The following is a 71,350-nucleotide window of genomic DNA, read 5'->3' on the forward strand; positions in this document are numbered from 1 at the left end:
GCTTCACAAATGTCAAATTAAACAAATCCTGGGCCCCATCCACAGCCCGTTTAAGTCGAAGGAAAGACTCCCATGGATTGCAATGGGCTTTGGATCAGGTCCTATATATTGTATAGGGACCACTTCCCTGATCTCTGAAATGCAGCCACCTCTGGGTTAAACACTGTTACAAAATCTTTCTTTGTGACTGATCTCAGAATTAAATTCAGACTCAACTCTCACACTGTTCTCCAATACTAGCCAGGAAGCATTTTTTTCCACACTTTCCTTTTTTCATCTGTGCTATTCAAAAAGCAGAATGAGGATTTACATACAAGCCACTAGGTAGTCTGTCCAATTCAAATTAGTTTCCATTGGTTAGACAGTTTTTCCATTTCACAGTTCAGGTAATGATCGCAGACAGCCTTCCCTGTTAAGGGACAACTGTGTCTGCAAGAAGATGAACGGGTTACTAATAATACTCTGAACTTACAGTCACTGGCATATTTCATCCAAGGAACTCAAAGCATTTTACAACGGTGAGTCTATTAGTCTCATTATACAGATAAGGACACTTAAGGCAAAGAGAGTTGAAGTACCTTGCCCAAGGTTACACACAGAATGATGGCAGGTCTACATTGAAAACTTACAATCGGCATACCTACAACTCTCCGGGGTGTGAAAAATCCACTGGGCAGGAAAGTCCCAAAGTGAAACTGACTAAACAGAAAGTGGGACTGGCCAGCCCATTTTCCCTGCCTAAGGGGAAGAGTGAAAAAAAGACCAAAAAAAAGTAAACAGCAGAGCTGATGAAGTGTGAAAGAGATTTTAAAATTTGTCATCCAGTTTTCTTAAAAGCAAAACAAACTCTGGCCCCAGCCCCAGCCCTACACTCTGATCTGTGCAGGGGACCTTTAGGGTGTGCTTACACTGCAGCAAAAGCCCCGCAGCATCACACGGGCTGACCTGGGTCAGCTGACTTGAGTTTGTGGGGCTTAGGCTGCGGGGTTATAAAATTGCAGTGTAGACATTTAGGCTCGGGCTGGAGCAAACCCGAATGACTACACTGCAATTTAATAACCTGCAGCCTGAGCCTCGGGAGTCAGTGTCAGCACCCTGACTGATCCAGCAGAGCACTTAAGCATGTGCTTAACTTTAAGCACGTGGGCAGCCCTATTGGCTTCAGTGGGATTACTGTGTGGTTAAAAGTAAGCACATGCGTAAGTGCACAAGTTGCTGGATCAGGACCAGAGTGCTCAAATCTTGCAGGCTCAACCCCATAATTTTCTTTAAAATTCCATAGGTTTTTGCAGTAATTTCTACAGAACCCTATTGGTTTAATTCCAGGATTTTTCTAGCTCAGAACATCCTTCTTTGCATGTGCCTATGTTAGCGGCCACATCTCTGTGATGCCATTTCAGAATGTGATGTCAAATAAATTTACCCTGGAATGTGAGAGACAAACTACTTAGGGGAAGACAAAAGAAAGCAGCAAAGGCCTTAATGACAGTGCTGAGGAATTTACCTCACTCAAGGTATTGTCACTGTGATGTATCAGTTTTGCTGTCTAGGACCACATAGATCATCCCACAGCATAAGTGCCACCATCACTCAGTGTAGACAAGGAAGCGTAATTTACAAATGTCATGGTGTCTGACGTGGCTCACAACTCAGTGTGCCGATCTTAGGTCAGACTGTCAGAAAACAGGGCAGACACCCCAAACTGATGGTATATTCTATAATTAGATTCCACCAAGCCAGTAACAAATGTGCACTCCTGGATTACATATTAGTCTCACCATGGAGCCGCTCACAATCCCCTTAGGCTCTCCAGTGCACCTTGCCACTCAGACAAGCTGGACTTCTGTGATGAAAGGTTATTAAAACCAAATCGCCACACATTAGATTACTCTCAGCCCCAAAGGCCCAATCACTTACCCCAAGTCAATGGATGCTCTGGATCTCACACCAAAAACATTGATAGCCAATCCTTTAGTAAACTAATTAAAGATTTATTAGCGAAGAAAAAGAAATGGGAGTTATTGAGAGGTTAAAGCAGGTGAAATACATAACAGGTGAGTCAGAGTTTGTAAGTTCAAATGAGAGCAGTGATGTGGTATCTACTAGTTTCCCATAAGTCTCTCAGGGATACCCAAAATGGCTCGTGGGACCTCTGTCTTGTATCTGGAACGCCCCCTTACAGCATCCAAATAGATCAGAGCTGCAGAATCACTCCCAGGATTCCTTCTTATAGTTGAAAACAGTCTGGCAAGCGTTTCCATCACAGCTCAGGTCCATAGATTTATCATTCTTGAACACACAAAGATCAACGCTTTGAAGTCGACATGTTTCTTCATTTACATTTCAAAGGCTCCAGTCTCCAATGGCTATACATAATGTAAACACATTAGCCAGAAACATTTCTTCATTAGTTTTCATGCAGCTTTACATATCAAGTCAATTCACATTTAAACACTAACACACACTTCAATCTAAGACTAATTAAGTATAGGATACAGACAAATGAAAACAATACAAATGAAAATAATACAATCAACCTCTCTCTTGATTTCTATCAGCACAAGTGAATTGATCTGAATACATATTGATACACTTACCCTTCTTTGGTATTCATACTCAAGTGAATTGCTCTATTGCTATGATCTGAGCTGGTCTGTCTGTGTTACACATCTGGTAACCTGTTTAGACAGCATGAGAACAAACTAAGGGCATTAACCCTCCTTCAAAATACCATGACAGTACTTTGCTTGTCCATTAGTCTGTGTTATAGCAAACCCCATTCAACTATTGTGGGTCAAATCCTTGGTCCACAGGCAGCTTGAGTGGCTAGGATGGGTATGGGGGCTCTCTGCGGGACACATGTTGGGGGGGGGCAGGAATCTTTCCCCCAGCCTGCTCTGCAGCCACTACTTCAGCATCAGAGCTCCATTACCTGGGGCCAGTGCATTTCCCTTCCACAAGGAGGAAAATGACCAGTCTAATAGTGGATCTGTATGGGGAGATTTTGACAAACCAGTAAAGTGCCTGAAACCACTATTGCTTACCTTCCTGCTAAGAATGTTGAAATTGCTGATGTATGTACTTTAGAAAAACAGGAAGCGTGTCAATAATGTACCCTGAGAAATGTGTCTGTCAGGGTCCCAAGGCATGGACACTCTGAAAAAAACCCCATAGCTGGTTAACCGACGATCATAAGGAAACCTCTTGCTTGACCTTTAAAAATTGCTTGCTTACCAAGTTTTCTTTAAGGGATATGTCATTGTATTACTCATGTATAAATAGGGGGGGAAAGTTTGAGGTAGCAGAACTTCTCAGAAGGGGCTCTTCAGGGACTCTCCCTCTGGATGCATCTTGTGTTCCCCACCAGCAGACTGGCTGCCGCTGTGCCACTTGAGAGCCACACTGAGCTTCGGTAATTATCGAGGGTTGGGGGTGTTTTACTAACCTGTTGTGGACGTATGTAAAGGCTCGAGACTAAGTAAAGTTTAGCTTTAAGTGAAAGCACTCTTGTGTTGTCCTGTTTGTGCCAGCCATTTCTCAGTCGGACGGCTGTGTCTCCCCGATTTATTTCCTGACACCACCTCGCACAGAGTAAAAGTTACCAAGAGCTTTAGGTTGAAAGAACCCCGGGTAACAGATCCTCTGGCCCTGTTCTCACTCTCCCCCAGCAATCCCTTTCTACTGGGATGCAGGATTCTCCTGCAGAGCAAACTTCATGTATGATTGCTAGTGTATTACAATAGCACCTAGAGGCTAGGTGAGGTCCCTTTGAGCTAGGCACTATGCACTCACATATCTAGTAAGAGCCAGTCCCTCCCGCAAAGACCTTACAGTTTAAATAGACCAGACAGACAAAGGAAGAATTCTTATCCCCATCTTATCAGATCACACAGGCAGTCTGTGGCAGAGCTTGGAAATCATCACCTAGGCTCTTATTCAGTGCCTTATCCACAAAAAGCCAGCCTTCCTCAATTCTTCTGAATCCTCCTATTTCCTTCCTGCAGTGGGTCTGGTGGTTAAGGGCTCTCCATGCCCTCAGAGGAGTAGGCTTGACTGGACCTTGGCTATGTAGGGGGTATCCATTCAAGGAATGGGGATAATCAGAATAGCTAGATTAGCTCGACATTGAGGTTAGAAGTCAAACTCAGACCTATTGAAAATATAGGGACATAACCATTCCAGTGAGAGAATCTTCAACACTTAGGCTATGTCTATACTACAGCTTATGTCAGCAGAACTTACATTGCTCAGGTGTGTGAATACCCCCCCCCCCCAGTGACGTAAGTTACACCGATAGAAGGGCCAGTGTGGACAGCGCTATGTCAGCAGGAGAGCTTCTCCCACCGACATAGCTTCTGCTGCTCATGTCGGTGATTTTATTATGCCAATGGGAGAGCTCTCCTGTTGGCATAGAGCATCAGACACGCTGCAGCGGCGCCACTCCAGTGCTGTATGTGTAGACATGACCTTAGTCTACAAGGACTTCACACCCCATCATTCAGAACTGCTGAATGCCTCCACTGTAGAGGCTGGCTGTTTTGACTACAGGCTATATTCACTGTAGAACTGGTTGTTTTGACTACAGGCCAAATCTTGCAGTCCGGAGTTCACCAGGAGTTTTACCTGAGTCAGGATGGCAGGATTTGACCTTATAAAAATATTTTCATGCTGTGCTTCTGAGCCATGAAAATATTTGAACAGGGGAAATCATTTAACTGACATTTAAGATGGTTGCTTTGGATGAAACCGTGAAATGAATCAGAGGCAGTTAGGGAGCCCTCAGCAAGAGGCCTGAAATAAACAAACATGAGATTAAACAGCACTGCACTAGACTACAGAAGGAATTTTGGAAGGAAAGCAGAGGTGGGGTGAGAAGGTATTTAACAGCTGGCAGTGAGCACGAAGAAGTGGTGATCATTCATCTTCATTAAGGATAATAGTCACTTAGCACTTCAATACCACTTTTCATCCATGGATCTCAAGGCACTTTACAAAGGACAGTGAGGCCAAGTCTACACTACAGACCTATATCGGCATTACTACGTCTTTCAGGATAGGAAAAATCTATACCCCTGAGCAACGCAGTTATACCAACCTAACCCCCATATAGACAGTGCTATGTCGATGGGAGAGCTGCTTCCGTCGACATAGCTACTGCCTCTCGGGGAGGTGGATTACCTGCCGACGGGGGATCTCTTTCCCACTGGCAGAGAAACATCTTCCCTTAAGCACTACAGCAGAGTAGCTGCATGAATGCAGTTATGCCGACGCAGCGTTTTAAGTGTAGACCTGCCCTTTGTATCATCACACCCATTTTACAGATGGGAAAATGGAGGCAAGGAGAGATGAAGGCCAACAGTTTCAGAACTGCCCACTGCTTTTTGGTGCCTCTGTTTTTGGGTGCCCAGCTTGTGATACCAGATTTTCAGAAGTGCTCAGCCCCCAAAGCTTCCACTGACTTCATGCAGAGTTGTGCCAGCTCAGCACATATGAAAATTAGGGTCAAGGTGTCTCAAGTTGGGCACCCAAAATGAGTGGCCATTTGTGAAATGCTGGCCTACATGACTTGCCCAGGGTCCACAGGAAGTCAGTGAGTCAGACCCAGAGCTGGGAATAGAGTCCGAGGCTCAGTCACCAACACTTGTTGTCTTTTTCTGAACATAGTGAAGATATAAACCCGCTTTTTTGACACTCAGCTTGGAATCTGTTTGTAACTTCGGAATGTCTCCAACTGTCCCACAACTGCCCCAACCCTTTTCTCACTTGCATATTAGTATTGCCTCTTTGTTCACTCCCTCATTGCTGCTTTTCTAACATTTCCCACCAGCCCATTCTGGGGTGAAAGACTTCATTATATTTGCATTGTCTAGGGCTCATCTCCTGTCTCCATCCTTATTTACTGAAGGCAATAATTACTATTTGCATTGCAACAGTGCCTGGAGACCAAGGCTCCATCATGCTAGGTATTGAACAAACATATTAAAGACAGTCTTAAAAGAGCTTCTGACCGGACAGGAGCCAGGTGAGTTATTTGCTCAGTCACCAGACTATCCCACCTTTGCTATGCAGAAGGCCACCCTCATGTAAAGAGATTCTGACTGCAGTGGTGAGTACTGAGACAATGTGAGCGTCACAGTTTGCTCCAACCTGCTTGCAGTACATTGTCTTTTCTACTGTATTAGTTGTCTCAGGACCCAACATTCTCTGAGACTGTGCAAACAACACTTTGCGCATCAGATGTGGGGAAAAAGCAAATACAAAGGTTCAACAAATACTTTGGATGCAGACTTGCAGGTTGTATTCAAATGAATGTTTGTGATTTACTCATTTGCAATATTCATTCATATCTAGTCCTGACTCAGTCCTATTCCAGGTCACTAACTTTACATACTGCCTCCTTAAATGCCCCCAGCAGTTTCAGTTCAGCATGGTACTCTTCTTCATTCCCTGGCCTTAACAGCTGTGAGTTGTTAAGCAGCTACTATGTTCTACCCCAGCACTGGAGGAAGTTATTTTAATATAACTTGCCACACAGGAGTGGCCTGACATTGAACTGTTAGGCTGAAATTCACCCCTGTGCAGAGGGCCAGCCCAAGACCTATGCATTAATTAAGTCCCTCTTTATCCCCATCTCAGAGGCTTAAGTGGTGCATAGGTCTTGGGCTGGTCCTCTGCACAGGGGTGAATTTCAGCCTGAATGTGTGTACAGTTTAATCCCTATAGAAGTGCAAATTATTACATATTGGCCTGAGTATGAAGGCTGCAGTCATATCATTGTGACAACACATCAATACTAAGGAGATTTAGGTGAAATATATAGCCCAGCTTTTTGGGAATGGAAATAGTCCAGCCTTACTGCACTTATGAAAAATAATAAATGGGGACCATGAAAGGAGGTATGCAACTCATTAGTAAAGTGTCAGACTTTCAAGTATCCAGGACAACCACAGATGTTAAGATTAATTAGCTAGTTTGCCCTTCTTGAAGTGATCATGTCCATCACATGGGAAAACAATAAGTAAAGTGTCTTATGGTGAAAATGCTAGAAGAGTCTCCAGTTTCTGTTTTAAGTTTGTATTGTGGTAGCAGGTAGGAACTCCTGTTAAGGTTGCATTGACTTTTGCACTTAAAGCATCCATTCAACCTCTGTTTTATAAAGACATATTCTTGGTTCTGTTTCTCCTACAGTTTCAAGGTACCGTAGGGGAAACTAACAGCATGACTCAAAACTGATTTAGTTAAATCAGTACAAGTACCTCTGTAGACACTGCTATTTCAGTTTAAATTAGGCGTAGCTGGTTTAGTTTACATTGACTAGGAACAGTTTTAAACTTAAGCAAAATAAGTCACTGTGAAATCAAAATAGCAGCTACTCAGGGGTTTGCACCAGCTTCATTAATTGGCTTAAAAAGCAATCTAGTTAGACTGGTGCGACTTCTGTGTTTAGACAGAGTCTAAGAAATAGTATGACATTTAATCCAAAGGAATTCCACTGATTAACGTGGAGAAGTAGGTGAACTTCAGAGAGGGGAAGCAAATATTAAAATCAAAGGCCAGATTGTTATTTTATAAAAGTCAAAATATCCCCCACAAAAACAAAATGATAGCTCAGATTTTCTACCATTCCTACCATCAGGTCAGCTTCACCGCCAGTGTTACCAACAGGCCTGATTCAATAAGGTACTTTAGCACATGCATAACTTCAACCATTAAAGTCAATAGGGCAACTTTATGATTAAAGTTATGCACATGCTTAAGGACCTTGCTGAACTGGGTCAATGAGGGGAGCCCTAATGTGGACAGGATATGTCATTTGAACATGCTGCTTTAAAAAGGTGAGACACAGAAAAATTGGATGCTACTATAAACACAGTTCTAATGCTTATTGGTGCATCTGAGAGAGAACCTTCAGATGACGTTTATTTGAGAAATCTTGGTGAGATCTAGTGCACCAGACAAAAGCAGCGAGGTTAGAAAAGAGATGGAGCGCTGAATTAGGCACGTCTGACTAGCATATCAGAATCTGGCAAACGGAATGCAATTTCAAAACAATAGCTTTAAATAGTGCCAGGAATTTTGCAAGCGACGTTTTACAGATAAACTCCCCATAAAGGAGAGCAGTCAATGAATTTCACATATGTTTGATAAAATACACCTCAGAGACAGTCATGAAAGGTAACAGACTGCAAAGCAGTAATGTGTATGACAATAGGTTCTGCCGCAGATGGAAATCCATACACAGTAGGCCTCTGCCCCCTAGTGTGCATTCTAAGGATCTCTTATAGGATACAAAGGGCCAGATGCAGAGACTACATCTACATAGCAACTGGGAGGCTGCTTCCCAGTGCCAGTAGACAGACACACACTAACTTGAGCAGAGCTAGTGTGCTAAAAATATCAGGGTGGCCACAACAGTATGGGCTCGCTGCTTGAGTATGTACCCAGGGCGTTGGGCAGGATTGCGTGTGTGGGAAGCCCCGTTTCAGCTGCTATGTAGGCTTACCCAGAGATATGATGAATACTAACGGATAACTTGAATTCCTAGGTCCAGATCATCCCCTCCATTTCTGTGCGCAGAGGGCACTGTGACCAGGCAGATCCCACCTGAGAAGGATGGATCTCATCTCAATCATTCCTAAGAACTTTTTTTTGCATACTGTATATTTTTAAAACTTGTCCTTTCTTTTATCCCAAGGCTGATGCTGCTCCCATTAAAGACAATGGGAGTTTTGCCATTGATTTCAGTTGGAGCAGGCTTGGGCCCAAAATCCTGCTTGCCCTACTCATGTGCATAATCCTGTCAGCTTCACTGGAACTAAGGTAAAGAGGATTTGTCCTTAAATTGGCAAAGCCAAGAGGAATCCCAAAGCTTCAGAGGGACAATACTGATTTTCCAGTCTATGACATTCACCTCTGAAGGAGTCATTTGATTTCTGTCCAAATTTCAGACACGCCGCTATCTGATTAATGTCCTACTAATGAACAAAATATTCAAGAATTTGCAGAAAGTCTTGCTGTGGGCGTCACATTAAAAAACAAAAAAATCTCTCTCAGCCAGTAGTTCCCATGAGTGAGCCTCTTACAGTTCTTAGAATCAAAACAGTTGATGGGAATCAAAACAGTTCTGGGAAGGGCAAAAGTAACTTGACGACTTCATTTCGCATGCTGTGATTTAAAGGATAGAAATGATCTAGTAGAAGTATCCTTAGCTTTGTTACTAACACCTTACATTAGTAAAACTGAGGGCAAGACACTCTCCTGTGCCAAGATCAACTCAATGCAGAAAGCAGGGTGGGCAGCCAGGGTGTAGATGGTGTTGCCTTGATGGCTCTTATTTGAATGAGAACCACTGAAATGGGTACAGTGTCCCAAACAGATGCATTCCATTATGTGAAACTAGAGGGTCTAGCACAGGGTTTCTCAAACTTCTGTACTGGTGACCCCTTTCACATAGCAAGCCTCTGAGTGCGACCCCCCCCCTTATACTTTTTAATGTATTTAACACCATTATAAATGCTGGAGGAAAAGCAGGGTTTGGGGTGCTCACGACCTCCCCATGTAATAGCCTCATGACACCCTGAGGAGCCCAACCCCCAGCTTGAGAACCCCTGGTCTAGCAGGGCTGACCTGTGAGGATCATTTAAAGGAACTTGGTATGTGAGCAGTAGCCAGGGCCAGCTCCAGGCATCAGCGACGGAAGCAGGTGCCGGGGCGGCCAATAGAAAGGGGTGGCAGTCCACCCGTTGTTGGGGCAGCATGTCCGGGTCTTCGGCGGCAATTCGGCAGTGGTCCTTCACTCCCTCTCTTCCTCTTCGGTGGCCGCTCAATCGGGTTTTTCTTTTCTTTTTTTTTTTTTCTTTCTTTCACCACTTGGGGCGGCAAAAAAGCTGGAGCTGGCCCTGGCTGTAGCCTGGCTAAAGTAGAGACATGAATGTTTATAAGTATCCAAAGGGTATAAAAACCAAGGAGAGGAGAGGAGCCTTGGGCCAGACTATACCTCCCTGTGCTAGCCTTGCCAGTTGCCTCAGATTCCATATCGGTAAGTGAGGCTTGTTCACCTTTGCAAAACACTTTGATATCCTTTGGTGGAAGAAGCTCATGCGTGCTAAGTATTAATTAATGTGATATTGCATTATCAACTCCATGTTGTCTGATTTCCAGTCCACTCTTGCGGTCCTCGTGTCTAAGAACCTTCTACAGCAATAGTTATTTATCTTAATCCTAAATACACTTGCCCTCAAACAAAAAGACACACACAAAGGACCTAACAAACTTCCCTGCACTCTGTTAGTGGCCTCTATTCTCACCTCTGCAGGAATACCCAGCAGAGAGGAGTGGGAATTAGTGGGGAAGTAGGGTTTGCTCCCCAAGCCCCTTCAGAAGAGACATAGGACTCTGTCCCCAAACACTGAAATCTCAGGGGATTCACAGTAAGCAAGGAGTTTATATAGGGATGAGCTTTGCCTCCCTACTGTTGACTGGATTCTCCAGCTGTTCATGGTTCCAGGATTTCCTCAACCACCTGGTGCCTCAGGAAGTCTCTTGGGTGAGCAGGGTCCACAGCATGTAGGGAAAACAGCATTAATTACCACAGACCATCTGCAGCAGTTTGCGTAGCTGTGGCCCTCATGTCTGGGCAGGGCGTGACAATCCAGTGAGAGCTGCAGGCCACCCCTTTCCCTTCCAACTTGGGAAGCCCAGAGTCCTCATGGAAGGGCTTTTCCTTTTGCACCGATGTGGCACTTGCCTTTCCTGCACACCTAGGAGTGGATTAGCAGGCACATTCTCCCACGTGCTTGGAAAGCAAAGCATGTGGGAAGGAACTCATCCTGTGTTCGTGCAGAACCCAGAGCAGGAATGGAGAGAGGGCAGCTTGCACATCCCAAATCCTGGAGCTACCAAGGGTTGGTTTGGCCACAAGCTCTAAGGATTGCCCTAGCCATGGTGTAGAGGTTCTTGCAGGGGAGAGCAGGAACAGAGGTGGTTCTGGGCTTCTGCAGGGATCGCCTGTGCCAGGGATACTGTTTGGGAAGAGGGGCTGGGGGGAAATAAGACAGATCAAGGAGCCTTAAGACAACAAAAACAACAAAGAGTCTTTGTGGCATCTTAGAGACTAACAAATTTATTTGGGCATAAGCTTTCGTGGGCTAGAACCCACTTCATCAGATGCATAGAGTGGAAAATACAGTAGCAGGTATAAATACACAGCACATGAAAACATGGGAGTTGCCATACCAAGTGGGAGGTCAGTCTAACAAGACAATTCAATTAACAGTAGGATACCAAGGGAGGAAAAATCACTTTTGTAGTGGTGTGTAGTTGCTGGTGAGTATTTGCTTCAGGTTGGGGGGCTGTCTGTAAGTGAGGACTGGCCTGTCTCCCAAGGTCTGTGAGAGTGAGGGATCATCCTTCAGGATAGGTTGTAGATCCTTGATGATGCGCTGGAGAGGTTTTAGTTGGGGCTGTAGGTGACGGCTAGGGGCATTCTGCTACTTTCTTTGTTGGGCCTGTCTTGTAGTAGGTGACTTCTGGGTACCCTTCTGGCTCTGTCAATCTGTTTCTTCACTTCACCAGGTGGGTACTGTAGTTTTAAGAACGTTTGATAGAGATCCTGTAGGTGTTTGTCTCTGTCTGAGGGATTGGAGCAAATGCGGTTGTATCTTAGAGCTTGGCTGTAGACAATGGATCATGTGATGTGGTCTGGATGAAAGCTGGAGGCATGTAGATGATGTAGGTAAGTATAGCGGTCAGTAGGTTTCCGGTATAGGGTGGTATTTATGTGACCATCGCTTATTAGCACTGTAGTGTCCAGGAAGTGTATCTCTTGTGTGGACTGGTCCAGGCTGAGGTTGATGGTGGGGTAGAAATTGTTGAAATCCTGGTGGAATTCCTCAAGGCCTCCCTCCCATGGGTCCAGATGATGATGTCATCAATGTAGTGCAAGTAGAGATGGGGCGTTAGGGGACGAGAGCTGAGGAAGCGTTGTTCTAAGTCAGCCATAAAAATGTTGGCACACTGTGGGGCCATGCGGGTACCCATAGCAGTCCCGCTGACTTGAAGATATAAATTGTCCAGACAGGCCATTCCTCGCCTACAGACAGCCCCCGAACCTGAAGCAAATGCTCACCGGCAACTACACACCATACAACAAAAACACCAGCCCAGGAACCAAATCCTGCAACAAACCCCGGTGCCATCTCTGTCCATATATCTATTCAAGGGACACCATCATAGGACCTAACCACATCAGCCACACCACCAGCGGCTCGTTCACCTGCACATCTACCAATATGATGTATGCCATCATGTGCCAGCGATGCCCCTCTGCCATGTACATTGGCCAAACCGGACAGTCTTTACGCGAAAGAATAAATGGACACAAATCTGACATTAGGAATTATAACATTCAAAAACCAGTAGGAGAACACTTCAATCTCCCTGGTCACTCAATACAGACCTAAAAGTGGCAAAAAAACTTCAAAAACAGACTCCAAAGTGAAACTGCAGAACTGGAATTAATTTGCAAACTGGACACCATCGAATTAGGCCTGAATAAAGACTGCGAATGGATGGGTCATTATTGTTAATTGAATTGTCTCATTAAACTGACCTCCCACTTGGTATGGCAACTCCCATCTTTTCATGTGCTGTGTATTTATACCTGCTACTGTATTTTCCACTCCATGCATCTGATGAAGTGGGTTCTAGCCTATGAAAGCTTATGCCCAAATAAATTTGTGAGTCTCTAAGGTGCTGCAAGGATTCCTCGTTGTTTTTGCTGATACAGACTAACATGGCTACCACTCTGAAACCTTAAGACAACAGTGGATCAGGCTCAGACTTTCTAGGTTCAATGCTGTTGCAGAACACTAGGGGGAGCTCCAGCAAATACAGTTTGGGTTCTTTTCCTTTGCCTTCTGGTTTGAGTCTTTAGAGTGCACTCAGGTCATGTTTTCCAGCTTTTCTTCACAACCATGAGAGCTGATTTTTTTTCCCTCCCCAGTGAAAACAGATTCTCACAGTCATATGATTCCAGGAGCTGGGCCTTTAGAAGAAACACCAACTATCATGAGACTTGCAATAAAATTGCAAGAGTTGGCAACGCTGCATATTCTCTCAGCAAAACAGTGGCTTTTGTTGGTGTTTTTGGAGGGTGGGGAGCAGCTAGGAGAACGTGCCTTGAACACAAAAGCAGAGACTGATTCAAAACATTTAGAAACTAGAGAACACTGCACACCCAGTCATGCCTATTTTATGACAAATGAAATTTAGGAGCTAAACACTTTTATTGCTGGTCTGAGTACTTCCCTACCGCTGCATCAATTCCGAGCATTGGGCTTTAAGTGGGGTTTTCATATTTTGACAGGTTCTGGATAAGAGTAATGTTTATCAGTTCTAAAACATTTTAGATCTTTAGTGTCATCAGTTCAATGGGTTGGTCTGAATTACTGTTGGCCTCCCTGCTAGTTGGGCATCGTCATTTATCTTGGATGGGATTACTGCTTTGATACGCACGTGCAGACCTCTGCCTAAGTAAGTCGCTGATCCTGTAATCTAATCTGTGCCAGCTGACCTTTATGCCTGTGCAGAGTCCCACTTAAATCAAACCTCAGCACTAGTGCCAATGTCTGAGTGTGTGGCTCTGGTTGCAAGATTATGGCCTAGGTGTGAGAAATTTTCTGTCCGACCCTCCACGCCACCCTACGACCTTGGGCCCATGCCACTTCAACTGGTTTAGGTCTCATATCTTGCTTGGCTTGCTGCTGTCTTATGACATCCATAACCACAGTATCTGCCATGTTATAAATATGGAAGTCAGTGGAACATTAGGTCCTACTTGGTATATGCATCAGCACAGCGTGGATGATCAGGGAACATTCAGCCAACTGTCAATCAGCAAGTGCCGCTTCAAAGTAGAAATGGGCCTGAACAAAGTTCAGACTAAAACCCAAATGTCCCTAGAATCGTGGAGTGTTTGAATCCAGATTTTAGTTCTGTCCATTATAATAATAGGGACCAGCCATACTGTTCAGAGCTGGATTCCAAATTCAGGATGAGGGGTTGGATTTGAAGCCACACAGCAGCATCTGGTATGCACACTAATTCAAGGAAACAGCAAAGGAATTCCATGCCTGTCACCTGGTCAGCATCTCAGAGTTTGCAGTTCAAAAGGATGCAAAGTTCTGAAAGTCCAACAAATGTGCAGGCCCACCTCAGTGACCGCCAGTGTTTGTATGAGAAAGATGTGCACCTTGATGTTACACGACTCCCCATTCCTCTCACAGCAAGACCCGCTGCTGTAGTGCTCTGCCTCAGTTTCCTCACTACATTCTTCAGCCTACTACAGCTGTAGAGGTGACTTGCTGCAGTGATTTCACCCTCCAGCTAAGTCATTAACAAAAGTCCACCCCTTCTGGAATACTCCTAGTCCAAAAACCGAAAATAAAACAAAGTCTTTGTCCCAGTCTCCCACTGACCCAGGTCCTCCTTTCTGAGGGGCTATCTTCTAATTCCATTACTCTTCTGCCCAGAACTCTGGGTTCAGCTTTGGCCCTTCCCAGGCTCCTTTCCACCTTTCCTCTCAGCCCCTCCTGGGCTCCTTACCCAAGCAGCCACTCCCAGGCCTTCCTACCTCAAGCCTTCCCCAGGACTCTGCCTGCCTGATGCTTTCCTCCAGCCCCCCAGAGCTTTATGCTCTCCCCTTCAGCCAGCTCTCTGCTGCTGGGCTGCCTTCCTCTTAAGTCCAACTTCCAGCACAGGTGTAGCAGAGAAAGGCTAGTTGATCAGGGCTGACCGACCCAAAGCCTCCTGGCCCTTAGATGGGCAGACCACCCTGTTACACTTCAGTAATTACTTTTCCCTGAGGGATTGCAGGTTTCCAGGCTATGACAAACCTACTAAGGCTCTTGAGGAACACGGTCTGTGTATTTTAGAGTAAATGTTCCAGAAACTCACACCAGAGACTGATCCTCCTGCATGTCATCTATGTAACTGAAGAGGCCTTTAATGCTATTCTGATGGATAGTGTTGTGCCTATTGCCACTGGAGAGCCTATGTAGCATCTCACTGTTTCACTTCTATCAGAAATCATGCTTCCAGCTGTTATTTATACCTCCTGACATTAAATAGCCATGACTCACTGCCTATACCTGGACAACTATAACAGTTTAGGACAGATCAGCGTGGTCCAACTTTTGCTCTCTCCCATGAGGGCAACCCCTATGAATGTCTCTCTGTGTTTAGAAAAACAGTCAGCCAGCTGACAATTTCTGGAAAGAGAATATGACCTTCTGCGCTGGAAAGCTGAGGTTTCGTTTGTCAGATTTTCATAAGAGCCTCTTCTCCCTATATTATTTATGAAAAGTGCTTTAAGGAAATGACTGCACAAATTTGTTTGTTTAAAAAAAAAATGCAGCAGAAAGCCTTTTTCCACAGCACACACTAATATGGATTGGGCAGCTAGTAGAAAGGATTCTTTAGCTTCCTCTAAGGTCAGATGCTTCTCTGGGGATGTATTCAGAAATAGCATGTGAAGGGACTCCCAGGCTGAAAGCTCCTTAGCAGGCACTCTCAAGGAAAGGGTCTGACAGACCACATTGTCTTAGAATTATTCACTCACATACCACAGAGACACACAGCTAAAGCGGATTTTTTTTCCCGTGGAAACCAGATATAAACAGACAGAACATAAACTTGGAGGGAAGCAGGATGAGCCCTACATGACCACAATCCATTAGTGTTGTTAGTTAGGGTTGCCACCCCGCCCAGATTTTCCCAGGATTGTCCCTTTTTTGAAGTAGCTGTCCTGGAAAATCTGTAAGGTGCTCAGCACACACCGCCAGTTGTCCAGTTTTATGGGCTCAGGAAATCCCAGTTTTTTGTACTTCAGTGGTGGCATCCCTACTGCCATTTTGCAAGTCTTGCAATATTTGGCATTTTTCTTAATGCCCCAACTCCTGGAGTCATATGAATACACAAGGATCTCAACTTTAATGTAAAAAACAAAGTAAGTTTCTAGTTCTGATAGTTGCAGGGGGAAATAAGAAAATGTAGCCCAAATGCACCCTAGAGGCTTAAAGAAACAGAAGGCAAATAAAAAGCATCTCACATTATTATTTTAAATCTCATAATTTTAAACTTAATCTTGTGTTTTTAGGAGGCCTGTCTCATGATTTTTGAGCACTTATATTTGGCAACACTGCAGTAGTCTTTGTTCAATCTCCCTTCTCCTCCTGGGAGAGACGGACTACAGCTTTGGGAGCGCTGGTGTTGGGGAGAGGTAGACACCTAGTTTGATAATCCCAGGTGCTTTGTTTACTCTGGTGACTAGAACCGGACAGAAGAAAGGAAGTCAAAGGGTCAGTTAGTCCAGACAGATAAGCCAAGAAGGCAAAGGAGTCAGCAAGGGGCACAGTTTTTAAACGGTTATACAGTACTGTGATCATTTAAGATATATAGCTAGAAATGGCCCAAGTCAGAAGAAACCAAGAGTGAGGCAAGCAAGGTTACAGGGCTCTAGGCAGATATACTATAGTGCCAATTACCATTATAGCTAGTAATCATTTCCTATTTAAGTTAAATCTGCACAGTGAGGTCCTTGGTGAACTTAATGGAGTTTTCTCCTCCAAGTTCTCACTTCCCAGGATAAGGAGACTGCTTGGGGAATAAGCTTTTTTAAAACTCACTATCTTGCTATTTAGAGTCCAGGTAATTTGTCAAGGAGGAGAGTATTGCAGGATCTCCTGAAAGTGGTCAGACTTACTGTAGAGGGAATTCTTCCAGTTCTATGGAGAGTGAGCCCACCTGCTCTAATGGGAAGTGAATTACTCCATCAGTTACTTGTGTACCTGCTAAAACAAAACAGCTTGGGTTGTTTTGTTTTGTTTTTTAAGAGAAAAGCTAATGCTAGGTCACATGGCAGCCTGCAGTGCCAAGGAAGAGCTAACGTGCTGATATTGTTAATAGTACAGCAGATGTTCAGACTAACGACAACACTGAACCAAAAGTTTCGCACCACCCCAAAATCCTCTGAACTGGCCGGTTCTTGCGCCGTCGTTTCAAAGCGAAGTATGGGTCAAACCGCAATAATTCCTTAGCTGGGCTAAACCATGGGGACCCAAACAGCCCGGGCTCTGGAGCTGCGCTAGACCGAGCAAGCTAATAGTCTCCTATACGTCCCCAGAGCGCAATCACTCGCACGCTTTATATGATCCAGCCACCAGCTGGGGAAATAAGGAACACCGCCCACTCCGCACGACGCCTTCCCATTGGCTGGTCCTCAGCACTCCTCCTCTCCATTGGAGGAGAGGCTTCGGGGTGGGAGGAAGTAGGCGATGGGCGACAGCCGACTCGGCTAATCAGAGGCCGCGCTAACCCTAAATCCGCGTTCGGAAAAGGAACGCGGCGGAGCCAATAGGAGCGGAGCGGGGTCGGGTTTTGCCAGGGCTGGGTAAATGGGCTCGCGGAGCTCGTAGTGGTGCGGAGCCGGGCGCTGCAGATGCGGCTGGGGGAGAGCGCTGCGCTGGGCTGGGCTGGGTAAGGATACCGATACCCCGGGCTGCGGGAGCCTCTGCGGCCCGGGCCGCCCGACCTCCCCTTGCATCGGCTTCCTGGAGCCGGGGCTCTCGGCTCCTGCTGGCATTGGTTCCCCCAGTGCGCTGCCGCCCGGGCCAGAGGCTCTGCTGGGGCGGGGCAGGGCCGCAGGCGGGTGGGTGCCTGGAGAACTCGGGCGCTGCCTTGAGGAGCCCAGCCCAGCCCTGGGGTGGGGGTACCGTGTCTCTGCGCCCCGTACCCCGAGTGGGCCCTTCCTCGGGCCCGCGCTGTAGGGGTGCGAGAGGGACAAGGTTGCAGCTCGGGGCCTCTGTGGTAACATCCCCCACAGCCCTTCTTGCTGAGGGGTCTTGCGGGTGACCCCGCCCCGCCCAGCGTGTTATGGCCCTGCAGGGGGCTCCCAGGTCCACCCCCTCGCTGACCGACCTGTCTCTTCTGCCTCGTAGCCGGGGTGGTTGAAGTTGGGTTATTGGGCTCAGTTCTCTAGGCACTTTCCTGGTGTCCGTCCCAGGCTGGGGTTGGCTCCTTGTCTCTGCGTACACACTGGCAACGTGAAACCGCTGCCTTGGTAGGAAGAATGTGGACTCGCATAACGCTTAACAACCGTAGGTGCTGGAGCTAGGGGGCTGGAGGTGTGGCAGCACCCCCTGACTGGAAGTGGTTTCCATGATATACAGCGTTTACAGTTTTGTTCAATGGCTCTCAATACCCCCACTATAAAAATTGTTCCAGCACCCATGCGCTTAACCCCTGTGCATATTTGCTGTTAAAAGCAGTATTGACAGGCCCTTATTTCTGTTTTCTAAAGATACCTTTGGTTAAGGCCATAACAACTTTAAAAATCTTACTCTTTATACTGTTAGTTCAGATCTGAAACAACCAATGAACTAAACTAAACCAGTCAGTTTCACAGTGGTGTTAGTTTTATTTTCTGTTGCTGATGCCCTAATCTTGTGTTATGGTGTTTGGCTTGAGAAGACTGCAGGACAGCTATGGACAAATTGTTTTAGAGGAATTTTTTTGAAAACCCTGGAGCTAAATACTAGTTCTTTCAGAATGAACTGATGTTAACATTGCTCCTTTCTGAATAGTCCCTTTTTCACAAACTTTTTTTTTTTTTTTTAAGCACTGTTTGTCTGAGGATCTCCAAGCACTCCATGGATATCTAGCCTCACATCTCCCCTGTAAGAAAGGTGAGCATTTGTCTCTATTTTCTAAATAAGGAAAACAAGATATGAATATATTGAGTGGCTGGCTGCTAGGTCCCATGGCAGGGATCGGCAACCTTTGGCATATGGGCCTGGTGGGCCAGGCTGGTTTGTTTACTTGCCGTGTCCACAGGTTCGGCCGATCGCAGCTCCCACTGGCCACGGTTCGCTGTCCCAGGCCAATGGGAGCTATGGGAAGCGGCATGGGCCAACGGATGAGCCAAAGGTTGCTGATCCCTGTCCTAGGGTAAGACTGAGGCGGAGCAATGAATTAAAACCCAGGTCCTGATCCTTAGTACTAAAACAATGAGGAGTCCGGTGGCACCTTAAAAACTAACAGATTTATTTGGGCATAAGCTTTCTTGGGTAAAAAAAAAAAAGAGAAACTGTAGAGCTACAATTCATTTGCAAATTTAACACCATTAATTTAGGTTTGAATAGGGACTGGAAGTGGCTGGCTCACTACAAAGCAATTTTTCCTCCCTTGGTATTGACACCTCGTCATCAATTATTGGGAGTGGCCCACATCCCTCTTCCACCCCTGCCCCCCTGATTGAATTGGCCCTGTCAACACTGGTTCTCCCATTGTGAGGTAACTCCCTTCTCTTCATGTGTCAGTATATTTATGCTTACATCTGTAATTTTTCACTCCAGGCATCTGAAGAAGTGGGTTTTTTACCCATGAAAGCTTATGCCCAAATAAATCTTAGTCTTTAAGGTGCCACCGGACTCCTCGTTTTTGTGGATACAGACTAACATGGCTACCCCTCTGATATTCTTAGTACTATGACTTAACCATAGGTAACTTGCCCATAGTTGTAGAGATGAGCCCAAGATATATTCTTGTGGATAAGATACACGATTATTATTCCTCCTTCAAATATTTATCACTATTACCATTTGGTATTTGTTTGGAATGAATGTTAGTGATCCTCAAATGAATGGCCTAGAAAAATTCTCTGGCACATGGTTCTCAGAATGTTTCATAGTGTGAATCAACACCCAATACGCTTACTAGCAGCCCGCCCATTTGCAATCCGGTAACATGATGTAGTGACAGTTTTGTGTGACAGACTCTGTTACTGGCTGTGGTGACCAAGGTGTATATGAATGTTGTATAAACTTCCGGCTTTGAAAATGTTGCTGTGGATCACACTAAGATGAAGACAAGTGAGACGTCCTTGGCATTAGAAATCCAGCAATCTTTGCAAAAAGAAAGCTAGCTCATAGCTATAGCTAAGGAGTTATTGCATGGCTGAGACGTGTTTAATTGAGAGCCTGAATTTGGGTATACATTCCAGAAGGGGAAGGCCTGAAGGTTTCCCATGATGCCTAGTGACAGTTTTACCTGGCAACATCCCCATTTTCTGTAAGTGGTAATTGCAGTAACTTTCAGGGAACTATTGTAGATATCCATATGCATCCTCTAGCATCCCTACTTGAGGGTGGACTTTTTTCACTTACATGATCTCTACTCTTACATTCTGCTCTCACACTGGAATTTCCAGACATGTAGGGAGAGTGGACTGCCACAGCTGGCAGAGTTTGCTCTGTGGATCAGAGACATGGATTTTGCCCTCTTAAAAATGTACAGAGGGAGGTAAGAGGAGGATGGGGAAAATCTGCTCTAACTCGTGCTTACATCATTCATCTTATCAATATTTGAATTCATATCCTATCTGTCGCAGCAAAACTGTCAGACTTTTCGCCTGAAGGGAAGCATGTTTGGTCAAAGCAACAAGACTGAAATGTTTAGATTCCTTGGAACCACAGAGCCAAATCCATGGATGGATGATGATGGCAAAATATTTTTATTATACCTTGGGACCCTAAAAGTTATTGGAGTCCATTGTACCACAGCAGGGATAGTCTTACTGCATGGTTGGCTGGGTGCCTGAAGAGTTTACAGTCTAAATAGACAAGACAGAGGGTGAGAGAAATGAAGCATTGTTGTCCCAGTTTTACAAATAGGGAGCAGAGGCTTATAGACATGAAGTGTCTTACCTGAAATCATCTTGGAAGCTCTGTGGCAAAGCTTTGAACTGATCCCAGAATTTGAGTGCCACTCTAGTGCTTTCACCACAAGACCAACATTCCTCCCCTAGAGCTGACTTCTTAATTCCAAGGCAGATGAATTCTGTACTGTGTATGATTTAATGGGAAGGTTAGGGTGGGGCACCTTTGGTTGAGTCACTAAAATTAAGTGTGATCTGCTCTGCTTGGATGTTTAAAAATCTTTACAGAATTTCCTAGTAGACAAATTTACTTCATTCTAGGCCAAGATTTCACCTCTCCTGGCTCTTTAGAAATATGCTGGTTGGTTGCCACCATTCATCTCAGAGATAGCTGACTGTTGCTGTTGGCATATGGTTTACATAGCAGTACACCTACAGTATTTATCACCTCTTATTAGGGCTCAGAAACAACTGTAACAGTGTAACTGAAGCAGGGATGTCTGTGCCAGTCCACTGTGCCTGTAACAATAGCTCTGAGAGGTGTGAACTGCCCGAGGTGAACTCGGATGCCTCGTGGTGGTGATTTAAACATCAACATTAAGGTCATGTCTACATGAGAGCTTACAGCTGTACCGATGCAGCTGTGCCGTTGTAAGATAGCTCGTGTAGCTGCTCTATGCCGACCGGAGAGAGCTCTCCCATCAACATAATTAAACCACCCCCCAACAAGCGATGGTAGCCATGTTGGCGGGAAAAGCTCTCAATTTACTATGATTGATATCTCATTTTAGTGCCATAAGTGGGTGGTGGTTGGGAGTCGGGACAAGTAGTAGTATCTCCTAATCAAGAAGGAACCAACCCCAGGGAGCCCAGCGGAGGACATGGATATAATCAGGCCCTGCTGAAGAGGGGCCCAGGCATCACTCAGTATCATGCTTTGAATATCTACACAATTTACTGTGAACCTCATGTCATTTTGGTGACTTGCATAGGTGAGGCTTATTTTTGTGCATGGAGTTTGTAAGAGTAACATCACCTCTGTATTTGTTTTCCCGGTTATTTTCTAAAAACTAACTCCTCCCTCCTTGTTTGGTGTGTTTACCAACAGCAGTGACCCTTGTGACCTAAACTTTAAGGAAAATCTGTTTGTTGCTTCAGAGGTTTTTTTTTTTTTTTTTTCCCTTGAGCTAAACATAGCTAGAAAAAATAGGCCTCCTCACCTAATTATCACCAAAGAGAACTGTATAAGTAGGTTTCAGAACTTTCAAGTCAATTAATAAATCTCCTGCCAGAGTAGACCAGCGATTCTGTGCTCTATCTTTCTGATCTTGATCTTGTATTTCATTTCCAATGGATACAGTACTTACTCTTGTGCAATACAAGGGAGCTTTAACATGTGGTCTTGTGGAATAAGCCTACAAGGAAAACGGTACCTGTTGCAGTTGGATAATGACACAGTGGGTCAAATCCTCAGCTCTGTTGAAGTCAGTGGAGCGATACGCCGCTTGATCCACTGTGTGAAATAGATAGGAGAGTTAGAGCCAGGACTACTGGGTTCAATTCCCATCTCTGTCACTTACTAATAGCAATTATTTAGTACTATAGGGTCATCATTCCATTTCACTTTTGTCATACAAGTCTGCAGGATCAGCCTCTTGACTCTGTTCTCAATTTTTTATATAAATTGAGAGAATTGTAACAACTCCTGGCTCCACAGAGGAAAAGTAGAAAATGATGTGATTTATTTATTTATTTTTCACTTTTTTTTTTTTTTGGTAACTATTAGGATCATATTTAAAACTGGTGTTGCCCTTCCTTATTCACTTTATTCAGAGGCTCATATTCAAGGGTTGTTTGAACAATATGAAAATGCAGACTTAACCTGCATTTGTTTGTTACATTGTTTTTTTTTTTTTTTTGAAAGCTGCTATCACTAGCGCTATAAAGGAAGTGTGTTTGTTTGTCTCAACCTTTCCTGCTTTCTTTACTGATTTCCTTTCCTGAAGCGTCTTTCCTTCTCCCAGCCCCAGCCTAGGAAAACTCATTGTCTATAGGCAACTTCCATTTGGTAAAATGGACAAATATATCTGACTCTATGGAAGAAACTTTCTTTGCTTCCTGTCGAGTGGAATTCCTTCGCCGTCCTTGGGAGCCAGGAATCCACTCTTGGTTCATATATACCTCCTTATAGTCCACTGCTTCCATGAGGCCTGTCAGCACTAATCCACCAGTCAAAGTGGCGTAGAAACAAACTGTACTAATTTGACATCCTTTTCCTGGTCAGCTGGTGCTTTGTGTCTCCATCGTGTTGTATTTCTGTTTGAAGTGTGAGCTCCTTGAGCCAGGGGCCTTGTCTTCCTCTGCTTTGCATAGACCTAAGCACGCTGACCATGCTCAACAAATACGAGAGAGAGAGAGAGAAGGAAAAAAAAAAGTTGGATCCTAAAGTCTTACTGCTCTGAAGGAGCGCTCACTTAAACAAATGAGATGTTTTGTAGCAGACTGTGCTTGAGCGGCTAGACCTGAAATTTGATGGTCCAGAGCACAGCTTTTTAGAATCTGTTAAAAGAAATAGGAGTGTTGGAGAAGCTGACTGCCAAAGTCTGTGGAAAAGGGGTGTGAATGTCCTTATTTGTCCCCATTTTGGAACTATTTACCAACCTCAAGGGGTACATTCACATAAGGAAGATGATGCAGAAAGGAAATGGGGACCATTCTGGCTTTGAATGGAATTGATCATCTCTGAGAGTAGTGACCATTGAAGGGTCAATTGCTAGTAAGGATCTAGACCAGGCACTGTAATACTATATTGTGATGTCGGAGACTTTAAACAAACATACTATTAACACGAAACGTAATGAACAAGGGAAGGGGGAATTGGTAGAACTATATGGCTTGGTCTGACCTTATTAGCATGATTGGGATAGAATTACTCTGTCACATCTCTGCATTTCTCCATGGTTTCTTTTATTCCCCTTTCAAAGAGATGCTGTCGAGCTTTTTTAAAACCTGATTTAAAATACAAAATGTCCTTCTGTGTTGTATTGCTATCCCTAAGATTACTGAAACTGCCAACCCATAAGGTTAGTGAAAGTGGAATACATTTTGAGAATGTAAATGTTACTTCTGCTATTTGTTTATCTTCTGCACTTGGCACAACTTTGCTAGTGAAAACAGGCTATTTGGTGTTCCTTTCTGGGTCCTGTGCAGTAGCATCACATTGTGTTCTTCAGGTTGTAGAAACTGCAGAGGAAGGCTCACACCCAAATAACTGGCTTTCGTGTGTGTGTGTGTGTGTACATTCCTGACAATACTTACGCTATGTAAAACCTAAATTTGGATCCAAACTGCTTGAGACTGGCCTCTTACTCTTCCCTTGGTTCTCTGGCATATACAGAAGCTGTGTGGTGCCATCTCAGCTACAGTGGTCAGAGGGCTAAATATTTATTATGATCTGGTGGCATGTGTTACCTAGCCTGTTCTCCCTTCACTGATTCAGAAGTATGTAGTGTCTGGATGGCTGCTTACACAACACAAGCCTGACTTTGCCTTTAAAGACTCAACTTCATTTATTTCATAACTTGCCTAGTTTCTAGAAGCTTGGGTGTAAATTTTCAAGAAATGTGAGTGCATATGCACTCTCTCACAATTGTCTGATAAGCACCCATCAGCAAGTGACTTGCACATGCAAGATGGGCAGGCACAAAAGTGAGTATGCTCTTGAGAGCTTGGGTCATTAGGTTTTATTCTACTGAGCAAGAACATAACATTATTGTGAAGCAGGTAGCCCAAGACTGAGTGCTTCTACCATCTCTTCCACCTCTGAACTGTATTGCTTTTATCGATAATGCAGGAATTACACTGATACTTCAGGCTTTGAAGGGAAGGTAGGGGAGATTCTTCTGGAAAGAGTATCTCACTTGGGAGATAATTTCAGAAAGAAAATCTTCTCTGTACTTCCACTTCAGGTTTAAAAGGGAGACAGTATCTGCCTCTTGGGCCATGTTGGGCTCCTTTGTTAAGATCCTTGGATTAAATGCCCTATAAATGTCATAGGGAATCTCTCTTTTAAACCTGAAGTGGAAGTACAGAGAAGTTCAGTGACTTGGCCAGTCACAGAACAAGTCCTGACTCTCTCACTCATGGTCCACACAGCAGGACCTCCTGGGAGAGAGCCGTCCTGAACCTGATGGAGTCTAAAAGCCTCTTTGATGGGGATGTGAGGGGTGAAGTAGGTGCATTCTTAGGGTTGACATCCTTGGCTAATGCAGGCATGCAATAGCAGTGCACCTAGTCTCTCCAGTGGATAAAATAAAGAGTTGTTCCTCTTGACTCTTCTCCATGTCACTTTGCTATTTCTGAGTAGCAGCGTATGGAATTCGGCCAAAAGGATGAGATTTGTGCTGTTAAACTCCAAGTTGTTGCCCTTCCAAGTGTTTTGCTCTTTCTCTATGAAACAACCAACATTGTCGCAGCTGTATTAACTTACAGTGAGAGAGGGCTCCTCTTCCAAGAAACTAGTTTTCTTACATGCTTAGTGTGGGAGGGGAATACCTCCCTAGGAAATTCATAAGGCTGTTAGATACAGTAAAAGCTTTTTTTTTTATCAGGCATGTTGGGGGAATGGAGGAGTGCTAGTAAGTAAAAAAAATTCCAGTTAACTAAGAGGATTGGGGTGTGTGGGCTCTGAGAGGGAGTTTGGGTGCGGGGGAGGGGGAAGCTCAGGGTAGGGGATTGGGGTACAGGAGGGGTTTTGGAGTGCTGGATCCGGGTGGCACTCATCTCAGGCAGCTCCCTGGAAGTGGCGACCTGTCCCTGCTGCTGTTGCTGCTAGGTGTAGGTATGGCGGGCGACTCTGCGCGCTGACCCTGCCCTGCACACTGGCTCCGCAGCTCCGGTTGGCCGGGAACTGCATCCAGTGGGAGCTGCGGGGGCAGTGCCTGTGGGTGGAGGCAGTGCACCGAGCTGCCTGCCACACCTCCAGCTGGGAGACGCTGAGACAGGTCGCCGCTTCCAGGGAGCCACGCAGCCAGGTAGGGAGCCTGCCAGCCCTGCGCCAACCAGACTATAAACTGAACTTTCTATGAAGATTAGCAATGCCAGCTTATAGAGCTTTCTGGTTGGTACAGGGCCAGATAACACAGCGTTTTACTGTACTTACATTTCAACAGATTGGCTTAAATGTAGCCCAGGCTCTTAGTGACCAAAAATTTACCTATGTCTGGCTGCTGCTTATTGATCTATCCTGTGGGCATTGGACACAGTCTCCTTTCGAGCAGACAAATGACCGCTCATGACTGGCACTTGACAGAGGTGAAGCTTTGATTGGGCCATGGAAAATGAACTGCTGTCTAACCCTTAGAGGTCTTTGGTCTCAAAGTCAAGGCACCGTGGGGAGGAGGAGAGAACAGCTGAAGCAGCTATGCACGCTGTGGCTAAAAAGAGGACTTGACTCTCACTTGGCTACTAATCCAGCCCTGAATTTCACTTCCCCTGCCCAACAGCTTAAAAGACAAAACAGAAAAAAAACCCAAACCACTATCTAATTTCATCTAGAACATGATGCATTTTTCAATGTGAGAGTTTATCATGTTGTACTAAACTATGTAGTCACAACCCCTGCCAGGATATCCCCATTACAATTGCACTTCTTGCTTAGATTTCCAACTTGATGTCTGTTTGTATCATGGCTTTAATGTTTTATCTCTCACCTCTTGTTGGGTTTGCTTCTAGGCACTGTATGAGAGACTGATGATGATCACGTTCATGAACAGCTCAGACAGTGAAGAGGAAGCCTGCAATGAGAGAACATCACTGATATCAGTGGAGAGCCCTCCTGCAGCCTCCTACCAGGATGGCCTGCAAGCACCAGAAGCAGCAGAAACGCAGACGTACAGGGTAGGTCTGCACTGCGTCTAGAAAGAGAGGAAATGTGGTATGATGCCATTGCTGCTCTGTTGAATAGATCACTTAGTGCCTTCCAGTGTATCTCAGGGTTGGCCAGGCCTTGTTTCAGGGGTACTGCAGTTTGTGTATTTCTTAAATAACAGCCGTAGTCTTTTCTTTCCCTGTCTCTTCGTGCCCCTCCCCTCCCAGTTGCTAGAGCTAGGAGTTTTAAGCATGATCTGATACCCGTGACTTTCCTGAGGGATGTTCTCTAAGCTTCCTTTTTGTTTAATTAAAGGGCAAAACTAGCTGCCTGAGCGCTTCTCCAGAGCTTCCTCAGTACTGGGCAAACAAAACAGATGTTAAATAGGATCTTATGCAAGTAATAGTGAAGCAACCATTTAATGCAAGGACAGGATTGCTGAGAGAACAGATTCAAATGGCTGGGCATCAGACCCTTCAGCTGGAATTGTGTGCACTACCCCTCTCCCCATTTTTAAATGTCTGCAGATGTTTATGCTTTAGACTTAATTTTTTTCTTTTTATTTTCCAGTTCATAGCATGTCTGACACAGGTGATGTTTGCATCGCTATTCATGGGGCTTCCATGTTCACTTCCACGTAGTTAGAGCTTTCTGCTATTCTATAGGGTGTGAATGTGTGTCACCAGGAAATCTAATGAGTGAATGCTTTGCATGGAAAATAAAGAGGGTCTTATGCATACTCTAACCTCTCTTTACAGAAGAGGCATACTGGTGGCAGTTGTAGCCCTAGTGATGCTGACAGCGGTAATTCTGACTCAGGACTTCCAGTAAGAGACATTGCTGTGGACAATAAAGAGGAGGAACTGACCCTGAAATATGGAGCAAAGCATGTGATCATGCTCTTTGTGCCTGTCACGCTGTGTATGATTGTTGTCGTTGCCACCATAAAGTCAGTGCGCTTCTACACAGAGAAAAATGGGCAGTTGTAAGTAGGTTCCTAAAAGGGGTGGGGGGCTGGATGTGTGTGATATCTCATGCATTACAAACACATTCTGTGTCCATATACATAGAGATGTGTATACCCAGAGGCCTTCCACACTGGGATGAGAACCTTTACCCACTCAGTTTAAAAACTAACTCTGTAAACAGGCAAAGACTTTATTCTTTTGAACTGGGCTAAATATACTAAGTTCATCTGACAGGAATGGATCCTAATGTACCAGTTACAAACCAATGTGGGAAAAGGGCACTGATTTTAGGATAGTCACTTGGATAGGACTTAAACTGATTTTAGTCTGGCTGTCTCAGAAGTTGTGGTGAGGTTGCTTCCCACCACATTATAGGAACTCCAGTTGGATTCCCTTTTTTGCACCAGTTGGCAGCAAATGGGACATAGCACACTTGGATGGATGGATGGAAAAGTGTGTCTCACTGCTGAGTCATCTCTGTGGCTTTTAAAGACTCATGCTAATAGGCAGAGAGAGAGAGTTCCATCCAGCCCTCTTGACCAGGACCGTGACTGAGGACATTCTTGGGGCTGAGGCACAGGCGCCAACTTTCCTTGGTGCGGGTGGGTGCTTGTGCCCCCTGCCTCGACTCTGCCCACTCCCTGCCCCTATTGGACCCCTCCCTGAATCCCCGCCCTGGCCCCACCACTTCCCCGAGCGCGCCGCGTTCCTCCTCCTCCTCCTCCCCCAGCGCTTGCCGCGTGAAACAGTTGTTTCGCGGCGCAAGCGCTAGGAGGGAGGGGGAGAAGCAGGACGCGGTGGTGCACTCGGGAGGAGGCGAAGTGGAAGCGAGCTGGGACGTGGGGATGGGTCAGGTTGCTTCCACCAATTTTTCCCCGTGGGTGCTCCAACCCCAGAGCACCTATGGAGTCGGCGCCTATGACTGGAGGATGTTTCATAATGGGATTAAAAGAGGACTAGCACTTCCCTGGAATATAGCTGAAGTAAACAATGTTAGGATGTGTGGAAAAACAAGACTCTAGAAATCAATGGTGCAATCTTAACCTTATCACACACAATGTACAGCAGAAACGGAAGGGTCCAGAGACAAGCAACAAAAATGACTAGTGGCCTGGAGAGTCCTCCGTATGCAGAAAGAATGAAAAGTCTTTTAAATAAAGATGCTGAAGTTGATGGTCTCTTCCCTTAGTGATCCATAGGGTTCTCTGCTGTGGGTGCTCTCTAAGCACACTCTGGGGATTAGGGCTGGGTTTCCAGTGATCATGGGAGTCGCACACAGACTTTGGAGGACACAGTTTATTTTGGTGGCGGTATAATAGCATAGTATGTACCTATCTGTGACGTTATGTCTCTTTGCTCTGCAGGATCTACACTCCTTTCAGTGAAGATACACCTTCAGTGGGCCAGCGTCTCCTGAACTCCGTGCTGAATACCATCATAATGATCAGTGTTATCATCGTGATGACCGTGTTCCTAGTTGTGCTGTATAAATATCGTTGTTACAAGGTAAGGTATTTATGCTGGACAAAATATAAGTCATATAGTAATCAGCGGAAGCATCCCAAACTAGTTTTGAGAGGGCTTGTGTGTTGGTGAGAGACGTATAGGTATTGCATTACTAGTTCTCCTAGATTTTACACATAATGGGAATCTCCTTTTAGAGTACCTATTACCAGCAGGTATGGACTTTATTATCATCTCTCTTCACAGCCAGTGCGCATTCACAGATAACTAAACTGATGCTGGTTTTATTTTTTGACTGTTGGGAGCTCATAGCTAGATTTGTTTGTTTGGTAGAGAGTAAAACCAAAACCAGCATGCCCTATCTCCTCCACTCTTGTGTAACACCCTGTGTGACTATGCAACAGCTGTTTGAGTTTTAGTCAAAGTTCTGCACTGAACGGAGACTGCATTTTTTTTTTTTTTTTTTTTTTTGTCTCCATTTCTTGCAGTTGGTTTTGAAGTATGGTCAGTCTCTGGAATTTTTTAAGTACTTGAGAAAGTACATTTCACATGTAACAGAGCTGTGTAAGTGCTCTGTCTAGGCTCCAGGTTAATCTGAGTTTATTTAATAAAACTTGTGGATTTTTCTACCCCCATCAGCTATCCTCTCCTATAAGTTAAAGGTCTGTGGCTTTGTACTATAGTCTCCATTTTGGCTTGAATCCTATATCTTTGAGTGAAGAGGTTTCAGAGTTTAAACTCTGTCCTGACTGATATTAGCAAATTAAGATGTCTTGATATAGCTGCACTGTCCCATCAGTTTCCTCTTTTTCAAGAGTGTGAGGCCAGCTTTCTGAGGAAGTGGATAGTTCCTGGCTGTGAGGATTGGTTTGGAGTTGTCTGTGGTGGGTGGGGTGGGGGGAGGAAGAGGAGAGTATTTAGAGGGGAAAAAGCAAATTCAGTTCTTGTCCTGCTGTGTAAAGTGGCAGCAGGCTGCCCAGGAAGAGATGTTAGATTTCATTTATGGGTGGGGGTGGGAGTGGGAGGGAGAGAGATTGAGAGGGAGAAAGAAAGAACGATCAACCACAGAACCCTGTGGGGACATCAACAGGCTATGGGAGAGGAGGGGAACATACTAAGAGGTCAGGTGTGGAGGCGGAAGGACAATCTGAGCACAGTTGTGAAAGCCCAAGGAGGAAGTAATCAGCTGTGAAAGCAGAAGATAAACTTATCAGGATAACTGCAAATAATAGGAGCCCTCCTCTGGCTTTGAGGAGCCAGTCATTGGTGATTTGAACCATGGAACCTACTGTATTTTTCACTCCATGCATCTGATGAAGTGAGTTATAGCCCACAAAAGCTTATGCCCAAATAAATTTGTTAGTCTCTAAGGTGCCTCAAGGACTCCTCGTTGTTTTTGTTGAACTAGGGAAGTTTCAGTGTTGTGGAGAAGTTGGAGGTCAGACTGCAGGGGATCCAAAAGGGAATTGGTGGCGAGGAAGCCAAAGCAGCAGGGTGCCGGTAGCATGCTCAAAGAGCTTGGAAAGAAAGATAAGAATAGAGAGAGGCTGAGGTAACTGGATAGTCCAGGGGGATCCCTCTCCTTTCCCTATGGAGTGCATTGGGTATTAAAGGAAAGAGAGGAAGACTGTCAAAGGCTGGCAACCTGTGGGTCCCTGACAACACTGGTGCACACAACACTACACCATGAAGAAAAAGCTGTCCAGTCATGTCAACTACTCTCTTGTCTTTCCATTGAACAGTTTATACACGGTTGGCTGATTCTTTCATCCCTGATGCTGCTGTTCCTTTTCACCTACATCTATCTAGGGTAAGTGCCAACATTCTGCTTGTACTGTAGTAATTAAGTAATTCATTAAACCCTTGTGTTTGCAGTAGACAGTAAAACTTGACTAATTTGTACCAAGAAAAACAACAGCAAAGACTGAAGAGTAGTTTGTAGTGAGGCTGCCTGTGGCTCACACTTCATTGTCTTTACAAAACATGCTATGGTCCATCAGCTCGCATGTTGACAAAATATTGTCAAGCAAACTAAGCCTCAGTGGATCATAAAAACTATGGTTGCCTTATCTTTGCTTTTTAAAAATGGTTTACTTGCTAATTTGCGAGAAGGCTCCCTGTTTGGAGGGGGTGTTATCACTGAAGTTTGCCACTTGAATAGTGAGCTCTCAAAATGGGCTGTTGGTGCAGCAGTGGCACCTGAGAGCTGGGCCCGAGAGAGTTTTTTCTGATGGTGGGGGAAGCGGGGGGATACTCTGATTTGACAGTGTGCCTTATTTTACACTCTCACCACATCTCTGCAAATCTTTCTTTCCCCTTAACTTCAGTGCTGGGTCACACCTCACATCTAGCTTGCTAATGATATATTTATTTTGTCTTGAAAATTGTACCTTGGGCAGGACATTTCTTGTTTGCCATCTCTACTAAATGCTGTCCACACTGCTGCTCTCTTATTTTCAGCTCTGTCTGGAAATTTTGCTCACCTGAGTGAGCAATCCGATCGTTGGTGTCTCTCGTTATCTATCCCAGAGTGTAAGGCAATGCAATACTTGTGTGCTATGTAGTGTCCGCCCTACTGCCGTAAAACTATAGCGAACTGGAAGCAGCCATTGACTGCAAGGCAAGTGGGCAATTAGTGCTGGGAAGCAATGATGGCACCTTCTGCTTCGGGTGAGAGAGCAACAAGTTTGTGGAACTGCTACTGCTTCCAGCTGGGCCGTGTGATTGCTGCACCCATCAGCCCACATTCGACAGCATGGCCTTCAGTTTGAGAGTGCCCAGCTATGGCACAGCTGAGGAGTCTGATGCTGGGAATGGGGAGGCTCATCTTACAGATCTCTCGCAGTCCTCCTCTTGGGCAAGTGGAATTTTTTAAATTCAGGACCTGACTTGCTTTGTCTTAGTCAGGCCTGAGGTCTGCCTATTCGACTAGTGCCATGAAGGTGTCCTGCCTGTCAGCTGCATATTGCTTAGCTAAATCACCTTTGGTTTCATTCTGCAGCGAAGTGCTGAAGACCTACAACGTGGCTATGGATTACCTCACCTTGTTCTTTGTCATCTGGAATTTTGGAGCAGTTGGGATGATTTGTATCCACTGGAAGGGTCCCTTGCACCTCCAGCAGGCCTATCTCATTATGATCAGTGCACTGATGGCATTGGTTTTCATTAAATATCTACCTGAATGGTCAGCGTGGGTCATTCTAGGAGCCATTTCCATTTATGGTAAGGGTTGGATGAGACTGTTATAATGTCTGTCTTTAACTAACATGCAGAACCAATGCAGGAGGAATGACTGAATTTATGGAACCCCTTGGTGTGGGCAGTGGGCTTTACCAGGAGTAACCTGGCAGTAATGCAAAACTCATTGGCTCGCTATTGGGAAATACCAGATTTTTGGCATTAAGTAAAAAAGTCTGTCTGTCTTCCTGCGGAACTGGGGGGAACTTATCCCAGGTGACATTCTAAATGGTTTGGAGCATTGAAGGGGATAAGCTGGCTCGCAGTAATGAAATGTACAAATGACATGAACTATATAGAAGACAAAATAATAAGGGTCTTGAACCAATGGATCTTGAAACATGAATAAAAAATTCTATGTGTAACCAGACCCTGTACACCTCAAGTACATTATAGTCTCATTTTAAGGAAATGAAGGCCTGTTTGAGGGCACTTATAAGACTTTTCAGCATGCTGGCTAACATTATAACACTGAACTGGGAGACTGTATTTCAGCAAAGGGGATCTTCAAGCTGAGACTAATTATGAGATGGTGTTATGGTAATCTTACCAACTTTACATCATAACTATTGTGCATAAAATATCTCTAGATGCCATTTCGAAGGGAGATAGGAAAAGAATTGCCCATTAGATTTGAAATGTACAGAACATGTGGCTTGAGATCAGAGAATCTGACCCTTTTCTCTTCACAGATCTGATTGCTGTGCTGTGTCCCAGAGGGCCATTGAGAATGCTGGTAGAAACTGCACAGGAGAGAAATGAACCTATATTTCCTGCATTAATATATTCTTGTGAGTAATCAAGTAATCTAGATTTGAATGCTGATGTTCTTACTGGATTTCTATCAATTCCAAGCTTATAGCCACACTTTACCAACGAGCAGCATTTTCCTTAACTACTTGCTCTCAAAACTACCAGAGTGTTTGTCGTCTAAACTAGCATTTATAAAGGTGTTGGCTAATTCAAGTTAACTGGTGGTCAACTAACTAAAACTACAATATGGCCACAAACCTTAGTCCTAGTCGTACCCTTAGAAATAGAGTTGTTTAAATGCTGATTTACCAGTTTATCACTTTAAATAACATTGGCATGTGTGTTGTGTGGGTTATAGGCAACATCTTTCAAGATATGAATCAGCCTATTGTGGTATTAAGCACAAGCTATGTTAGAAGAACATTAAGGCTGCAAAGTCAAGCACTCCTTGAGGAAATGTCAAAATAAAGGTTACCTGTGTACTTCGCATTATATAGCACATTGTATGTTCAAAGCACACATCGCATTGACTTCAGTTGCAGTTGTGAGGACTCAACACTTCTGCAAATCAGACTGTAGGGTCTCAAGTTGGGCATGCAGAAGATGATGAATACACTGTTTAGCTTTTCACAGGTGGTCACTTGGTTTTAAGTGACTTTCCCAGCATGCCGCAGGCACTGTGTGGCAAAGGCAGGGATAGAATCCAATTCTCCAGGGCAGCATTCAGCTGCCTGAATCGTGAGACTGTCCTTTTTCTTCCTGCAATCCCCTGCCTCGTTCTCCACATGCCTTCTAACTCTGCAACAAATGAAGCAGGGGTCCTTCAGACAATAGGCTCTTTCACTATATACAACCTTGGTTAATCCTTGGTGCACATCAATCTTGTGCTCTGAATGAAGCAGGGCTCCAATAGGTAAAAAGTGATTATGCAATTAAAGACGATGATGATGTATGTGTACGAAAGGGTTATGCTGTAAGGTGCTGGAGCATGCCCATTGTGCACGCAATATTCAGAGATTTTAGCTGCTAAATTGTAAAGTCTTCACTGAGCATGTGCAAGCCAAGATTTTTCAGAAGCTTAAAACTTGGCCAAAATTGGGCTGATGTTCACTTGAAGAGCAAAAGGCACCTCCTTAATACACAGGCCACCTTCTACTAAATTTCAAGTTCATGCTCCAAAGCATGGTGGTACTAGAACTTCTCACAGAAAAGGTCACCAGATTTTTTTTTTCATATGAGCAAATAACATTTTTTCCTAGCCTTGTCTTGCAAACAGCTACAGTCTTTTGGTTGATACTTTCTAAAAAAAAAAAAAGAAAAAATTCAACCATAGGCATGTGTCCAGTGTGGAAAACTCAGCTCAAGCTGTAACATTTGTAAGCAACTGAAAGTAGGGACTTAGGGGAGATGTCAGACCACCTTTATAATAGGTGGTGCTACCAGTCCCACTTATGATACCTTTTATGTCTTAAAAGGTGGTATGCATGAGAACCAATGTCTCCTTCACAGAATCAGAAGTCCTAGAGAGAAACTTAAATCATCTGATTTGTACTAATATTTTAGCAGGTGAGACCACTGGACACAAAGGAAACCCATTTATGCTTGTGTTGATCCCTGCATACAACTCTGAACTGACATCTTTAAGGGTATAGTCTTATTTTATTAGCTAGTACAGGGCAATCGCTGTTACAGTAGTCTCCCAGCTACTTTCTTCTTTGTCATGTCCAATGCCTTAGAGAAATTTGGCCTGCATGCCCCAGATGTTGCACTGATATGACCACACCCACGCCAAAGAAACCTGTGTGCAACAGTCCTGACAGCAGAATTACTCTGTAGCATTCCTACAGTCAGCCTCTCTGCTTTTTCTATCCTGTATGGGTACATCTCTGCCATTATCACACTGGTATTTGAGCACCTTTCAGTAGTGCATTAAGCAACGTGTCAAACATCTGTCACATGGCTGGTTCTTTCTTCTCCTCCCTCCAGGGGGAGAATTGCAGGTGCAGTGTAACTTTTTTTTGTTGTTGGTTGTTGCCCACTTGCATAGGGAAGCGGAGGGTAACTTTTTATTGGGTCAGCATTTTCTCCTGCTTTCCTCCCGCCCCCCACCCCATTTTAAAAATATATTCTTCAGAAAAGGCACAATTACTTCGAAGGGCTTAGGACCTGTGCTATTTAATGGTCTCACACCTTAACTAAGACATTAAACCCATATAGGAAGGTGTGGGGATTTTGATGATCTCTTATTAGCCTACCCAGGTTTCCTGGGCTGACAAACCTCTTACCAGGTTCCACCCTAAAAAGGAAGTGAAATACTTATGATAATAAATCCCTAAGATAGGGGGCTTATTATGAGAGCAGTGATGCTATGGCTGGTACCACAGTAACATTGCTGCAGAAGTTATCTGATGGCACTGAATACATGATGAACCTCTCTTTAGATACAGGATGCTCAGTCTGGCAGGTGAAAATTGATATAGGCTAATATAGCTGCTCTTTAATGAAGTCTTTTCCTGGTTCATCCTACTGCCATGGAGTTATTGGAAAGGACTCCTCTGGGATGTTGTGCTTTTTTTTTTTTTTTAGCAAGGCTTCTGTTATGCTGGGGGAGGGAGAGAGGCAGGGGGAAAGGTCTGGGTAAAGTCTGACTCTCAGCACAGCTAATAAATCAAGAACTTCTTCTGTTGGAGAAGGGGAAAAAAACACCGAAAACAGTAACTCAACAAAGTTTATTTAGCCTGACATCCGTGTTTCTGTTGTAAGACTGCAGTCCGTGGAGGCTTCCTTGCCGCATCTAAGCCTCAAATGAAATCGCAGTCTTTATATCTGCCTTTGCGCACTCATAAACCATAAAGAAACCAAAGCCCTAGTGTACATCTCAAGTAAATTTCTGCCTTTTTTTCTGATCTCAAAAGGGTCCCTGCCTTCCTTATTTTAGGGAGCCATCTCAAAAGTAAACCCCAAACCATCCTCTGGCTGCCCTTGGATATTCCCACTTACCTCCCAGGAGGCTTCCAACATCCCCCTTACAGAAAAACAAGAGGGAAGGGGTGGCCAAACAGAAATAAACAGAAAAATCCCTCACCACCCTAGGTAAGTGGGTTGCAGCATTCTCTTGTTACCAAGAATGTTACATAAAACCTACCACTATCCCTGCCCTTAGTGGCACTATTTCCTGGGCCACCTCTTTCCTTTAGCAGATCAAGTGGCCACAAGTGAAGGAGATGAGTATCTGTGGCCATAGTTTTCTGAGAGCCATAGAAAACAAAATGGTTTCCTTGCATGCAATAACTTGTGGTCTGAGTACTGACACATGTAATATGCTGCCTCCATCCCCTCCTATCTTACCAAGTAAATTACTAGGGAATGGGAATATGCCAACCAAAATGTGGGTTTTGAGTGTATTTCCCCAGGGTGATGGTTTGGTTTCTTTGCCTGCTGTGTAAAATTCAGGATGGAAACTAGAACCACTCAAATATTGTCTAGCTTCTCTGAACAGTCAGTGACCTACAATTTTCTAGACATGTTATTTCCTTTCCCTACAGCTGCTATGGTGTGGACAGTAGGAATGGCAAAGCAAGATGCAGCATCAAGGAGCCTTACTCAGCAGACATGGGATTCAGGTCAGTTTTGCTCTTAACGGAGAACTATGTACTGTAGTTAGTCTTTGGTTTTCAAATTCAAAATCTGTGGTGCAGTAAGTTTTTTTTTTTTTTTTTTTTTTTTTTTTTTTAAATTAAACTTGTGTATGTTTTGCAGTTTGCTTCTATTGCATGCTAGACAGGACTGTAGTAAAACCTCACTGATTTGTTTTCTCTCTCTCAAATCCTCACCTGGCTTGTCAATAAAGATTAGCAGAGTGCTGTAGGGAGGTCTGGTGTTAAGGCTTCATTACTTTTTATAAAAGCATTTTCTAATATGTCTTTAAGTGCAATTAGTAAAACCCCAATTATCTAAATGCTTGGGGCACTTCTGGATTTTTCACATAATTGGGTTGGATAATTAGTTTGCTTTAGATTGTAGGTTTAAAGCAAAACTGCACATCTTAAAAATGAATGAGCTAAAGCTGATGTGTCATGTAGTATCTTGGGGCGTGAGTGGGTTTTACTATAAATGGTTTTCCCATTTAATCAATAAAAATAGCTGCTTCTGCTGCACTTCAGAAGCCATTAGTAGCTCTTAAACAGAGTGTTTAATTTTTGTAAGAAAGGAAACAAAACAAAAAGGCTTGATAACTAGGAACACTTGTATTCAGAATAAACCAAGCTAAACTAGATTGGTCAGTGTACCGTAGGCACCGACTCCATGGGTGCTCCGGGGCTGGAGCACCCACAGGGAAAAATTGGTGGGTGCTCAGCACCCACCGTCAGCTCCCCGCCCAGCTTGCCTCCGCCTCCTCCCCCTCCCCTGAGCGCACCACGTGCCCACTTTTTTTCCCCCTAGCTCCCAGTGCTTGCGCCGCGAAACAGCTGTTTGGCATGGCTGGGGGGGAGAGGGAGGGGGAACACTGTGCGCTTGGGGCTGAGGCGGGGATTTGGGGAAGGGGTCCAATAGAGGCCGGGGGGGGGGGGGGTGGAGCAGGGACTTTGGGGAAAGGGTAGGGGGGGGGGGGGGGGGGAGGGGGGGAGGGGGGGGGGGGCCGGGGGTGGGGTGGGGCGTGAGCTCCCACCGGCGCCGGGGAAAGTTGGTGCCTATGCAATGTACTGGTGCCTATGCAATGTACTAAGTGTAGAGCAGCAATCCTGCTTTTGTGTGGACTAGAAGCAAACTATCTGACAGGTAATACCAATATTGTAGTCTGCTTTCTTGCATTTGCAACAACATGTTTAACAGTAATTGGGGGGGCGGGATCTCTAAACATTCCTATTATATCGCATACAGAGGAACGTGTTCAAGCCATTTTACTTCAGCAAGGCAGTTTTTTTTTTTTTTAAGATACTATATGAAAAGTGTAACAGACCTTGACTAGCCTGTGAAGATTACAGATTCCATCAACTTCATTGCTGGATCAATCTGGGTGACGTGCTGGAAAGATTTTTGTTGACTTCAGTGCATGCTGGATTGGGCACCATCACATTAAAGACAAGAGAGGCATGTGTCTGGGCAAGCTTAGTGCAGCCCTCGAATTCCTAATGAATTGCCAAAGGGGCCCCTGGGTATGATGGCGTCTTTACTATTTCTGATAATACGGTAGGGGCATGCACTCTTGACACAGCCGTAGAGAATCTGTATTTAATCCAGTCCCACTGAACACTACAGCTTGTACATTGAGACTTCACCCACTCATCCTTGGTTTGGTATGGAGAAGCCCCTTCATAGGGGCTGCTTACTTCATGTTTCTCAAAACACGTTGTTAATGTAGATACCTTCATTTTGTCTCTTCTTTGGTGCGTGGTTTGGTGTCTTTGTTGGGGGAACCCAGCTGAAGACATGAGAAACATCCATGACAATCCTGCGTACGTGGAGTCCGAAAACGCTGAGGCCAGGAGTCCGGCTCCAACCCATCCAACCACTTCCTTATTAGAGGAGCTGGAAGAGGAGGAAAGTAAGGCAAATGAGTCTTGAAAACTTGCTTTTAAATGGCATATTGCCATACACAGTAAGAGTCAGATTCTCTCAGTCCTACTCACATTGGGAGTCACCTGCTCTCGGAGTAGTTCTATTGAAACTAATGGGACTGTCTGAACGGTAAAATATGACTGAATGTGAGTCAGAAGGGTATCAGAATCTCACCCAAAATGATTTTCATGCTGCAATATCTATTCTAAGTATGCTTAGAACAGCAGGCTCTTATACCTAAGGGCTAGTCGTCACACAGTTGGTTTTTTTGTTTGTTGTTTTGGTACCAATTTAACGATATCCGTTTAGAAATTGATGTAACTGTATTGCTTTCTAAATGGATATAGTTGTCAGGGGAACCCCCCTAGGGTGGATGCAGTTATAATTAAGGCTATGTTTTAGTCATGGGTATTTTTAGTAAAAGTCATGGACAGGTCATGGGCTGTGAATTTTTGTTAGCTGTCCATGACTTCTACTATACCCCTAACTAAAACTTGGGCCGGGGGCTCTGCGGGGGCTTGGGGGGCATGTGAGGGGGAGAGGATTGGCAGGGCTGGCAGGCTCCCTACCTGGCTCGGACCGGCATGTCCCTGTAGCCCCTAGGGGAAGGGGCGGCCAGGGTGGCTCGTTGCACTACTCCTACCACAAGCGCCGCCCCCTCAGCTCACATTGGCCAGGAACCACAGCCAATGAGAGCTGCGGGGGTGGGGCCTGTGGGCATGGGCAGCATGCTGAGCCCCCTCCCCCCCAGCCACTCCGCTTAGGAGCTGCAGGGACATGCCGGTGAGAGCCAGGGAGCCTCCTCTCCTCTATCCCCCCCGCAAGTAAGCACCGCCACCAGGGCCGGCTCTGGCTTTTTTGCCATCCCAAGCAAAAAAAAAAAAACCCACCAAAAAAACCCCACAAAACGTGCAGGGTGGCCAGAGCGGCGAAACAAAAAAATCCCAAAAAACCCAGGGTGCAAAATTTTGGTGCCACTTACTTGGCGACTCGCAGCTGCCTCCCCCTGGGCGGACGGCAGCTGCACTCTGGTTAGCGGGACTTCCTACGCTGCAGACGTGCCCCGGTTAGCGGGGGGGGGGAGGGGGAGAGAGAGAGAAGGGGGGCAGCCAGGGTTTCCTTCAGCTGGGGTGCTCGCCACTTGGCCCCTCCCACCACACTGCCTGCTGGGAGGGCTCTGTGCCGCTCCCGCCTGCAGGTGAATTGAAGGTCGACAGGGAGGGAATGATGCGGGCTGCCAGGCTTGCTGCAGACCTGGCACTGGCTGGGGCAGACGGAGCAAGCAGGGTGCTCCCCTCCTCCGCGCCCTACAGGGTGGCCGGAGCGGCGAACCAAGGAAAAGAAAGGGTGGCCATGCCAGCCTAGGATTGGACAGAATGCCGCCCCTTAGAATCTGCCGCCCCAAGCATGAGCTTGCTTGGCTGGTGCCTGGAGTCGGCCCTGACCGCCACGCACCCCTGCCCCAGCATACCCAAACTGCTGCTGCTGGACTGCCCCTGAGCCAGCAATGGCCGCTGCAGAAGTGATGGAGGTCACATAATCCATGATCTCCATGACAGACGTTCAGCATTAGTTATAATTGGTATAAGGGCATCTAAAGTCCGGTAATCATAAGCTATGCTGATTTAAGCACTTTTATCCTAGTATAACTGCCTGTGCTAGGGAGTTGGACCCATTTTAACTATATCTGTGTCTAATCTAGTATAGTTTAAACTGGTACAAAATCTATATGTAGAGCAGCCCATACCGTGCAAATGTTTACTATTTTCATGGTGCTCACTGAGTTGAGACAGTGTCCTGTTGTGCGGGATCCAACAGGCCAAACAATAGTAACGTTGGAGCTAGTTGGAGATTAGGTTTGCAGAGGGTGGGAGAAGAGAGGAAATTCTTTCCAGCTGAAATCTTCCAACCGGCCCTAGGTAATTTTGACAGAAGAAATGTCCTGGAGTTTTGTGTCTCTATAGAGGAAAGTCCATTGGCTTCTGTGAAGTGAAAAAGTAGATCGTCTATTCAGGGAGGATCCAAATAACTGTGCCATGGAACACTTTAATGTTGTCAGCATGGTGATCTGAGTCATTAGTCAGAGTAGAAACTTTGACCAGTTTCACTGGAGGAGGGAGAAGGGATGGGTGTAAAGCAAGGAAAACAGAGAGAATCAGGAGCATTGATGTGAATTTTTCACTTTTAACAGGGGGTGTCAAGCTGGGCCTTGGAGACTTCATATTTTACAGTGTGCTTGTAGGGAAAGCAGCTGCCACTGCTAGCGGAGACTGGAATACAACACTGGCCTGTTTTGTAGCCATCCTTATAGTAAGTAAAACTGTAAACATTTTTTTTTCTCTTTTTAATCTACTTTGTGGCATTGTAACATTGATGGACATATCAGTAACTGGTCACTGTTAAATATTGAATTACTGCTGTGTAATATAGGGAGAAACTCACACATGAATCTACCCACTGTACTGTCTGTAAAGGTGATCAGCATAGGCGGGCACTCTGATATCTGTGGGACAAGAATGTAATCAACTCTGGGCTGTGCCTCTGGGCAAAAAAATTCTTAAAGAACAAATAAGGGCTAGTCTAACTAGAAGCGCTACAGTGGCGCAGCTGTGCCTCTACAGCTGAGGTGGGCAAACTACGGCCCATGGGCCAGTCCTGCCTGGCCCCTGAGCTCCAGGCCGGGGAGGCTAGCCCCTGACCCCTCCCCTGCAATCCCCCCTTCGCTAGCAGTCTCAGAGTGCCGTGCCACCAGCACTGGCCCACTGCTTCTGCTGGGCAGCACAGGTGGCGGGGCTGACTCCGGCCAGGTGGTGGGGCAGTGAGCTCCTGCTGCTCTGAGCAGCATGGTAAGGGAGTGGGGGGGGGTTGGATAAGGGGCAGTCAGGACAGGGAGCTGGGGGGGGGGGGGGATGGTTGGGGGGGGTTCTGGGGGGCTGTCAGGGGACGGGGGTGTGAGTAGGCATTGGGGCAGTCGGGGCAGGGAGCAGGGGGCGGTTGGATAGGCATGGGAGTCCCACGGGGGCTATCAGGGGGCAGGAGTATGGCTAGGGGGCAGGGCAGACAGGAAGCAGGGGGTGGGGGTAGATAAGGGGTGGAGTCCTGGGGGGCAGTTAGGGGCGGGGGTGTGGATGGGGGTTGGGGCAGTCATGGGACAGGGAGCAGGGGGAGGTTGGAGAGGGCAGAGGTTCTGGGTGTGTGTCAGGGGACCAGGAACAGGGGGGTTGGATAGGCGTGGGACTCCCAGGGGGCCTGTCGGGGCAGGGGTGTGGATAGGGGTCAGGACAGTCAGGGGACAGGGAGCAAGAGGGGTTGGATGCAGTTCTGGGGGGTGGGTCCCAGGAGGGGGTGGTAAGGGGAAAAGGAGTGGGGGGGTTGGATGGGTTGTGGGTTATGAGGGGGGCAGTCGGGGGGGCTGTCAGGGGACGAGGGTGTGGGGCGGTTGGATAGGCATGGGAGTCCCATGGGGGCTGTCAGGGGGCAGGAGTGTGGATAGGGGTCAGGGCAGACAGGAAGCAGGGGGTGGGGGTAGATAAGGGGTGGAGTCCTGGGGGGCAGTTAGGGGGCGGGAAGTGGGAGGGAGCGGATAGAGGGCAGGGGCCTGGCTGTTTTGGGGAGGCACAGCCTTCCCTACCCGGCCCTCCATACAGTTTTGAAACCCCGATGTGGCCCTCAGGCCAAAAGTATGCCCACCCCTGCTCTATAGCATGTCTGGCGAGGATGCTCTAAGACTATGGGAGAGAGCTCTCCTGTTGACTTAATTACTCCATCTCTGTGAGAGGTGGTAGCTGTGTCAGGGATGAAGTCCACCCGCCGACATAGTGCTGTCTACGCTGGCACTTAGGTTGGTGTAATTTACGTTGCTCATGGGTGTGGATTACAAATGGTAGTGTAGACAAGCCTTAAGATCCACATCAGCTTCTGCATGGAGATCATGGGGCAGTGGAACAAGGATCTGGGAAAAGCAGTTAGAATTTACCTGCTGGTGTCCTTGCTTCAGTGGCTAGAGATCAGGGACTTTTGTCACAATTAAGAGAGTACTGAGATCTCTGGGCTTGATTGGGTCAAAAAAATCTGCCTCTGGACAACAGGAGCTGCTTCAGGAGGATAGAGGTTTGTGCTTCTCTCTTGTATTAGTAACCCCTGACAAAGCTCATCAACTTGTCAAGATAAAGAATCCTCATCAGTTTCAGGCTATCAGACAGAGGTGTGTTCTGTTCCAGTGTTTGCTGGGAAGCAACAGAAATGCTGGAGACTAACTCCTCTGAAACAGTCCTCTTCATAGGCACTGACTCCGTGGGTGCTCTGGGGCTGGAGCACCCAAGGGGAAAAATAGGTGGGTGCTCTGCACCCACCGGCAGCCAAGCTCCCTGCCTCGCCCCAGCTCACCTCCGCATCCTCCCTTGAGCATGCCACGTCCCCGCTTCTCCCCCAGCGCTTGCCACCACGAAACAGCTATTTTGTGGCATAACAAGCTGTGGGAGGGAGGGGGGAGGAGCAGGAACGCAGTGTGCTCAGGGGAGGAGGCAGGGCTGGGGTGGGGATTTGGGGAAGGAGTCCAATAGGGGCAGAGTTGGGGCAGGGACTTTGGGGAAGGAGTTGGAATAGGGGCTGGGCCGGGGAATGGGCGGGAGGGGGTCGAGCACCCACTGGCACCAGGAGAAGTTGGCACCTATGATCCTCTTCACTGTGAAGAAATTACCATATTGTAGCTGTCATAGAAATCTGCTAGCTTCAAGGTCCTGTTTCTCTGACTTTCCAGCTCCAGAATGGTCTGTGTTGGTGTCGTGCTCAGCCATCCTTGTACAGACCTGCAGAAAGAAACCATGCCCATTCACAACCACGATGGTTAAAATCATATTTTTATCACACTCCTCATCCATACCCCGCCCAAGCTGGGGAAGCTAACGGTCCAACCAGCAGACCAAATTCAGTGATGTATCCTGGTCACGTGTCACCTGAGACATCTTGTGCATACGCTAAGAAGTAGTACAAAATTAAAGCTTTGATGCTGGGCTGCATTTCTACAGCGAGGGGTTGATTTTTGTGCCCCAGCCTGAGGCATGGGTTGCTGAGGCTTGCAGTAGTGCTTTACCTGTCTCCATTTCACTAGTTTTCATTTAAAACCTAAATCTTCCCCTAAGCTCTACTTCATGTTACTGAAGTGAAGTTTCAAACTTGGGGGAGGCAGTGGAAATTTCACTCCACCCATTGCTATATAGTGAGGTGAAATTGTCCTTGCATAGGAGTGGACTTCCCCCAAAGAGCCTGCCATGTGGGTGGGCAGGTTTGGAGCTTTCTTCACTTAGCGATGCTGGTGGTGAATGTGCCTATTGTAGTTTCAAAATACTTGGGTATCTTTTTTGGATTAAAAGACTTATATAAACAAGGGTTGCGGAACCTGTGGTTTTCCTCAGATAAACAGGCTAGGTATGAACAGCTAGTCTTAACAGAAGATTTTTTGCTTATAAAAACCAGTAGAGATCCATTGACTTGTGCACTGCTCTGTCCTCTGGAGAAATTGGTTCATTTCCTAGTCCCAGTGTCTTGCTCCACATGTATGGAGGAACTGTGTTGCAGAGGCAGTGTGTGCATGGCTCGCTCAGCCTTTCTTTTCTCAAACCCCTTCCACAACGAATTTCCTTGATGGCAAGAGATCCCTGGAGGGGAAAGAGTGCAACCCTGAATGACTGACTTGAATTAGGTTCTAATCCGCCTTAAAATCTAGGGATCTTGATTGAAAAAAGGGCCGGGTCTGCTTATCACTGGCTATTGGATGTTCGTTCCCCAAAGTTGAAGGGAAACCTAATATCTCTCCCTGGTGATAATCCTTTAAAGAAAAGAATTCAGACAACTGAATTATATGCCAAGGAAACAATACCCAGATGTGCATGTGCACTCTCCTTTCTGCTCTCTGAAAAACCTCCCAAAACTACAACTTTTGGCTTTGATGAAGATGCTCCAGTTAAAACTGAGACCTTGGCCTGTTTTACAGCTACCAATAGTATTTACCCCAGAATAAGGAGAGAACTAGTCAGAGAGGAACTAGGGGGGTTTTTTGGTTTTGGTTTTTTTCCCCATAGACCTTGACAACTGGAAAGGTGTTAAAAATAGATTTATTATGTGCTAATCCCTTATGGAAAATGAAGCTTGTGTTTGTAGCTGACTATAATTTGAACACTTATCTGTAACTGATCAGTAAATGCTACATATAGGTGTAGAACGAAGATTTGAAATAATATGTAAATAAATTAACTTTTCAATGTTAGTTGTAGATTAACAAGGACATTTGGTACCTCTTGCTTACCCTGCCTTCCTGGCTGAGAGCTTGTGATCTAGATTGCTGAGGGAATCCCACGTGTTCTCAAACTGTGGGTCAGAAAATAGGTTGTCACTGTGTGTGAAGTAGGGGACTAATCCCCTCTAGCCCAGGCAGACTTCCCTTTTCTATGCAGTATATAGTATATTGTTCATGTACTGTGGTGCCTATAATGAAAGCATTTCTTATTATGTGTAATGTCTTCCTTTGTCTTTGTTCCCCTCTATGGTAGGGTTTATGCCTGACTCTTTTATTGCTGGCTGTGTTCAAGAAAGCATTGCCTGCTCTTCCCATCTCCATCACCTTTGGGTTGGTATTCTACTTCTCAACAGACAACCTGGTGCGACCTTTCATGGACACCCTTGCATCCCACCAGTTGTATATTTAAAGGTGAAGACAGATGAGTAGGAAGATTTTTTTTTTTTTAAAGCATTGTTGTGAAGTATGGCATTTTAAATGAGGAAGTTGTATAGTTTTACACTTAGTGCCATATATTTTTAAGAGAACTTTTTAAAACTATCATGGGATACTTAGTAAAATCTAGTAGCTAACATCTAGAGCTTTTTCAAGGGAGTTAGGCACCCAACTCCTATTGAAATTCACAGGAAGTTGAGTACCTAACTCACTTGGGCTCCTTGAAAACCCAGCTTTGGCATTGGTGCCTGAGCAGTACCTGAATGCACTTAGAGAGAGTCTGTATGTAGTACAGGCTGACTGAGAGATGAAGAACCTCACATGTGCATGTAGGGGGAGCCTAGGATCTGTGTTTACGCTTTTGACCTGGAGTTGCAAAGAGAGTTAATTGTACTTAAATTGCACAGCACTTTGAAAGTGAAAAGTGCTAACACTAATTAAAAGCAAGTCACAGAATCATAATTAGACAAGTGAGATGGTCAGCGTACATACAGGAGAGTAGACTAATGTAATTGGCTGTGAGTGTTTGACAGGGAGACTGCTATTCCCATAGGGATGTTTCCAACACTTTGGGTCCAATTCTGGAAGCCTCACTGAAATCCGGATCTGGCCCTTTGTCTAAAAAAGTTGCTTACTATTACCCTAATGGGATGTGGCAAATGAAGTCCTGCTTTGTAACAAGACATCTGTAGGTGGGATCTAAAAGCATGAACCTCTACTGACTGAGCTAAAAGCTCAAAGGCTGTGTACAAACTCATAAACCCCTAAGTGGATGAGCCACTCTGGAAGTGAGTTACATTTTTCCTGTCTTTTCCTGGCAATTAAAGTGTTAGGAAACATCATCTTTGTTCACCATTACAAACCTCAGATGACCAAAAAGGTTGGAAATATGACAGAACTTCAATTAAACTAGTTGACCTGTAACTTCCTGTGTATTCTTGGTCTGATTCCTGTGTGTAATGTAATCACTATAGGGAGAACTGTTACCTCTCCCTTTATAAAGAGATTCTTACACTGACCTAGGCTTGACTTATCTATTTTTTTGTATTGTTTAAATACCTTTTATGACAGGCTTAGAAAAACTATATAAATATTTAATGTAAGAGTGACTATTTTGGAAATACATTGCTACAGTTTGTATCAAAATGTGGATGTGATTTTTTTTTTTTTATCTGCAGTCTGTTAATCTAAATAAGGCATGATTGAAGCTGAATAATTACAAGACTAACATGACCCCATTAAAAACTACAGCATTTGTTGCCAGCTAACATCACGTGTCTGACTCAAGCTTCCTGTTAGATGTGTTAACCATTCCGTTTTTCAGTGTGTTCTTTTTCTTCCAAAAGTCCATTTCTAAGAAATAGAACTCCTTTGATTTAGCATGAGTGTCAAGTGCATAAACAAGCTCTTATTTTTCCTCAACAGTTAATCAATGTGCAAAATATTGTATTGTGAGAGGCTTGTGTGAACGAATGTGACATGATCCATAGGAGTAAAAATTAATGTCTGCAGATCTTCTCTTTAGAAGAGGCACTGGATAATTTATTTTTAAAATTGTTTTTCCAATAGACTTGTTAAATCTAACCTACTTTGATATTTAAAAAGATGCTTATTTAATATCAATATATTAATAAAGATTCATTCAAATAGTTTAAAATTTTTTAATTTGGGTGTTTCCAGGGATTTTGTGTATCTCAGCTTGGATAAACAACTCCGTTCTGCTTTTTGAGTCTGTCACTGTCATTTTTCTCACTCCTGCTCTGTGTTGGTTACAAATGCTACAGCAGAGTAGTTGTTACTAAAAGGGGTTTCCCTGAGAATTTAAAAATGAGCATATTTCTGTTTGGTTTTAAGGTTTGCAAGTGTTTTTGGTCTTTTAATAAAATCTCTAAATTTTGGGCCAGATTTGAATGTGATCACATCTAATATTTTTAACTAGATGAATTTTTCCCCTCCGATAACAGTGTAGAGTGGGTGTCAAATCTTTATATACAGCGAAGAAAACCCTGCAAGCTACACACGTTTGTGGCCTATGTGTGTGAGAATGAACTTATTTTAGGCAATCTGAAATTGTAAATGAAGGAACAAAGGGGTGTAACTCATCTAGGATAAATTGACGTAACTCTGATGGTGCTGTACTGGGTTATATCAGCTGAGGATCTAGCCTTGAATGAGCACCTCCGCCTAAAATCTTTCTTCTGAATGTAATTAAAAGGCAGCTTTTAACAACAGACTGTTTAGTTGCGCTGACAATATTATCTTCGAAGTGTGGTGGTGGAGTATATTGTGTGCCCACATTAGAGTGGGTTTAACTGTGCAAAAGTTTATATGTGAACTTATGTGTACAACTTTTAAAATGACCTTGGGTGATTCTTACATAGTATGAAGTTCTCTGATGTGCACATGTGTTGCACAAAGGTGAAACTTTGCTCATGATATTAGTGTGGTGCAGAAAACATGAAAAGGGAAAGGAGAACGGCTAACCTAAGCTTTGTCCAAAGACTCGAAGGAGAATTTGGAAGCTGCAGCACAGTGCCCAGTATGTGAAACCTTTTCTCTATGCACTTGCAATGTAAATCAGTCCTGACACCTAAAACAAAAAAAACCACACCACTTCCAAAATTAAATATTTTTTTTTGTTTTTTGGGGTTTTTTTTTGGTGTGGATTCAATAAAGCACCTAAGCATGTGCTTTAACACCCAACAAAATCAGTGGGTCTTCAGCATATGCTTAAGTGCTTTGCTGAATTGGGATTTTAGTGGCCTTGCTAGTCAAGACATGGACAGTCTCCTACACTGCGTACAGCACATGTCACATTGGAGCCCTGCTCTGAGTAGGTCTCTGGCTGCTGCTGTGCTATGAAAAACTAATATCAGTAGAAGGGCAAGGGACTCTACCAGGCACAGCACAGAGACCAAGATTCTGTATCTTAACTATGATACCATTCTTAAAGACCAACTTTTTAAAACAAAGCCAAATGTGGGTGTATGTGGTATAACCGAACAGGATTTGGCCCATTCTCTCCTGAACAAGTTAATCATCCACCCCAAAAAAAAAAAAAGCAGCCAACAGTAATTCTGTTTCTTAGAAATGTCTGCAAATGATTTAATGTGGTGATATCTTACAGTCCTGCAGACAGTCTCTGGATGATGATGATAAAACCAGTCACATTTTCAGCTGCTGTTTCCTCCTCTTTCACCCCAGTTTGAGACTCTTCAGGAGGCACTTGGTGTTTAAACTTGACATTACTTCTCTTTCACCATAATTGTACCTGGGACTATATGTATCTATAGATGGCCAGATCCATGTTGCAGAGAGCTTGCAAGATTAAGGTCCTGATCCTGCAAGCTGCTATGTAACTGGTTGTCTCAGTGTGTGTTGAGCCTTCAGGGAATGCCTTGCAGGGTCTGAGCTTTCATTAGATTTACTTCAGGGGAGCCATGCCACTTGTCTTAGCTGAGGATGATGGTATCTAAGAGAAAAGACTGTTATCTTTCAGACAGATGCTGTATGCCTGGAAGAGACAAAGGAAACACTAAAGCAAGTGTAGATACTGGATAATTGTGCATTGGCAGCAGAATGAAAGTGGAGGATGTGGTGAGAGTAGCAGAAGGTGTCTTGGGTACGGGACAAGGATGGGAATGGAGCATGGGAGGAGACTGGTCTAGCTAGCCTATTAGGACTTTGGTAAGCACCCAGTTACCTAGGGCCTGGCTTTCAGAGATGCCCAGCACCAACAACTGCAGTAAATGGGGAGCTGCAGGTGTTCTGCCCTTCGCCTCCTTGCTAGCTGGTATGAGGTGCTGTAATGCTGGCTGTAGGCTGGGTAGAGAGGAAAGACTATGACAAATGTAGTGACTGGTATGGACTAGTCCTGTATGTTCGCATGGATGTGATGAGAAATCCTCAGCAGTAATTGATCCCACTGCATGAGATGCCTTAAAAGGGATCACTGGTTGTATTTTCAAGCTATGAGGCAGAGAGGAGTGATACCTGTATTGAATGTGCCATATCTCAGCTATTCCTATGGAAGATTCTGGTTTCTTGATCTCTAGAAGGGAGTGGGGTGGGGGGAGGGTAGGGCATCTCTTTCTATTCTGCGTCCATTGTGGATCGGGGCATTCTGGTCACCTCTGCTTCCTTCCCCGCCTAGTAGAGAGACTGGAGGGTCTGTCAAGGGGAAAACTGCTGGTGAAAGTGGCTGCTGAGACTCCAGCAGCTTCATTGGCGGATGTTGACGGGTCTTCTGCTTGTTCCTTGGAGCATTTACCGCATTATTCAAAAGAGGGCTGGAGGTCTGAGTCTATTGACCTTCAGGGACACTTTGAAGGGCCAATGTTGCACTGAAATCAGGTTTGTGTGATGCCTTTTGTCCATGTATAATTTACCGTAAGCAGCAGCAAAGCCATAAATGAAGCTGACATTGAGGGATGTGTATGGTGCTGCTGTGCCACCTCTTAGCTAAGTCTCTCCAAGTGCTTTATGACCATGCATTAATTTAAGCCCCTGACAACCCATATGAGCTCAGTGCTGTTAGCCCCATTTTCAAATGCGGACCTGAGGCACAAAGGGTATAAGATATTTGCTCACTGTTGCCGTGTGTGTCACTGGCAAGGCCAGAGAGAGAAGCCAGCAGTCTTGACTCCCACTCCCCTGCTTGAGCCACTAGTCATCCAGTCTCCCTTCGTCTTCATCTCAGCTCAAAACAAAGCTCCTAGTCAGTTCTGTCTTGCTCTTCTCAACCACATGATCTGTAAGTTAATGGCACAGACTATTCTTAATATTCTTTTTGCTTCTAATTTTATCTACATTTTAAATTGGATTTGGGTGAGTTGATTTCCTGTTTTCTTCACTTTCTGGACTTAAACAGCTATTGGAGCTAGAGATACCCCATGACCACCACCAGAGGGCAGCATGTCAATAGCAAATAATACCAACCATTTTACAAGATCATTTGTAGGGCCCTACCAAATTCAGTCCATTTTGGTCAATTTCAAGGTCATAGGATTTTTAAAATTATAAATGAATTTTTTTTTTAGATATTTAAATCTGAAATTTCAGTGTTATAACTATAGGGGTCCTGGCCCAAAAGGAAGGTGGCGGGGTGTGTGTGTGTGTGTGTGTGTGTGTGCGCGCGCGCGCGCGCCAGGTTATTGTAGGGACCTGGGTATTGCCACCCTTACTGCTGCGCCCCTGCTGGTGGCGGCACTACCTTCAGAGCTGGACAGCTAGAGAGCGGTGGCTGTTGGCTGCGAGCCCAGCTCTGAATACCAGCACAGCAGGATGACATAGTATGATATTGTTACTCCTGTGCTGTTGCCTTTAGAGCTGGGCCCTCGGCCAGCAGCCGCCATACTCCGGCCACCCTGCTCTGAAGGCAGCACAGAAGTACAGATGGCAATACCATGATCTCCCCCCCACACACACTAACTTTGCAACCCCTCTTTTGGATCTGGACCCCCAGTTTGAGAAACACTGGTCTCCCACATGAAATCTGTTTACTAGAAGGTAAAAGCACACAAAAGACCAGATTTCAAAGGGGGGTGGGGAGGGACACCAAATTTCACAGTCCATGACATGCTTTTCACAGCTGTGAATTTGGTAGGACCCTAATCATTTGGCTCTCCCTTCATACAACCCTTTTTTCCCCTCCTGCTGAAGCTAAAGCCTTTTTAACCTACCCTATTGCAACAAGATAGCAGGCAAACTTTGGTTTCCAAACCGCGCCAGAGTTTTGGCACAGCTGGGGACAGATTTTGAGCTGATGTGAGCTGATTCTGGTGGAAGCTGTTTAAAACATGCAGCCAGCCACAGTTCTGGCTGTGTGCGCTGGGGTATTGCACAGATATAATTTTTGGTTTGCGGGTGTGGTTTGCTTTTCTTTTTAAGCAAAACAAAGCTTGAAGGCCCTATTCTAGGGCTTTGCATAGCCCTGCCAACTCCTGCTATAAGTTAAAGCAGCCTCAAATTTTCTAATGTGCATTCTGCTTTCCAGGGGACCTGTAGGTTCGGGGAAGCAAAACAGTAGCCCCAGTGCTTTGTGCTCTGTTAACACCCCCTGCCTGTCCCCTCTTCCTTTCCCCAATATGCCCCAGAGGCAGGTTTTGGGGACAGCCCTTATATCACCTGTAGATGGGCCAGGAGCCCCCCTGTACTTTTCTGGCTCCTTTATGGCGTGGTGAAAGGGACCTTTTGTAACTGCACCTAGGCCCAGTGTGTTAATGAGGAAGAGTGGTATTTCAGTTTAAGAGGGAATTTTTTTACATGTATTAGATGTAGGAGGTTTTGTGTCCTTATCAAATTTCTCACCCAAATAACTTACATGGCTCCCCTTACTGTAGTGCCCAAACACCTCACAATTGTTAATGTCATTATCCTCACCACAACCCTGAGAGATAGCGCAGTACTCTTATCCCCATTCTTCTGAGACTTTCTAAGTTACTTGCCCAAGGTCATGCTGGAAATCTGTGTCAGAGCAGGGAATAGAACCAGTGTCTCAGGCTAAGGCCCTGAAGGTTAGGTCCTACTTCCTCTTAGGCCTCCTCCTTTACTATGGCCTTACTGTCATACATCTCGTATTGTGCCCTAAGTCAAGCTGCTATGCATGCTCTGGGTACTCAAGGAGTTAACCAAGTCTAAGCAGGGGGTTGTTTATCTTCCACTACATACCGCATGTTTAACTGTTTTGGCTGGTATGAGTAAGGGCACGGTTTGTCTGCATGGCTGAAGGTGTCGATGCTCAGCACTATTTATGGTATATTAAAAAAAGATATAAATAAATGGAGGCTTTGAAATGATGGCAGCTCGAATCCTTTATAGCTAAGCAAGGTACGGGGCCAAGCAGCTGCTGTGGCAGCTTCCCAAAATGGGGAGGTGCGTGCGTCAACTGCAGCCTGGACTAAGTGGCAGCTTTCAAGGCCATCTGACGGTTAGACTAGTGCAGAAATAGTGTAACGGGCATGATCCAAGCCTTCCAGGGATGAGCAAAATGAGTGAGCCACAGCTCAGAAGGGGGCACAGCAGGAATAGCCTCTGCCTAGTTGCTATCAGATAAAACAGATCCCCATACTCAGGACCTGATTCTTGACTCGCTCACTCCTTATTTAACTCCATGGTGGTTTCGAATGTAAATAGAGTAAAACTATTGATGTTAGAACAATTTGTAGGGGGGGGAAGGTGCTGAAAGCCATTGAACAAAACTGTAAATCCTATATATGATGGAAACCACTTCAACCGTGGGGGTGCTGGGAGCACTAGAATCACCCCTGAGTAAAACCACTGCATGTGAAAGGGGAAATCAGGTCATGTCCTTTAACCTATCCCACACCATCCTCAACTCTTCCAAGGCTAAACTCAAACCTGCTGCAGCTCCCGTTGAAGTCAGGGGGACTTGCATCTCTTTACAGAGGGTCTAATTTTATTACCCACAAAATATCAAATTGGTGTAAATCACACACACAAGCTACCAGATAATTGTGAGTTAACAGGATTTTTGCCACTGATCCCTCCCCATAGTTCATGCCTGTATTTGGCCAGGGGTCAGGAAAGTACCAGACTGCCTTTTTGTGCTGAATTTATTTTATTCACATTTAAATAATAAAAATCTCTCCAAGGCTCAAGGTGCCCTGAGATCAAATTAGCAGCATAATAATATCGCAGCAGCATTAATACAATTTCAAACAGGAACTCAGCCAGCTACTCACAGAGTCACTTCCAGCCTTTCATCATGCTGGGAAGCATGCCCCAGCCCTCTCCAAAAACCCTATCAAACGTTGCTTTTGCAGTGTGCCTGGAAGATTGACAAATTTGGGCTACATTGAACTCAAAATAATTAGTAACCAAGAATTATGGATTGTGTGATTTTTTTTTTATTATTATTTTTTTAAATTAAAAAGAAAAAGCTCCATGATTTGTCATTGTGTGATTCTGAGGGGTGGGTAGGTGAATGAGATGGCAAATATACCAAATTGTTTCAGAGAACGTTTAGTGCTGCCAAGTCAAACTCTGGGTCATACAAAAAGCTAACAGTAGAAGTGCTCAGCAGCGATGCTGTGGCCACACAAAGCCTCACAGCAGTAGACTCCCAGTGAGATCTTCGTTTCCCTGACTGGAAAGAATTCAAGGCTTTAAAAAAAAAAAAAAAGCTGAAGGCATATAAAGGTCAGTTCTGAAGTGACAGCTTCTTTATCCAGATCTGCCCACTGTTACCAGTGCACATGCACAGTTCAATGAACTTAGAGAAGGTTGAGGAAATAAAGGTTATTTAGGGCATGAAACAATGCCAAGACACCTGACTTTTTAAACTATTTCCAGGAGTTTTGCCATTTCCTGCACGACCATCCTGTGATTTCTCTAAAAGCAATGCCATGATCAATGAGTCCCCTTCCTGGGAGGCTTACGCTGCCCAGGGTTTGAAAGCAGATTTGACCTTTTTATATAGATTAATCTCAAGCAGCCCTATGTGTGGGTTTGTAGTGGGGACAGTGCAGAAATGAATCAGCCTGCAATGTGTAGCCATAGGCTGTCTTTGGAGAAAAGTGAGTGCAAGGTGGCACCTTGGGTCTGCTCCACCTTGAGCCATTGGGAGCTCAACACCAAAGATGATCTCTCAAGGTCCCTTCCAGTCCCACTATTATATGATTCTATGGAATAGTCTGGGATCCATAAGGAGGGTGAAATCTACACCATTTACAGGTAGTTCCTCATACATCGGACCTGGAGGGCAGAGTCTTTTCCAGAAAAGCAAGTAGGGAGAGCTTTACAGTTATACTAATAGCTTACACTTCCCTACTGACTTTCAGCAGAGGCTCTCAAAGCATGTTATGCACTTTAAAGGATCAAGCCTCATTAACAGCAGGGTGAGGCAGAGGATTATCACTCAGCCCTGTTGTGCAGATCTGATAAGTTAAATGGTTTCCTCAAGGTCCCGGGGTGAGTCTGTGGCAGAACCCAGATATGCTGATTCCCATGCTTCTGTCTTAACCTCAGGACCAGTCATTCTTTTTCAGCGACTTTAGTTTACTGTTGAACTCTTTTTTGTCTGACTGATCTGTGTCTGAGCTCACCCACAGAAGGCAAGTTTTGCCACTAATTGGTTTTACCTGCACAAATACAAACGTGGAGGTAGAGCCCAATGGCTGAATTAAACAGCCTTCCCTGACTGACCTCAGGAATGGACCATCCGCTCCCAAACAGCAGTAAAGGGGCCTGGTATAGCTCAAATATGCAGATATCTCCCACCCCCAAAGGACTGGCTACTGGTAATGGCCCAATCACTGGCACTGAGCTGAATTCTCCCCAAACTGTGACTCTTCCCCCACCACACACTAGTGACTTGCACCTAGAGCACGTCCATTTGAATTTAAACAATCCAGCACTTCAGTCTGTTAGAGGGACAGAAGCTCATTTCCATGAAGCTGTCCCCTCTCAGTTGGTTCTGCTGCTAGTATCATGAGAGAAAGATAGAAGTTCACCATCAGGGCAGCCTGCTTACAAAGAGCAACCTTCAGCAATGTGGAAGAAAACATATTCTCTTGTGAATAATACTTTCAGACTGGAGTAATGCATCCCCAGTGCTTCTCACCCTCCAGTGGGACTAAGTTAGAATGAATCTCTGGGAGTGGGTAGTAAACTACTGAGAGCCAGTGCAGCTGGAGTCTAACCAGCCCTGATTTCTAAGAAGCTGGATCCAGTAGGACTCCCCCCCCCCCCCCCCCCCCCCCCCCCCCCCCACACACACACCCTTTTTCTTGTTATTGGTAACTGTGATCTTCCCTCTGTACAAGCTTGACACAGGGCCAGAATGTAAGACCTCCCCTCGCTTGCATGTAACTTGGCACAATGGGTCTTCTTCAGTATGCATCAATGTGGATGCCACTGTTGATGTGCGTGCATCTCATGCACAAGGCCAGAGGAGTTATTTTGCCTAGAAGTGTCTGTTGGGACCATGCAAGCTCTCTGTGCTTCCTTGTGTTCTCATATCAGACACCACCTTCCCTCTGACCTCCCACGGAGCCACTTAAATTAGCCAGTGGGAGACACTGACACCAGTGGTGTGTGCTGTGCTAAGCCCCACCTCCTCTTGGAGATAGGTACCTAAATCCAGGCTGAAGCCTGCCTATGCTTAGCACTCCATGAATAGGAACCGGCTGCCTAAGACATTTCTTGTGGGAATGAGTTAGGCGCTGTAGGAGAAGTATAAAATTAAAGAATTAAAGTTAAAGTTTAGTTAAGGAAATATATATGTGTTGTAAAGAAAGGTCCTGACTAGCAAGTAGAAGGAAGGCCTTGAAAATAATGAGTTATAAGGCCAGAAGATATAAAGGAGGGAGGATGTTTGGTTCAAAGAATAACTAAGGGGAAGTTTCTAAGAAGGAGGCCTCTGACCAATAGGGGTGATGGTTTTAAATCAAACAGTGAATTTGTCTTAAAATGAGCCAACACAGCCCTTCCAACCCACGCACCCGTGGCAAAGCCTGTGTGAACCCAGGTGCAATGGGAAACTGTCGCACAGCTAAAAGGAGGGGAGTAAAGGCCTTGGGAAGAAAGGAGATTGTAAACCTTATCTGGATTAAGACTGGAAATAAGGGCGAATTGTCTCAAATTGATTGCTGAAGTCAGTAATTGGCAATGACATGACTTGTTAGTTAAAGGGTATAAAAAGTAAACTCTTAAAGGGCTCACTGCTAATATCTGTCTGACCACTTTGGAGCAGACCAATATGGGTCTGAGCACCCCCGGGTTTCACCCATTTGTAAATAGCTTGATTAAAATGCTTAGAAATGTTTTGTTACTGTTTGGATGTAGTAAGTTGCTTATAAGTTAGACTTTTTTAGGCATGTTTAGAGTAACTGCATAAAGAAGTACCGTTTGGCTATGAATTTAATAAAGGAATTTATAATTTCCCAAAATAATAATTTCAAATATTAATAATTCCAACTGGCACCTGCCTTGATCCCATACAAAACCACCAGGGGGTAGGGAGCCTGAGGAGGCAGCAGGGGTCAGGGATGCCAAAATACAAGTTTGACCAGGATGCCATTTTCCCTAAGGCCACTGAGCAATGGGATATTCTGATGTATTCTCCCACAGTCGTTCCTGTTGAAACTGTTCCACTGTGGATAAATAATGAAAGAGTGATTGGAGCAGGGAGACAGGATGCAGGACCTCCCACCCTAATTCCTGGACTACAGAGTCATTTTCTTACACACACACATACACACACACACACTCTCTCTCTCTCTCTGGCCCCATGACTGTTTTACTCCTGGGGGAATTCTGTGCCACTGTGCATGTGTGGAATTCATGTCTCCCCGCAGAATTTTGTTTTTCTCTGCAGAAAATACATTCTGCAGTTATGCCTTTCACCCACCAGAGACTACTCTGGCTCCAGAACAGAAGGCAGCTGCTCCCAGGTGGGAGCAGTAAACTGCAGATAAGGAGAAGAAAAGGCTGCATTCTTCACAGCACCCTGACTGCAGAGCCAGGTGAGGAGGTATGGGATATGTGGGGAGCAGACAGAGTGGGGCACATGGGGCTGCTGGGGGGTGACAAACTGGGGTTTGGAAGGGCTAGTGTGGGGGAAAGACGGGCTGAATGGGAAAAGGGGTGCAGGGCCACATGGGGACAGGGAAGGGGGTGACTGAGTGGGAGTGCAGGGACAGAGGAGGAGGGGTGGCTGAATGAGGGGGCAGGGAAACATTCAGACGGGGGAGGGAAGTGGATGAGTGGGGGTACAGGGACACATGGGGACATGGGCAGATGTGTCTGACTGAATGATAGAGGCTAAGGGTCTGCATGGGGGAGGCTTACCAACTGCCTAACAATCCCTCAGTCCCCACCCTCCCCCCACAGTGGTGCAAGTAGAAATCATTTCTTGCTGGTACTGCACTCATAGGAGGGATACAAGGGGGGCACGTGACCCTTCATGTGACTCCTCCCCAACCCTAGCCCAGAGCCCCCATATTCTCCCTATCCCCTCCAACAACCCCCCTTACTCGTCTAAAATTTTACAACTGCATCTGTTCAACAGATGCAGTTGTAAAATGATGCTTTGGGCCCCTGGTGCCACCTGTATTTCCAGGTGTCATTGAGGATCCAGCAGCACGCCAAATTGAAAACTTCTTAAATGAAAGAAGGACAATCACCTCACTTTTCCTTAACACACTCTCAGTGCCTCCCTTATGTCCAACCTAAGCTTCTGCCAGCTTACCTTTATCTAAGTATTGCTCTCCGCCAGGCACTAGGAAAGCAAAGATGCTGCACCATCTGGCTTTGATGGAAAAGAGACATAGAACTGTGTGTGCCATGTACATCTTGATAGAACTGCAGCCCAAATTGTTTTATTATTTTCCTCAACATGACATACAGGAGGGGTAATCAAAATCAGCCTGGCAGAACGTGCATGAGAACCGCCTCTGGAGAGATAAGCAATTGATCAAAATCACATTCTCTGATCTCTTGGGGCCAAATCCTGTTCCCATTGAGATCAAAAGGAGTTTTCCTATTGAGTTCAATGAAAATAGGCTTTGACATTTGGAGATGAAAGAACAAAACCAGTCAAGCAAGGACTATGTTGCTTATACCACAGGTATCAAAACCTGATGACTCATTTGAGAAATTCAGCAGACATCTGATCTTTGCTGTCTCCCTTGCAATGGACAATCAATGAGGCTAGAACAGTCTCTGTACCATATCCAACTCATAAATCCATCTGCAAAGGATCAAGGCAATATGAAGGCTCCAGATTACCTTAAAGTCCGCAGACCCTTGGTTAGAATTCTCCCATTAGTATATGTTCATAGTCCAGAGGCTGGAGCAGGAAAGAGGCAAAATGGAGATGTTTCCAGGCCAGGGCCTTTTCGCTTCCGCCAAGTGCCAAGTAGAGGGAAATCTGTTCTCACTGTGAAAGATGGTGTTTGGAGTCACATGGGCAAGTTATATGTCCATCACCCCCACCCATATTCTAGTTAGAACGTTCATAAAAAGTCCATTAGGTGTAGACAGGTGTCTTCCAGGGTCTATTGTGAGCTAAGTGTTCCTGAGTGGGCCATTCAGTTTGGCTTGTCCCTTCATGTGCTGGCTAAATACCTTGTGGGCGTTACCACGGGAGCAAACATGTAGTAAATACAACTAATATTCATAACTTCAGATACCAAGATGAATACACATGCATAGAAATAGCATAATCGTAAGTATCAGCTATTTCATGTACATGACTATTCCCAAAAGAGATTCTGAAAAATCACACCATATACCTGAGACCCTATGTGCCAGCACCATGCCCCACTGGAGTTTTATCTGTTTTGTAACAACAGAGATGGAGCCAGTGACATGACTCTGTTTAGCCTAAAAGGGAAAGATTAATTTGTAGCTGTTCAGCTGTGACTGCACCTTTAGTCAGTGAGGGCACACTGGCTGGCACACATTCAAGTTAAGGGGCTTCAATGTTTCTTTGCAGTTAACTTTGTAATGTTCATAAACCTGGCATGTGCTGAGGTGGCTTGAGGCATAACACAGGTTTTTAGGTTTGCAAATCTGTGAACCTCTGCCTCTTTGAGATTTTCTTGTTTATTTCTTTATTTTTGCTGGTCATAATATGGGAGGGTATCCTCTCTGCCCTCTGCTCGTGAGATTATGTGTGTGTCTTGTAGCACTCTTCTGAACACCAGTTGGAAGGATTTTTTTTTCCCAGCAAGTGTGGACTGATTCTTTTCTCTTAGAAGGCATGTAATTTTTTCAGGCACACACTGATTAACACAGAAATCAATTGGGACTGTTAATTTTCTATGGAATTTGAAGAAAGTTTAAGGCCAGCTATATTTTCTAGTACAGTGATGAAATGGGTGTTTGTATATACCAACATCAACTTGCTTAACTACTCACTTTTCCCCAAAATACGTAGTATTTCGGTCTGTTTATATGGAATATGGGAGTTGGGTCAGTTTCAGCATATGTATGACTTATTAAAAGACAAATTTTAAGTAGAACTGTATCCTAAACTGCCTTATGGTATTGTACCCAAACATTGCATATCAATGGGAGATTCAACCTCCTTTAGAGGAACAGAACAGACTCCTGAAACTCTTACTACAAAAGTGGTCCATAGTCATGTAAATAGTCCCATTGTCTTCAATAGGATTGATCAAATGATTAAAGGTTTACAGGATTAGGTTCCAAGTTTGTAATTTTTTCTGGATGAAACTGACAATGCCTGAGTTGTTAGATCTGAAGCTTCATTTGAATAAAGGTGGGCAGATGTGTGATAAGTTTTAACTCCGTTGCTAAGATGAGGAACATATTTTCAGCAAAGTTCTTGGCAGATTCCTGAGGCAGCTGGTTTAAGGCCATCAGTGTCCGGCATTATTATCTTCACTTATAGTTCTCTCATCCACAAAGCTGGAAAATGAGGCATTTGGTTCCTTTGTTTTGCTGCTCCAGTTCCAGTTAACAAAATGCATGTTAGACTAGTTTGGCTGCAAAGAAGAAATCTGTGTACACTGGGGACAACACCTGATTCCCATCAGGCTGCAGAACTGGGCTGACATCAGAATCCAAACATCCTCTGGTCAGTGCAAGCAGAGGCATTCCTCTTATGATTTGGACTTGATGTGATGCAGTATGAATGTCATGGATAATTCAGATCAATGGGGAGAAACAGAATCAAAAACACGGTTTAAACACCTTCTGACCTCCACACACACACATACACTCCTCCCCTCTTGAGGACTCCTGACCATCTTAACAACACAATACATATGCTAACAAACTTAAACAAAGCTTTGTGCTGTTAAAGCCATATAAAGAATGAATGCCCTCCTTAGCTGCGTTCTGTCCTTTATGGGGAGGCTAGCCCCAGGTCTTTCTGGTACCCCATACCCACTAAAAATCTCTTGCTGGTACTGCATACTGGAGGGTACTGCCTTATTTGCACTCCTGCCCCGACCCCAAAACCCCCACTGTTCCATACTTTTCCCCACCCACACCTAACAACCCTTCAGGTTCACTCTCAGGCTCCTTCCCAGCAGTGACTTCCCTCTCCCTCAGCTCCTGTATTACACAAGACTCCCTGCCCAAGCCTTTGCACTGCTTCTGAGGGGTGTGGGAAATACATTTCTGTATTGTAGTTAAAAAATGAATTATGACTCAAAGTTCTGTATTAATATGCCTAGTAAGGAATTTATTTGTCAAAAAAACATTTTCTGAATCTTTTTGGTTGTCTGTATTGTTACAGACATACTTTCTGACAGGTATTTACCAAAATAATTGAAACTGGTGTTATATTGTGTTGTTTTGACAAATAAAATATGCAGAATTTTAAAATATTGTGGGCAGAATTTTTAACTTTTTGGCACAGAATTCCTCCAGGAGTACTATTTAAATATTTATCCACAATGGAACACTCACTGGGGCAGAAACTCACAGGGCATCAGAAAATCAGGAGGTATTCTCTGTGCCTTGCACAGTAAGTAAGATAGATTCTTCACTGGGAACTCAGATGACATAGGATAGGCAACCTTACCGACAAAGGGAGATGCCTCCCTTTCATAGAACTGGCATCCAAATTCAATATAGCAGTAGGCTAAATTAAGATAAATACCCATTTAAAGGAAGACATCTGAAATAGATTTATTCTAGCTGAGAGTAAAGAAAATATTTCTGATACAGTAAATATTGTGGAACTTACCTTAAACAAGAGTCATGCAACTTCCTAGATATAGAGAGTTTTGGAGATGTGAGTATTGAAAATAAAAAATGTTAGAAATCTTCAGATTGAAAGATCTTCAGGACAGAGATCATAGAGAACTATAAATCTGTACAACACCTAATACAAAGGGGATCCAATGTTGATCCATCTGGTTGAAGATGTCATGTTTGCCTACTCAGTTTTAGAGCCACAACTATTTTAGATACAGTCCGTACATAGGGTAGTATAAAGAGTTGAGATGGAGTCTTCCTTACTGGATCGTCTCACCGCTATGGTGGTAGTTCAAATCCAGCCCCTCCTGGCATTGAGTTAAATGTTTTATAGGTCTCTGTTCAGTTCCTAGTGGACAAAGCACACCAATATAACTGTCAGTCTGAGCTTGTATTAACTGGATATGCAAACTGATTTATTCTTAATAAACTCAGAGACAATATGCAACCCTTATAAAATGCTTTACATGTTCTAAAGATTATCCCGTTAATCCTCACAGCACCACCACTACCAAGTAGATTTCTAAATATAATCCCTATTTTAAAGATGGGGAGACTGAGGCAAAGAGGCCAAGAGCCTCAAAGCTATTTAGGCACTCAGCTTCCATTGAGATCAATGGGAGCTGGGCACCAAAATACCTTTGAAGATCTGGGCTAGAGAAACTAACGTCAATATTTTCTAATATGGATGCCTAAAGTTAAATAGCTGCCTACATGTGGATGAAGGTAATTTACAGAGGTGCTGAACACCTCATCTCCCACTGATTTAAATTCAGGTACCGATATGTAAATTTAGGGGCTTAGCTTTATGCAATTGCATTTGAAAAATCTGGTCACAGCAAGTTGCTGACAAACGGTGGATAAAAGTCAATTATTTTTAAAGTAATAAATTTTTAAATTTAAATATTTAAAATGATTTTTTAATTTAAATGCATCTCTTTTAAAAAATAAACCTAGTTAAAGTAATTTAAATTAATTAAAAATACTAAGCAATATTTGCTGCCAAACAGACCATGAAGAATATATTTATTTATTTTTGTTATTAACTGCCCCCAGCAACTTTGAAACACCAGTTACTGGAGCCAGTGCTCTGGAAATATAGTGTGCAGGGGGGTTCTATTTGCAACATACATCCACACACACACCTTGACAATGGTAATGATGTTATATTTTAAAAGTTGACTTTTTAAAAATTGCTATTTACAGTAATGCAGTCAATAGCAACCTTCCTGGTACAGATGGCACCACAAAATGATATTGCTCCTATAGCTTGGTGCTTGCTTGGACAATGGTTGGTATGTAGCTCCTTCTGCAGCTTCTCCATTGAAATTCATTCTGTTAGTTGGCATGCATGCCTGTTCATTTAATAAACTGTTAGCCTCCAGGCCCATGTCATGTGTATAGCCAAATGTTGCAATTCCATGCCCTTCCCTTCCTTTCTGATAGTTTTGCCAAAATAATTACCTTATTCTGTCCTAGATTATTAACAAAGTAACGCTCTCAAAACAAGTATCAGGAGGTAGCCATGATAGTCTGTATCCACAAAAACAACAAGGAGTCCGGTGGCACCTTAAAGACTAACAGATTTATTGAAATAAGCATAAGCTTTCGTGGGTAAAGTACCTCACTTCTTCAGATGCTCTCAAAACAAGACAGGCAGAGCAATTCAATCACATCCATGTCTCCCTTGGCCGATAGTTACACTCCCCATCCATACAGAGGTAAGTGGACATCCCCACTTTTATGCCCACTGTAGATACATCCCTAACATTGCCATTTCTTCTCCATTCCCAGTCACTCCTTGGTACATCATGCCTCAGTTCCCAATGTCATCCACATGCACTGACATCTCCTTATCACTTCTAGCTCTGATTTTTACCCCCTCTCCCCTATTCACTCCTCAGCCTTTTTTCCCCTCTCCCAAGAGTGGACCAATTGTATGTGCAAATCTCAGCTGTTTGTATCTGATATTACCACAGGCACTATATGAAGGTGTAAAATGAACACATGTATAAACTAGGCCTGGTCTACACTAGAAAAATATATAAGCATTGTTCAGCACGTGTGCACATAGCTCCATCCCTGCTTCCACTAGTGACACCTGCCTTTTTACCACTCCGCTGTCTCACCCTGGCTGCACTGGTCTAGAATGACATAATTCCCCCCATTTAAATCCAGCCATAGGTTCTGTCCACATGTCAGCATGTTCCAGGGTCCGGCTGACCAGCACCCTGTCCTCGCGACCTGCTCAGGGGGGTTAAAAACACCAGCAGCGGGGCTACACTAGAGCTCTTGCTACCAGCGGGGGGATGAGGGGGGAGCTACCCGTGCGTTACTGCTGGGGGTGGGAGATCGCCTCGCCAGCTCGCCTACACACGTAGCCGGAAATGCAGTGCCCAGGGGGGCGGAGCGGGAGAAGCACTGTCTGGCAGCAGTCCCCTGCTCCCCCTGTCCGGCCCCACGCCTGTGGCATGGGCAGGACGTGGTCAGAGAGGGAGCCCCGCACACGCGGCAGCGGCCCAGAGGCGACAGCCCCGGGCTGCGCAGAGCGGTTGAGGAACTGGGGGTGGGGGGAGGTGGGGGGAGGGCTGCAGGCTCCATGCAGCGACCGCCCCTCAGGCGGCAGCTCTGCAGCCTCCTGCCCGCTGCCAGGGAGGCCCGCAGCAGGGCGGGGGTTCAGCCAGCACCGCCTGCCCATTGGCTGGGGCTGCCCCCGACTCTTCCCCCTATTGGAGGAAACGCGGAGTGCACGGGCCCAGCACGCTCCGCTCGCCGTGCCCGCGGCCGCCTCGCGCTCCTCCCAAGCCGATGCGCCAGGGGGGGAGGAGGCGGCCGCAGCGGAGCCAATGGGCGCGCGGGGTGGGGGCGGGGCCCAGGGGGGCTGAGCCAGGCCAGGAGCCGCCGAGTTGGTAAACAAGCCCCGCGCCTCGTGGTGCGGCTGGGCGGGCGGGAGCGGCGGAGTCGGACGTGGCGTTGTGCGGGGGGCAAGTAAGCGAACGTCGCCCTTTCCCTGGGGGGCTCCTCGCTGGGGGGGGGGAGGAGAGGTGCCCCATCCCTTCTCCCCGGTCAGCTTCGGCGTGGGGTTTCCGCCCCTTCTGCCCCGCGGCGGGCGGGCGGGCGGGGAGCAGGCTGCGCGGGCCCTTGCCTGGGGGGGGCGCCCGGGCCAGGCCCGCTCAGCGCGGGGCTGCTTCCCCCTCCTCCGGGCGGCCCGCCGCGGGCCTCCTTCTCCCATCGGCTTTTTCATGCCGTGCTGCGGCTTCGCAGCGTCCTGGGCCCGCGGCGGCGGGTACGTGGCTGCGGGGCGGCTTGTTGTGTCGGTCTCTGTGCCAATTGCACCTCCGGGCGGTGCCAGGCAGGCGGGAGCCTCCGCGGGGAAATCCGGCGTGCGGAGCCGTGGCCGTGAGGGTAACGCGTTAGGCACCGGGCGGGTAAAAGCAGCAAAGCGCCGTCAAGACCGCAACGGGGGCACCCTCATGAGGCTGCAAACAGCAGAACCCAGAAAAGGGGGGAGGGACCCAAAGCCAGTAATGTACATCCATAGTCGTGGGTCTTAAAATTATACCGCATGTAAGTGGGAACACGTCCTAGCTCTGCAAACAGTCACGGTGGGAAACCTTGAATTCCTCCAGATTCACAGAATACTCTCCTGCAGACATCTGAGATTTTTTTTCTTCCCTTTGCAATGGCTCTGCTCCCTTTCCAGTCCTCCTTTCCCCGTGCCCCCTGTACAATTCAGTTGGGGTGTGTGTGTGTGTGTGTGTGGGGGGGTGGCCTTTGAATGTCCTGGGGGGTCTGATCCTACAGGTCTGAGCACCCTCAAATCCCATTGACTTCAATGCTTTTTGAGGACACACAAGATCTTGTTGTTAGACTTGATGGTTGTATTTACTGCGTTTTAGTGTAGAAAGAAACTTTACCTTACTGGGGCCCTAATAAAGTATGACTAGTGCCATGAGTGGTGTTTTGAAGCCTTTGTGTGGTAGCCTTTTGGCCAATTTTGACTTGCTTCTGGGGTTATCCAATGTGGTACCAGTGGCCCTGGGGCTGGTAGTCTCCAGTGGTGGTATGTCAGTTACAGATTTGTAATGGAAATAGCCGATCTAAGGGTTAAACTTTTTCCAAGTAGAAGCAAATAGATTCTGATATGGCCTTATGGAAACACTTGGAAAAATAAAACAAACACCAGTCAATGTTAGTTCAGAGCTCTTCATTTTAGAAGGGCGATGATTAAAGAACTAGGTTAACATGCTGCATTGGCAATATATATCACTTGCCTTTTTATTAGGTAGAGGCTGAGAATTAGAACCATAAACAGTGTTTAAAACTATCATTTTTGACTGATTGCTAGTGGTAAAAAGGAGCACACTTGGATATTGGACCTTAATGCATGATGTTGCTTAACAGGTAATGTTTGCAATTCAAAATTTGCTCAATATTTGGCTTTTTGTATGATGCATTCTTTATTTATACACACACACATGCTTTATTTATATATACACATTCTTATTTATATGTATACACACACACACCATCAAATTGTTTTAATAACTGATTTATGAGGTTAATCTTTGTGTTTGGGGCCCTATCTGTGAGGTGCTGACTTCAGTTATATGTGTTCAGCAGGGTTGGGTGATCATCTTATTGTAAAGATCCCAGTGAAAAATGGTGTTTTTTCCTGTGTGGGTGGGGGATGGTTGTCCAATTAAAAGAATCTTATATATTCAGCCTGAATTCCTAACATCTTGTTTATGGGGAAAGAGGAGAATCTGCTATCACTTCACATAGTGTATGTTCTGGCACGTTACCATTGTCACCACTATAGAACTGTCCATCTCCTGCTGCCTAAGTGTAGCAGGGAGCCTTAGAAACCAGCCTATTTGAGGGTCATGATATATAACTTGATGGAGGAACTGATCCTTCCTCTGAATGATTGTGTAACAAGTTGCAAAAAGTTGTAAAAAATTAATTACTTTGTATTGGTGTCTGTTAGTTGATTTAATGTGTCTTGAGACCAAAATGTGAATGAAAACGTAGGCCATTCAGTATCTATAAAACTTCCAAGAAAAATAAACTTATATTTCATATAGGGATCTGTTATCTTGTGTAACAAAAATAGGCAGAAACTAATAGACCTACACTTATTTTCTTCTGATAACCTTTTCAAAAGTGTTTTGGATATAGACTGTTTGCACTGTTGTATCCATGTTAGTCCAGAATATTAGAGAGACAGGGTGTGTGAGGTAATATCTTTTATTGGACCAACTTCTCTTGGTGAAAGAGACAAGCATTTGAGCTTACACACACAGATGGTGGTCAGGGCACAGATTTGGATGTAGACTAATTTTGTTTGCTCAGTGTTTACTTGAACTATAAACATTCTGATAAATGGATTGAAGTGCTGGCTATATTCACAATAGTTATTGACAGTCTATTCTAAACTGTTGAAATCCATGCTGCTGAGGCTGTGTATACACTTAAAATGCTATGGTGACAGCTGCTGTTGTGTTTCAGTGTAGATACTCATTACAATGGTGGGAGGGGTTCTCCTATCACTATTGTTAATCCACTTCCCTCAGCAGCTGTGGCTAGCACTGTCTACACCAGGTGTAGACAGTGCTAGCCACAGCAAGTTAAGGGTTTAGTTGTCTTAACTAACCTAAACCAGTTAAGGGTTTAGTTGTCTTAACTATGCCACTCTCAGGATTGAGGATTTTTCACATCCTTGAGTGACATAACTGGTTCGACTCTACCTTTCAGTGTAGACCAGCCTGTAGTAACAAGTATATTTCTTTTGGTATCTCAACAAGATATTAATATACATCCTGTTTCAATCAAGTACAGCAAGGGGGTGGTAGAGGAACTATTCTCTCAACATTCATTCCCCCAGCTGTGTTGAACCAGAAAGTGAAAGTAGCTATAAACAAGGAAAAACTGACTAGTAAAGTGTCCAAGCTGAGAGAAATTTGGAAAGATTCTAAATATTCTTTTGTTTAATGATTAAAACTGTTAATAGTCAAATAAGAACTTGAAGTTTTTAAATGATTTTTACTTGATAGTCTCTGAGGGTCCTTAAAATGTGTTATACCTTAAGTCTTGTGCCTTTCAACAGCAGCCTTATGGAAAGTGTTTTGTACTCTTGGGTTCTGTTAACTTTGCTGGGATGCAGTTCTTGTTTAGTATTTTACAGTGACCAACAATGAGCATTGGATTAGGTTTTAAGTATTGAATCTGAGAACTCAAAATTATTACTTTGGCATAGCTTGGTGCTTGAGTACCATTGACTTCAGGGTAAAAGAATTGTCAGGTAGACTAGAAATATCCTGAGATGGAAAAGTTGATGACAAAGTCGTATTTGTCTCAGTATAAACAAAATACAGTGGTGTTTCTTTGATATAGCAGGTTCTTTGCTGCTGTTTCTGAGAGGATTGATGGAAGGAGCAGTTTAACTGAAACTGATGTGGTTACCATTGTGTGATTTGAATTACTATCAGAGCAAACAACTCAAATTTCTTTTAATATGTCACAGATGTTGTGTGTTTCTTTTATGCTAGGTGTTTACCAGCAGTGACTTTTGTAACCTTGAAAGCTCAGATAAAACCTGATTGTAGTAATTCATAGTATATTGTCCTCAGGTATGCAGGAGAAAAATGGCTGACCTTCAGGGCTATAACACAGGGGGCAAGTGGCAAGCAATTTCTGCTTTGTTAAAATAGAGTGGTGAGGACAAGAAAAGGTAAAAAGAAAAGAGTTCCTTTTATGTTTACCCTTTGACCACTGGTCACTTTGTTTTGTTACTGCCAAGAAGAACTGTATGTATGTACAATCAGACTTCCAGCTACTCTCTGCTATGCAATGCAGTAGTGAGTGTTTCATTTGCGGTATTTAAAAGCAGACTAAAAATAGCTGAGTTTGAATGTGTGCAACATGAGGAGAATTTTTTTAGGCGTGCAGTCCTCCAAAATAGCCCTCCTAAAGGCAGGTGGCAGTCTGTTATTTCTTATCTTTTATTGGACCAATTTCTGTTGGTGAGAGAGACAAGCTTTTGAGCTTCCTTTCACCAACAGAAATTGGTCCAATAAAAGATATTACAGTACCTCACCTATCTTGTCTCTCTAATATCCTGGGACCAAGGTGGCTCCAACAACACTGCATATTTCTTACTATGTCTGTTAGATTGTGTTCTTTTTCTTCTTGGGGTTAACTCTTGTTGAGGAGTTTAGAAACTGACTGAGGGAGAATAGTTGGATCACTGCATTCTAGCTTCCCTGGAGTTACCTAGCTGATAGTTCACACAAAATTTGTTAGTAGCTATTGGGTCAAGTTCATTGTGGATGTCACTCTGACTTGAGTAAAGTGGCACCAAGGATGGCTGTGGCCCAGTGTCTTCATGTCTTATTGTGTTGGAGTAGAATTCTTCCATCTACCTACCTACCACCTTTAATTTGTAAAAGATATGAAACTCTAGCAGACTGCATTTAGACAAATTGCATTTGTCTTGAGCCAAGCCAAGAAGTGACTTGGCATGCAGTTTTGCCCTCTCTGCCCATAACCATGCCTCAATCCCTCCCTCCCCACCCCCTTTAAGGCTTTTGTTTTTTAACTTTGGGATAATCAGTGAACAGATGCATGCTGATCTGCATGAGGAAGATATTTAAAATTTATTTATAGAGCACCTCAGATGTGCAAGGCACTTTACAGAACATAGCAAACAGATGATCCCTGCTCTGAAAAACTGTTAGGTTTTATGATTACAGAGCTTCTTGTTTAGAAATGTTACAAACTTAAATTTTGAGGTTTTTTGAATTTAGTTCATCCCTGAAACAGCTTACCTAACCAAATCAGAGTTTATAAATAACTACCACCTGTGGTGATCCAGCAACTTAATTTAATCACCCTAGAATATAACTGTTGAAACTTAAAAATAAAGGCCTGCACGTCACCCTTAGAACATATAGATTCAGTACCTGCAGACACACAATGCATATAGTCCTCTTGCACTTGTGACAGTCACAGGGCTGTTTTGTGATGCTAATGGATGAGGCTGATGATGTTGTACCATCAACATAGAGTTCTTCCTGTGTTCAAGTCTCTCCCTGCCCTTCCTTTGCCCCTGCAGTTACTCCATTTTCTATGCCCAATTTAGGGCTTCATTTATTCAGTCTCACTGCTGCTATCTAGATCTCCTCAGATGTGTTGTCTTCTCCCATCCCTTACCTGGGACTCCTACCGGCGGCTCTGGCATGTTCTAATGAGGCCTGATCCAGTATTCCTAACATTCATACAGCTTCTATTGTCTTCAGTGTGGCAAATCCCAGTACACTGTGAAAGAGGAGTACATGTACATAATGATCAGGGCTGGGAGAAGGGTGGAAGAAAAAAATTGCAGTAAGAAAGAAAGCTTAGAGCAAAATGAGAATTTCTTTATATCTTTTGTTTTTAAGGAACTCTCTGGAAATTAAGACTTCCCACAAGAGACAGTCATCTGAATTCATCATATGTTTTATGCATATGGGCAAAGCTTATATTGATTGTGGGTGCATAGAAGGGAGCAGGCACAATTACAAACTCAAACTTTTTGAATATTTTAGAATTCCAAGACAGGAGTTTTTCAGTCTTGGCAAATGAGCAGTGATATTCTGTGCTGTGTTGCTTAGAGGTGCAGCATACAACTTGCGGCTCAGGGAAAGAGGCATTGGAACACAAAGGTAGCTTTGTACCATTTTGGCAACCTCTGTATTCTGGGCTGCTCCAGGGGACAAAATAGTTCCTGGTGTAATGTAAACAACCCTGGAGTTATTCTAAATTAAAGCAGTCCATCCTAGGCTACCCATGGACAGTGACACTGACGACCAGAAGTCCTGTAGCCCTACCTGCTGTAGACCTAACTGTTGCACTGGAGCTTGTGAAGGGGCCTTCATACCTGATGCCTGCCCTCAGGGAGTTCTCCCCTGGCCACTACAGTGGTTTTACAGCATATTTGGGCTATAGCAGAGGGGCGGTTCCCTCACAAGATCTTTAATGTGGCTTACATATGTGCAGTTGAAGACTGGAGACTTGTTTCCGAGTGACTAAGTGAAGAAAAAGGATCGTTATGAAGATTCTCTTGGAATTGGGATAGTACAGTATCTGCATTGGCTGAGCATGGGGTACTTTGCTCTGTTGTGTGCATGTTTGGGGTGAGGAAAGATAGGTTTAAACATGTATGCTTAGCATCAAATTATAGTTCCTTGTGGAGGAAAGTGTCCTTCCAGTCCAATGAGGCAGGGATTATAATCCATATCTTGATGGCTTTTTGAAGTGCTTCGGAGGGGGAAGTGATAGTAGGGAGCAGTTAAAAACAACCCAGGGCGTCTCCCTCCGTTCCCCCATAACTAACTATGCTGTATACAGCCGTGGCTCTTGTGGTTTGGGGGATGGATTTAGTTTTTGTATTATGAGTCTGAGAGCTTGCGAAATATGTAAACTATTCTGGTATTAATACATAGTACTGAAGCTCTCTGTCTTCCAAATGCTTTGTGCACATTAATGGTCATCCGAAGAAGTGGGCTGTAGTCCACGAAAGCTTATGCTCTAATAAATCTGTTAGTCTCTAAGGTGCCACAAGTACTCCTGTTCTTTTTACTAATGGTCAAGACACCCCTGTGATTATATTCATATAAATGAACAAGACAGCCAAGACAGAGAGGTTAACTAACTTGTCCAAGGTAAATATCAGAGCTTTGGAATTGGCACACAGGAATTCTTGGTTCCAGTAGACCAGATTTCCCCCTCTAAGAAGACGAAATTTGAGTATTTAATTGGGCATTAAAACTGTGACTTATTTGACCTGCAGCATCCTTAAGGCTCCCTTTTGACATAGCCCTGTATCCTATGCTTATGGTAATAAAGAGAACTTGTAGCAAGAACAGAACTGTACATTTATTGTAGGAGCTAGGACTCCAGTTTGCTAACTGGCCTATAAATAGGCAGCAGATCTTGTATGAGGCTAAATTTGAACTTAACCCTAGCTTATGGGGCAAGTCTGGTTAGATACATGTACCTCCTGGATCGATAGTGATAGGCTGGGGTAGCTCACCTCCTGTTCAGAATCATGATAGGATTATCTTCACCACGTGGGCAAAGAATGTGTGCACTCCCATGAGTTGCACACAGTATGTGCATGTAGGGCAGGTGACTATGTAAATAGTAACATATGATAAGATGTGTGGTTCTATCTTGTATGACTGAGGGGTGTAGGCACAAGATCAAAACCAAGTATCTTCCTACATTTACCTGCTCTTCTATAAGTTACAGAACTCCGACCTGCATAGGTAGTCAGAGCGTTCAACCAATCAGATGCTTCTTTTCATAGTACCATTGAT

At 44.8% G+C, this 71,350-nt stretch overlaps 2 protein-coding genes and 1 long non-coding RNA gene across 6 annotated transcripts in view; 2 read left to right on the forward strand and 1 right to left on the reverse strand.

Annotated features, from left to right (window-relative positions):
* Positions 1-87, reverse strand: part of LOC117874519 — a 2,973-nt gene extending 2,886 nt beyond the window's left edge. Inside the window, exon 1 of the long non-coding RNA XR_004645010.1 lies at positions 1-87. This exon is cut by the window's left edge and continues 362 nt beyond it. This is a non-coding gene — a long non-coding RNA (uncharacterized LOC117874519).
* Positions 88-17,415: 17,328 nt separating this feature from the next.
* Positions 17,416-46,943, forward strand: PSEN2 (presenilin 2). 3 transcript variants are annotated; one of them, XM_034764715.1, is made up of 13 exons: positions 17,416-17,535; positions 18,677-18,743; positions 21,505-21,705; positions 26,447-26,611; positions 27,341-27,567; positions 28,915-29,056; positions 30,757-30,824; positions 32,016-32,236; positions 32,944-33,042; positions 36,550-36,627; positions 38,427-38,549; positions 40,755-40,873; positions 45,112-45,267. In XM_034764715.1, the coding sequence occupies exons 4-13, from the start codon at positions 26,465-26,467 to the stop codon at positions 45,265-45,267; spliced, it is 1,380 nt and encodes a 459-aa protein (XP_034620606.1). In that variant the 5' UTR covers positions 17,416-17,535; positions 18,677-18,743; positions 21,505-21,705; positions 26,447-26,464. The 3 variants fall into 3 exon arrangements, with proteins under 3 accessions (XP_034620606.1, XP_034620605.1, XP_034620604.1); XM_034764714.1 differs by lacking the exon at positions 21,505-21,705 and having other exon boundaries at positions 17,417-17,535; XM_034764713.1 differs by lacking the exon at positions 21,505-21,705 and having other exon boundaries at positions 17,419-17,530; positions 45,112-46,943.
* Positions 46,944-63,856: 16,913 nt separating this feature from the next.
* COQ8A (coenzyme Q8A) overlaps positions 63,857-71,350 on the forward strand; it is a 77,576-nt gene continuing 70,082 nt past the window's right edge. The window contains exon 1 of one of the 2 annotated variants that reach the window (XM_034764716.1): positions 63,857-63,977. Coding sequence is in view for 1 of the 2 variants with exons in the window: in XM_034764718.1 (XP_034620609.1) it covers positions 65,377-65,393 (17 nt within the window). In the remaining variant the exon portion in view is untranslated. Of the gene's footprint in view, positions 63,978-65,364; positions 65,394-71,350 lie in introns of those variants that run through there. The other variant, XM_034764718.1, reaches the window with a different exon arrangement.

Source organism: Trachemys scripta, chromosome 3 (assembly GCF_013100865.1).
Source record: "Trachemys scripta elegans isolate TJP31775 chromosome 3, CAS_Tse_1.0, whole genome shotgun sequence".
Taxonomy (NCBI): Eukaryota; Metazoa; Chordata; order Testudines; family Emydidae; genus Trachemys; species Trachemys scripta.

Bases quoted from the DNA above. Each gene is read 5' to 3' on its own strand.
- PSEN2 (XM_034764715.1), top strand. From the start codon at position 26,465: ATGATGATCACGTTCATGAACAGCTCAGACAGTGAAGAGGAAGCCTGC. The intron at 29,057-30,756 runs GTAAGGTATTTA...TCCATTGAACAG, and splicing joins ATAAATATCGTTGTTACAAG to TTTATACACGGTTGGCTGAT. The intron at 36,628-38,426 runs GTCAGTTTTGCT...GGGGGAACCCAG, and splicing joins TCAGCAGACATGGGATTCAG to CTGAAGACATGAGAAACATC.